Here is a 69,898-nt window from a genome sequence, read left to right as displayed (position 1 = left end):
ATCCACCAAAATTGATGGTTTGTTTAAATAATTTAATTAGCAAATGTGAGTTCTACAAAGTAAACAAGCAGCTGTTTTCTCTCAAATAACTGAAAAAAGCCGGTGATGTAACAAGTATCACTAAGAAAATGTGAAATTCCATTATTACAGTACAGCCAAACATATCAAAAGTAAAAGCAGTCTATCAAGCAGATGGCTTGATAGGCTAATTTTAATCTAACTTCATTAAGTCATTTATATGTAAAAGCATGAAATTATCATCATAATATGAATTATTAGTAAAATTATCAAGTTCAGCTGGCAAAGTACATATTTGTCTGACATGCAATATAGTATAATTTATAAAGTAACAAGATACTAAGTAGGTAAAGTACCAAAATATTAATTTTGCTGTTAGGCAGGAAGCAAATGCTGTTTAGAAAAGTGTATTTTATACTGAAAACTTACTCTGGTTGCTGAAACCTCAATTTACCTGAGACTGAGACTTTTCATTCCTCATCTATTAAAGAAGTTATACTAGGAAGGGATCTCTTAACTTCCCGTATGGAGATGAGGATTGCTTAATGTGACCAGTACCTCGGTGTACAAATCGGACTATTGCATCAAGCCTTAAAAACATATCAGCTTACATTTTAACCTGTTTGATGCCTCTGCTCAGTTCCAGGTCTTTTCCAGCAGGGGACACACTGTGTCTTGTTTTTACTGAGATGTCCTGAGCTATGATCACATTCAATCCTACTGTGCAACAGCAACTGCATACAGATAAAGGATTTGTTGCTGCAGGTGAATCAGTAATATGTAATCTATTATGTAGAGAGGTTGGTTTAAGGTCCTTCATCTATCGTGCTATGTTGATGCTAATGTGAATGCTCAAGATGAATTGATCTGTTAAAAATAATTATATTTTCAGTAACATTTAAACTCAGTTTGTGTTGTGGAAAAACAGAATTAGGCAGTATAATTGAGTAAATTAAAAAGATTTTATTGTATAATAGCTCAAAATAGAATTTAACACAGTCACTTTTAGATCACTTTTATGCCAAAAGAAGATGTGGGACATTATGCAGAGAATCTGGATGAATATACTATATATGTACTGCAAGATGGAAAACCCTGTCCAAGGTACTGAACGCTAAGCAAAAGGTTTGTTTACATCAATCACTTTGACTTACAGAGCCCAAACAAGCAGGGATTTCATTCAGTATCAGTCTCAAGGCAGACTTTATCTGCTTGGAGAAAGTATGGTTCAGTCTTTGGAGCATGTAGCCAGGAATATATGCCCTGGAGGTCTGAGCTGCTCTCCTCTGCAAATATCTGTCCCTGGAATGAACCAGGTTTTCTTTAGTTTCAGTCCAGTGGTTATCAGTAGCTCAGACTTGTTTGTTTCTCCGCTGTTTTGCTCTGAGCAGCAGGAAAATGATTGTCCATTTTTTATCCCTGGTTACGATTTAGGCATTTTTTATAATACATCTTAGCACACCAACAATGTCAATATATACTTTATACTGTAGATAAAATAAATACAAATCTCTTTCTAGGCCACGGCTCTGATCTACTGCATGACTCCTTTTCTTCTAGCTGTGATTCACAAAGCATATATTTGACATTTTTTACCTCTGTATGGGTGCACCAACATTTTGTCTCCACTTTAATGTGCACAATTAAGCAGTGTTTCAGTCTGCTATGGCAGATGTTTGTTGCTTCCTTCTGTCTTTTGATTGATGATTAGGGCCTTGGGACAAGTGATGTCCTGAAGGGGGGAACTACGAAACTTTCCTACGCCCTCACTGAGCTCAGTGTCCCAGACCTGGCCTGCCAGCAGCAGCAGTATGAATGCGAGGAGCAGAAGTGTAACAGCTGTGGAGGTCAGCTCTGGGCTTAGCTGAAGGCTGGGCTGAGACTCCGGGATATCTTTTGTCCTGAATGAAACACACTGAGGTTTTCTGCTCTCTCTTGATCTCCTGCTGACATGCTTGGTGCCCTCACTGATCCCTAAATGTAGACACACGCGGTAAAATGTCTCTGCCTGCAGGTGGGTCAGGTTGAAGCTCTGTGTGCCTGCCAGGATACGTGTGGTATATGTAGGCATGTGGGCATTTGAGTAAATAGCTTGCCAGGATAGACGAGTTGAGTGGTGGTTGTGCCCATGTTGCCAGTACAGGATAGCATAGTGTTCTCCGAGCTCCCTCACCTCCAACCTGACATCTGATCTGAATAATGGAAATACATTTAAATTAGCAGCCATAGCCCTTTTTCTTTTCCTTTCCTTCCTACGCACACCGACAGTAACAGTGCGTGTATCTGCTCCCAGTATGTTCTCAGCTACACAGGTGTACAGTCCTGCCTCACTTGGAGTAATCTTGGTTATCTCCAAAGTTCCCTCAGGAAGTACCCGGTAGTGCTTAAAGGGTATACAGGGAATTCTATCTCGAACTGGTTTGGTAGACATGCTGGAGGTGGATGTGTGGTTGAATCCCTTGGATGTTGGCAGGCAGGTACCACGTAAACCTTTGGATGCAAGGCTCAAGGCAGGACCAAGTTTCAGCCCAGATGGAGTCACCCAGTAGATTTCAGGCTGTGGATCTGCAAGAGCTCTGCAGTGCAAAACCAGTTTGCCTCCTTCCTTCACCCCTACGTAAAAGGGAAGGGAGCTGGTGGGGATCATAGGTAGGCAGGAAGCTGCCATTTCCCGGGATGATACCTCTCTTACTCTGCGAGCTCTCAGCTCCGGAGGTTCAGAGCACAAGGTGGCCTGGGGTTGGATGAAACGCACAGTGTGAGCCATTTGAGTGTCTGTTTTTGTGTCTCTCTCAATGTGAAAGTGGGAGGCCTCCTCAGTGGCCCAGTGAAACAGGCAGTCACATCGAAGTGGGTTGGAGTGTAGGCTGACCTCCTGAAGACTTGGCAGGGAGAGCATGACGTGCTTGTGCAGAGCGCTCAGAGAGTTGGAGTTGAGCATGAGGCTCTCCAGCCTGCTCAGCTGGAGGAAAGCCTCCGGATGAATGTAGGACAGATGGGGGTTGTTGGTGATCTCCAGCTTGGTGAGCTCAGGAAGATTCTCCAGGGCGGCTTTCTCAATAGACACCAGCTCCTCCATGTTGTTTAGTCCGAGCTCCTTCAGGTGGATCATGTCTCGGAAATCTCCTGTCTCAATCAGTTTGATGCGGTTCTTGTTGAGGTCAAGGAACTTCAGTCCTGGGACTCTCTTCAGGGCCTGTGTGGGCACCTTGGTCAACAGGTTATCATAGAAGGAGAGGCTCTCCAGCCTGTCCAACCCTTCCAGTGCTTTTTCAGCCAGGCCTCTCAGGCCCATGCCACCAAGAACAAGACTCCGGAGCGATTTTAGCGCGAGGAAGCCTCGCTCAGGGAGAGCCTCCACAGGGTTTCCGCCGAGCATGAGAACTTCCAAGCGGGGTAAAGCCCTAAACCACTGTGGCTCAACAGTGGTAAGTCTGTTGTTGTTGATATGAAGGCGCAGTAGGAAGTCCAGACCATTGAAGGCTCCAGGGGCGATCGAGTGTAAGTTGTTGTGGCTGAGAAAGAGTTCCTGCAAAGCTGGTAGTGAGGAGAAGGAAGCCTCAGGTAGGTGAGTAAGATGGTTTTCTTCTACGTGTAGAGACAGCAGAGAGGAAAGGGAGGAACTCTGAGTAATTTTTTTGACTTGACTGAAGCGATTCTGGGAAAGGTCAAGATCAGTGAGGTTGGGCAGTCCATGCAGCACCGCAATGTCTAGCTCTGACAAGAGATTACTCTGCAGGAGCAGGGTGTGTGTGTTTGGAGGTATGGGCAAGGGGAGCTTGGTCAGCAGCAGGTCATTGCAGTCCACAGTGGGAGCTTCATGGTAGGCTGAATCAGGGGAGAACCATGGCTTGATCTGACACACACATCGCACAGGGCAGGACACATGCCATGGTAGTGCGTGGGGTAGCGAGGCCAGGACGGCAGGCACACACACGCTAACAAACACACACAGGAGACGCTGTGACCCTACAAGCACTGATGTCGGCCTCATAATCCTCACAGATCACAGGAGCTGATTCAGACAAGGTGAAGAAGAGTTTGTTATGAGGGTGTGAGATGAATCATTTGGACCAGAGCTCTGTGTTAAGTCGTGTTATTAACAGTTTAATGATACGTGTGAAAACTGTGAAAGGTGGGCCTGATGGTTCAGCATCATTATACATAAATAATTAGAGAAATTGTACTGTTGACAGCATTCTACAGAGGTTTGAATCAGAAATAAAAAACTGAGATGTGCATATTCCCTTTGTAGTCTAGCTTGGCTCTACTATAGCAAGAAACGTGCTATGGGTGGCTCTGATTGTAGTGGTAGGGCAGCAAAATGGCTGTAGTTTGATGAAAGCCTTTGTTGTTACACCATCGATCTCACATCTTGGTCACAGGTGGAGGATTCATAGCTCGCTGTGTGGAAGCTCACTGTTTTTTCAGAAAAAGAGAAAGAGAAAGAAAATATTCAGGGAGAAATAGAGAAAAACCCTAAATGACTAAATACTAAAATCAACAGCTTTATTCAGTATGCTATATAAGAACATCTTTTAAAAGCACTATACTGTATCGTAACAATCCCCAAAGCTGGGTGTTGGTGCATTTGTTAAAAAAAATGCAATTGAGGCTTTAACAAGGTCACATGGATCTTATTATGCAGACTCATAACAGCAGAAATTTTATGCAGCTAAGGATGGATGAGGACAAATATACAGGGGAGGAGAGTCACTGTTTTGGCTGTAGCAGCACATGTACACATGGAAAGAGAACAGACAAAAAGATAAAGAACAAAGGCAGAGAAAAAAATGCGGGAAAGAAAATGGGAATAGAACAGAGGAAAAACAGTTCCCTGCTGTAATCTACAGTGTTATCTTTAGCCTACAGGAGAATAGGTAAATAGGAGTCAGCAGTGAGGAAATCATGTAGTATATAAATATTTCATGTCAGTGCTTCACATTCAGTATCTGTTAGAACCTAGCGTCCCATAAATGGTATTTATTATATAGCAGTTTAAAAGACCCCATGGATGCTTTATATTATCAGCCTCCTGTAGTTATGGCTATAATGGGAAAGTGTGTGAATGCAGCTGCTGCTGGAGCAAATACACAAGAAGGTGCACACACACACACACACACACACACACACACAGAAAATACATCAGAGTTACATCAGTGTTTACTCTAATAACATTTGGCAGACATTTCCACTCTGCTCAGTATTCATGGTCAGATTTACTGATCATACACATTCAGCGGGATTGACATCATACCAGTAATTAGCCAAGCAGTGGAGCAGAAACACCATACAAGGAAATATGTGTTTTTTTGTCCCACAAATGTCAGCTTGTTCTTCATAAAACATTGAAATTTAAATATAGTATATAGTTGGATATAGGATATAGTGGAATGTAAAATAGAGGAAAAGCAATATAGAGTAGTACAACCCTGTTTCCAAAACTGTTGGGATGCTGTGTAAATGAAGGGAATACAAGAATTTGAAAGCTATATTTTGTAAATAGTACAAAAACAAAATGTTGAAACTGAGAAATTGTATTAATTTTTAAAAGCACTATGCTCATTCTCAATTTGATGCCAGCAAAATGTTTTTAAAAAGTTGGGACAACAACCTGTTTCCCACTGTGTTGCATACCCTCCCCTTTTACCAACATTCCATATGTGTTTGGGAACTGAAAAGGCTAGTTGCTTTAGTTTTATAGCAATTCTTTTCCCAGTTCTTGCTTGATATAAGACTTCAGCTGGTCAGCTGAACAGTTGGGGGCCTCATTTGCCATATGTGTTACCTTATAATGTTTTGAGCAGGTGACAGATCTCAAATACAGATGATCAGTTTAGTACCCAGACTCTTGTACTACAGAGCTCTTCTGTTGTAATAGGTTGTCAGCCCTACTGAATAACTGAGCATATTTGGGATTCTCTTTTAATGCCACATGGCATGTCATCTAATTTATGTCTTTATAGCATTTTCAATGAAAACAGATATAAACTAGTATAGAATAGATTATTTGCAATTCATGCATTCTGTTGACACATTGCCCCAAATTGTGAAGTGGAGTTTCTTTGTTAAAATGCCATGGTATTTTTTAGTTTAATGAAATCCATTTTAATCAATTTGAGGCAAATTGAGGACACAGGCACATGAGTTCTGCAATGACATTCAGTCACAGTGCTATGGCATTTTAGTTATTGTAAATGTAACTCCCTTCTGCTCTTTTCCTGCAAATTGTTAATTGCAGTAAAACCACTGTGGACTGTGGAACCAAAACATTGAGCTGACAAATATATCACAATGACGCTAATTAGGTTTTTAACTAAATGAGCAACACCTTTTAGATTACATCACATTACAATTAGATCCATTATTAATACATTGTAAAAATGTTCATCATATTAGAGGAAATCCACCTCTAACATAAGGAGCATCTTCTTTGATACCACCACCAGGGAGAGATTTTAGTTACCTTAATGACCAGCAGCTGGTTGCTAGATGGCTTTTTACACACAATAGATGGACATTGCATCACTCCATTGCAGAAATCTGATCATTCTTTCTCAGTAAATTGTTGAAAATCTAATGTCACTGGTGCAGCATTAATTATAGGGATACATTCATCACCCAGCAGTAAACAACAAATTCAAATTCAACTTTTTCAGGGAAAAATCCATCAATCACATTTTTTGTGTTAGTAATTCTTGGCCTTGTGAACCGAATATTTCTTGATAGTTAAAGTGTGTTGTTTTTGTTTGTTGTAGGATTATTCATATTATAACTATAGTGAGTTGTAAATTGACTTGTTTAGTAAATATATCAAAAGTGAATTACAATTTGCCATACACACATTCACTGTGATGAGTTACCTTGCAAGACAACTGCACCCTCAAGGACACTACGAAGTAGATATTTGGAGAGTGATGTTTTACAATCATTTGTCTAAATGTTATTTTAAATATATTTTGGCTATAGGTTAGAATAATGTCAGCAACATAAATAATAAGCACAAAACACTGACAATCATTAGTACTTGTATCATTTTTGGAAAATCTAAAGCATGAGAAACAGAAACACTGAGAACCCATGCAAGGCTTACTTCATAGTTTCCATGGAAACAAATCTCCCAGTTCTGTCTCTGTGTCAAGATATTTACTTTGGAATTTGTTTTCATCCAATCTGTGTATCGTGGATAAAACAGCTCTGACTGGACCATGGAAACATACATCATGATGACATTTCTGAAACTAGGAAACTGCATTTCCTCCTCCATTTACCTCCATTCATTCTACAAAACAGTTCACTTTCTGTGACAAAGTCGTCATTAAATTAACTTTTAATCTTTCCTGACGTGTGCAAAGTCTTTTCATCCTGCCAGCTGGTGGATAAAACTCAAACATCTGCTACTGAGGTCTGCAGCCTGCACGACTACCAGGAAGTACAAATTTGCAGCTTTTGTTGGTACAGACGCTTGCCAAGTTTCTTCCAATAACGAGGTGAATTAATTGACATTCTCAGTTTAGTTCATTTATTGAGAGGAAGAAAAAGCTATTAGCATTCAAACATCATGTAGTTTAACTGTATGAGCATCACTTTGTGTATGGATATGCTTGTTTGCACAGTATGCACACAGTATGCAAGCACTAAGTCAGACTAATATGTAAGCTGTAACAGTGAAAACACAGGAGCAGGTCTTATATCCTGGGGCTCACTCTCACTCTTCTATCAGCTATTCACTTTTATCTCCACTCTCTCATCTCTTCATATGCAAACTCCTCAATAATGCATTAATCGTTTAAGTTTGATGTGCCCCATTTTTGTCATTTGCTCAGAAAAGCTCACAGTGTTTTTCACAGTTCTAGGAAAGTAAAAACATGTGCCAAAAAAATGTGTGAATATATACGAAGGACTATCTACCTTAGAATTTAAACCGTTCAGAAAAGGAACATAAAGTAGTAATGACTCAGTGGGTAATTTCATAACTCTGCCTCATAACTCTGCCCTAACTCTCCAAAATCTTTTGCTTTCTGAGTTAAATGTCTTTGAAACTTTAGATGACTGCACCGTAGCTCACTCAGAACATACAGATGAGGAATAATTAGAAAATGACAAAGTTGTGCTGACCCTCATCCAAAATTGTTCAAACACCATATACACTTTCAGGGGCCAATATGCTGCAAATGGTGTTTTTCATACTTTACAAAGACATTTTATAATAGGCACTTCTGACAGTTTTATGACATGTGCTGTAACATACAAAACAAATACTTGGTTAATTGAGAATTTAATTATCATGTTAATTAACCATGATTTCAGATTGTGTTGTTTGTGGAAGCCCTAATCCAGATCAATCCCTTAGTAATGGATTATTGTACATGCACCACTTTAATCTTAATTTTTACCTTGTCCGACTATTACATCTGTTGTGTGGCACACAACACAGTAAAGTTTAAGACAAACCTTGAGTGCCACTTGCTGTAGTACAGTATAATGTGCAAAATTACGGTGCAGTAACAACAACATTATTTACTGTACTGTAATCTACTACATTTTGCCTCTTACAAAAGCTGTTTTGCTCTGCTGAAAATCAATCATTTTCCCTGGTGACTTTCACATACTTACTTAAAACATGCAGCATAACTCTGAGTCAGTCTATCCACATTCACATATCATGGGTTTTTTTTTATTTTTGTCCATTATTGAAAATGATTATTGCATATATACATACATACAAACATACATACATACTTTAAATAGACCTATTTCCTTCCTCCCACATATTCACTCACACACCCAGTTCCTCTGCATATTTGCTAAATCTTCACTAGTTAATGTACTCGTGTGCACCATTAATCAAAAAATAATCAAGCACATTGGACATTACATTAGTTTGATTACCTTTGTTTGACTTTCTTTTTTTCTTTGTGTCATTTATCATTTTTACTTTAATGATTAGAACTATATGACATACAGTTAATAGGGGACATAGTAGAGGAAAACCATCAAATAAAAATGTACAGTCAGATTAGAAAATGAAGGATGCACACAAACACCCACTCACAGTTGCTTTCTAAGGAGAAAATCATTAACTTTTGGATTTAGTGTACATTCTTTTGGAAAGAACATCCTATACTAGACATACTAAACTACTGTAAATATCATAATGTGTTGAACAGTTCTAGATTTAAGTCAAATAGCTGTGGGCTAATTGATTATATAGTGGTTCCTCTCTTTTAACAGGCAGCTATCAAGAAGTAAATGGCTACTGAGGTGAAAAAGAAATTACAACTATATCATGTTATTGCAGAACTGTTAAACTCATACATGTTTTTCCTTCATACACATCTGACTTTACTTTATTTAATCTAAAAGAAAGAGAGCCACAGCAATGCTTTAAAGGACTAATTGGGAATACGTAGATATAAAGCATTTGAATTTTGTTTGTTTGTGCTTTGCAGCTACAACACAGACACACTGCAACAGGGTGGAATAGAGAGAGAGCAGGCAGGACAGAGGGGTGTATGACAGAGAGAGAGCGGTGCTGGATGCAGATCTTAAAAATAATAATACTCATAATAAAAAAAAAAAAACATTGCCCCGCAGCTGAATTTGTTCCAGCTTGCACCAAGGCACACATATACACAAACTTAAGATTTATTTTTCCTCTCTGCCAAGAGCCACCCTGAAGCCTCTAAATTTCTAACACATGCATACACACATACACACCTGCTAATATCGCCTTTGAATCAATACTGCCTTTACCCCTTGGATGTGCACATATACATGCACAGCTGCATGTGTCTGTGTGACAGTTGCGATGTTGTGTGTGCTTAGAAAATTCAGTCAACATATTACAGGTTTCTTACCGCAAAACAAGGGCTGGCTGACTACATCTCTCTCTCTCTCTCTCTCTCTCTGTTGTTTCTTGCCTTCTCCATTAGCTGTCAGTCTTACGAGTGCTTCACATGCTGGGATGCTTCTTTTTCTTCTTCTCTCTCCCCTCTCTCAATCACACACATTTGTGAAGCTTTTAAGATTCCTGAAATATCACTTCCCTAGCTCTCTCTCTCTCTGTCAGTGGAGCTGAAGAGAAAATTGGCACAGACTGAGCCCCTCTCTCCCTTTCTCTCTCTCTCTCCCTCCAGCTAAAGAGGAGATGAGGTGTGCTCTGCAGCAGAGCTTCTGTCCCTCTCATCCCCAACTGCCTGCCTCACTCTCTCACTCTTTCTCTTCCCCCTGTGTGGGAAAGTGTTGGTTACAGTGTGTTAGTTTTGCTGGATGAGGATTTTTCTTTGCACTTGGTGACATTATTTTTCCTTCAGCATCTGCACATTAAAGACCTGCTTATAATGCTAGGCCATGGACAGCAGGCTACAAAAGGATGTTACTTAAGTATCTCTAGTGCAGCATATATACACTTCAACCAGCATGTTATTCCTTTCTTTAGAGCTGAGGCCGTATATCATCAATAATCAGAAACACTACATTTTTATTTATTTCATATTTATATTTTACAAATTTATTACAAATCCCTAGTGAGAATTGCAGGACACAATTTCACTCACTCATTACAGTCAACTCTGAACTCAGTAAGTGTTTAATGAGCCTAATTATAATAGTACTCCAAAAAATATATACATTATAGATATATTATACTTCTGATACTTGATGTTTGAAGAGGGGGTGTGGATTGGTTTTAGTTATTTTTTTGTTGTTTATTACTTTTCTCTGACTGCAACACTACTATTGTTTCCTGACTGTGTCATTTTTTATATTCTGCTATCAAGCCAGAACGATTCTGCTGACAGTTTCTCTATAATGCCACATTGACAGGTGGTGGCTGCAGTTGGTAATTTATGTATGAAAGAACAGTAATTTAGTCCAGTAGGGGTGCAAATGTTGAAAGATTCTCGGACTTACTGCAGCCCCTGCAGTATAATTTCAGTAGTATCACCATAGCTCAATAAGGAAAATGTTGTTATATTGAAAGGGGAAAGTAGCACAATTTGAGAGTAGCAGAATGAAGGTAAAGCTTCAGGCTGGAGCAGTAACACGATAAGTGTGAATTTGGCATTGGGAGTGATCCCTCATGGGATTTAACTTAGCAGTAGCTCACACAGCTCGTGTCACACTGGTCCATGACAATGACAGAAACAGTTATTGACAGAGAATACATCATTAATCAAATTATTCTATATGTTGTTTTAGAAAAGCACGCACAAACATATTTACAGCCTTCTCTCAAGCTCTTCCCAACTGTCTTTCAGTTGAGCTTACAAAATGTAGTCTTTGGGATCACACTCACCCCTCTCACAAGGGTTATGTCAGGCCACATGAAGCAGCTGTTTTCAGTGAAAAGCTCAGTGAAAATATCCACTGTGCCCTACCTGCCTTGCACCAGACAGCAGACAAACAAAGTCAGCTATAGACAGGTGAATGTAGTGTAGCATTTTGCTACTAAAAAGCAATTTTTCAGGAATTACTAGATACCAAAATAGAGCTAAAAAAACCCAAACAAACAAAATTATTTAAATTATTTGATGAATGCAAACAATATTCTAAATTAAGACTTTATTAGGGTTATATTAGTTCATGTTAATGAATAATACCAGGACAGTGAGAAAACTCAAAGTTATGTTGAGTTGTGCTTTGCCTTACTAAAGTCTTGCACAAATGGACGATATTACTGCTGAATCCTGATCCCTACATATTTTATCTGCAGTACCAATGCACCAATTACCAACAGAAAGTGGTGGTAATGATTTGACCAGCAGAGGATTCTGGGATTACATATGTCAAATCATCACATTCTGACAAATCAGAAGTGGATAGAACAGTCTGTGTGTGTATTCTGCATTTCTGTGGCTGAGAACATGTTGGTTACAACCATTTATTACAGGCAAACTGTAAATTTTCCGTAGATAAATGTAAGACAATATGTTGTATTTAAAGTGTGGATTGCACATATCATTAGTCAGACGTCTTCAACAACACAACATTGCTGGAAGATGATGAAAACTTGCATAAGAATATGCATATTTTAATTTTAGGACTTAAAAAATTGCATACAGTTGAAGGGCATTTGAAGACAGCTGAATAGAAACAGTGCCTCTGGTTGGTGATTAAAAATACACCAGTGCTGATGTTGAATCACAGAGACTTGGAGCAGTTTTTCCCCTTTATGAAAAAAAAAAACCAGAGATTATACACAAAGTTACTATGTGTCTGAGCCCGTTTGTGTGCTTTGCATTTTGTCTTGAGAAAATGTGAAAATAATTTGAGACACTTGAGACATGATGTGACCTAATACGTGTGTTGTAATTATTCTTCATCAATTGGAAGGCTCTGCATAAGATAGTGATGACTTAATGTCCTGTAATGCTCTGGATGTCATTCAGTTCAAGATTCACTTTTTGCTTTTATGATGATTGACCATTTGCTATATAAAAAACATCCATATGACTCCCTGTTTTTTGGAACGTAGAGAAAAGATCGAAGTCAGTAAAAATACAAAGCATTTTGCAGTTTGAGGCCTCATATCAATTTGTATTAATGTGTTTTTGTGTGTGCGTGTGTGTGTCTGTGTGTGAAACAGTTCTCTCTCTAATGGTTTTCCCCTTCATTTGCTTGATTCATTCAGGAGCCAACATACAAAAGCACACACACCCACATGGCCTGCTGACTGAAAGGCAGCAAGGATAAGTGGTAGCTCACTGAAAGGAAGGGAGAGAGAGGTCGCCATAGCAACACTGGGGGATTGTCGCTTTTATTGGAAAAAGAAAATCAGCTCTCCCAATCTCCTATCTTTCACTCTGCACTCTCTTAGATGTGCTTTCTCTCTGTCTCACCTCACCTGTTCCATCTTCCATCTTCTTCGCCTCCACAACAGGGCATTGTTTAAGTGCATCATGGCATACAAGTTGCAAGTGAAACTGTTAAAATGTGGTATGCTAATGCATAGCAAATAGCATCCTTTCCCAGTCAAAGCATTTCGATTCTGCTCACAGGTGGACTGTTCCTCAGCTGGACCTGGGAACGCTCAAGGACTCAAGGACAACCCTCCCACATCACAGCTAATCGTGTATGTGTAGAAAATGATTGAGAATTTGCTGCCATGGTGACTAGCCCGGCAGTATCTAATAGCAACCGGTTGTTGAGAAGCCTGCAGTTTGGGGGGGGGGGTAGAGATGGATAGAGGGAACTGAACACTAAGTGCTCCTCACATTTTGCACAGCATTCACATTTTAAACACATTTTTACAATATGTGCAGAGTGACATCATACTACATGTACACTTTTAATGGTTTTGGTATTTTACCAGGTAAGAAAAACAGTTAATAAAGGCTTGTTGATATTCATCTGATCTAAGAATAAATTTTTCCTTACTCCTGAACATCTCACACAAAATGTACCCGGATTACTGCCAGCATATTGACTCTCTCTGGTGGTAAAATTTGGAGTTGCATCAAACAATGTGTTTCCTTTTTTAAAAAATGTTTTGTATATTTCTAAATATTTTTAACATTAGAATGTTAAGAACAATAGATAACTCAATTATGTTACATTTGTATTACATTTTTATATATTCTGTTGATGTTGGTTAATATTACTGTAGCAGGGGTGATACTTGGCTATCAGCACCATGTTATATTTAAAGGGTAATGCAACATCATGGACTTTTGCACTGATTTATTGTTACCCCCACTCTCATTTAGCCTGTTAGTGTCCACATTTTGATCTTCGGTGTCCACTATATCTTTTTGTTTCTGTTGTTCCCTGAATGTGTTTATTATTGCCCCAGTACGCTCTCAGTACATCTACGTGCCCTGCATCACTCCCAGAAACCCCTGCTTCTTTATGCTTTACTATCCATTCCATCCATTAATCCCTTGGAGGAAATTTTGTGTTCACTTCTTCTCCCGTTTTGTGTTTAACATGTGTGGGATTTCTTGTTACCTCAGTTAATTAAACTTGATTTTTTGTGATTCTGGTCTGGTGTATTATTTTTTTGAAACCTTAATAAACCCCTACATACACTCACTTTCTGTCACTTTCCTTCTTGGGTCCACCCTTGTACACCAATCCTGACACATGGGGCAAATATTATTCTCTCTTCTCCAACACAAATTCTCTGTCCTTCTTGCAAAGGAGTTTTTCCACTACCTCATTACAACAGCTCAATAATTTTGGTTTTAAAAATGAAAACCTCCTGGACACCTCCTTCTTACAAATGTCACTGGTTTTATTTGTCCTTTTGAGCTCTCTATAATCAATAAGTCATTAACATCTGGTCATATCTCAAATTATTTGTGGAAAAAGCTACTGTTCAAACAAATTCTCAAAGTCCAGTCATGACATTTCCTTGCCCCAGATACTAAATATTTCTAGGTTATCCTTCATGAGTAAGGTCTTATTAAAAGTGCTTGCAAAGCAGCTTACAGTAGAGCCGTCTTTAAAGAAATATACTTGTTTTTTGGCTTTTTGTTTTTTTGATCTTTTATTTTTATTATCTTTTGTTTTTATTGCTATTGTTGTGAAGCTCTCTGACAGGTGTCAACATGACTCTCTGACTCCACAGCTCAACTTGCAGCAGACTGTGATGCACTGCCTGTCATTTCATGGCCAGCAATAAAACTACCAGGTGTATTAAATGTTGTGACTGATACATGTTATACTATGTGGAAAGGATTAAAGTGAATACTGACTACCTGCTATAATTGTATCTTGATGGCCTCTTCAATTATTAATTCACTCTACCTTGATTTTTTAATCTTTGTCCAGTGTTAAATTAGTCACTGTACTTTATTTCTATTTGTGTCTGGCCCAGTCCTCTAATCATAAAACATACAGTATAACAATACTGTATATATTACAATTTCTTTTAACATGTAAAGCATTTCGTGTGTTCGGTTTATAATCAGACCCCTGACTTTGCCTCCACAATGACTTGCTGCAACAAATTACAGATACATTTTTAACTTCTGTTAGAATAAAATTTGGCTTGTAAATGTATCTGCTTTTTCAGAGACAATGTCTTCCCTTTCAGTTACAAAAGTTTCAGTGTTAAACATGTTAACATTTAACATATATAATAATGTGTATTTAGAAATGTGGCACAGCCACTGTAAGACTAATTTTACAATGTACAGCTAATAACAGTCACCAAACAGTTGATCCGTATCCAAGGACAGTCGAGGACAAAGACTCTTTCCATTTTAAATGACAGACTAACAGTAGTAAGTGATATTAATCTGAGGGTGATAAGGCATGAAGCAGAGAGCTTTAGGACAACAGAGTAAACAGTGCTATCAAATGACTTATGTAAATGGAAAATGGTGCAGCTCATATTTTGCTGTCCAGTTACTATTTCGTCTTTACTGACATTCATTCAGAAGGTCCCTGGTCTGACTCGTCCTGCCGGCTGCGGCCTTTCTGGGTGGAGTTTGCGTGTTTTCTTTTTTCTGAGCACTCCAGTTTCTTCCCACAATCTCAAGACATGCATGTTAGGTTAACTGGTCACTCTAAATGACCTGCAGGTGTGAATGTGAATGGTTGTCTGTGTATGTATGTCTCTCTGTGTTGGCCCTAAGATAGACAATGACAGCTGGGATAGGGTCCAGCTCCCCTGAAACCTTGAAAACGATAAGTGCTTAAGATGATGGATGGTTGAATAATTTTATTTACAGATTTTGGAAAAGTTCACTAAACATATAAAATAGTTATGATTTTGAAAAATATGTTAGAAATGTGAAGAATTGTATTAACTAAAAACATTTAATTGATCTTATCCTGTTCAATTCCATTCCATTCAACTTATATATATATAGTGCCAATTCACAACAAAGTCATCTTAAGGCACTTTAGAGAATAAAGTCTATAAAGACTATAAAGATGTAAAGAGAGAACCCCACAAATCCCCCCTTGAGCAAGCCCTAGGCAACAGTGGAGAGGAAAAACTCCCTTTAATGGAAGAACCAGGCTCTGGGTGGGCAGCCTGGTTGAGGTGAGTGGAAAGTGGAGAGAGAAATGAAAAGAGCAACAAAAAGGGACAACAAAATATTGGGCAGGTTGGACCAGTAGCTGCACACTGGAAAACACACAACTCCAAACCGGGGGACACCTGCAGAAAGGGACAGAGAGATGGAGACAGAGAAGGAGAAATACAAATACGGGAGAAAAAAGACACAAGGTTAATGTCATACAGTGGTGACAATTGTAAGGCGAGAGGAGAGGAGACATGCAGGGAAGTGGAGGAAACAAGCTCAGAGCGTCGGAAGGTTGGTCCCCCAGCAGCCTAAGCCTATAGCAGCATGACTATAACTCAGGGTCACGGGGGGTTGAAGCCCATCCAAGCTGTCATCATCTCTCTCTGTCTATCTCAGTGCCAGCACAAAGAGAAATACATACACAGACAACCATTCATGCTCATATTCACACCTACAGGCAATTTAGACCAATTAATTTAACATGCCTGTCTTTGTCTTCTACTTTACTTAGATTCTTGCTTGCCTTGTACCTCACTTGTAAGTCGCTTTGGATAAAAGCATCTGCCAAATGACTAAATGTAAATGTAAAATGTAAAGTCTTTGGATTTTGGTGGAAACCAGAGTACCCAGAGGAAAACCACACAAGCACAGGGAGAACTTGCAAACTTCACACAGAACGGCAACAGTCTGCAGGTTACAGTAAGATGTTTTGCCAACTGTAATAACCTTGAAAATATCAAATTTAATCATATACTATCATTATTAAAAGGCTCTTGAATGTTATCATTGTTGAAACACCGATGATATGATATGACCAAACAAATGAATAGGTTTGACCTTTCACTTTTGCTGAGTGGTCAACATATTTTACAGATAGTGCAGATAAGGAGGAGAACCAAGGAGTATAAAGGATTCTGGTTGCCGTCAGTTCATTGTACAGAGGCAAAATGGGCAAGCTACTGATCTGCGTTGGTAAGCCGAGCTCCTTGCTTATAGAAACTTCTAATTTTTTTATTACACTGTTTATTTTATTTCCGTTTGCATATAATTAAGACTCTTACTTCCTCTGCTACCTTCTCTAATTTTGCCTTTATTCTCTGCAGGACTGGCACTCCTGCTGCACGTGCAGCTGGGTAATTATATCCTCTATCCACCCACTCACTGCTGTTTTAATATATGTAGATGTTTTTAAGTTACTAACATAATGTGGCTGCAATTGTTCCATATTCTACAGGATCATCCTACATCCTCTCCTGTTACTTCACTAACTGGGGACAGTACCGTCCCGGAGCAGGCAAGTATTTCCCCACCAACATTGACCCATGTCTCTGTGACCACCTCATCTATGCCTTTGCTGGAATGGACAGCAACATGATCAAGACCTATGAGTGGGACGATGAGAAACTCTACGGACAGTTCCAGGCCCTGAAGAACCAGTTAGTATCACTCAGAGATAGCAGGACTACAGCACACATGAAAACACACTTAGTTCACACTTTGGTTCATCTAAACACATTTAAGTGTGAGACTTTAAAGTATGTGTTGTTGCTGCTTGCAGGAACAGCAACCTGAAGACTCTGCTGGCCATTGGAGGATGGAACTTTGGGACTCAGAAGTAAGTTATGAAATGAGTATCCATACTCTTACCAAAAGGAACTTGTAGCACAACTAGGAGCTTTCTGACGGTCTTCTTGTCTCCAGGTTCTCAACTATGGTTTCTACGCCTGCCAATCGTCAGACTTTCATCAACAGCGTGATCACTTTCTTGCGTCAGTATGAGTTTGATGGTCTGGACATCGACTGGGAGTACCCTGGCTCTCGTGGATCCCCACCTCAGGATAAGCAGCTCTACACTGTCCTGGTCCAGGTCGGTCATATTGCTTTTGATTTTCTGGCTAGACAGAGATACATTTTGTGAACCTAATAAATGAATAATCTGAGATCCCATAGAACAAGTTAAATGTTGACATTATTGTCATATTCATTAAATGAAAGGTTACAAATCTTAGAAATGCTGTCAGTTACAAAAAAAACACATCATAAAGCTACTTTAACTGTATCTCTCCTCATCTGGCTGTAGGAAATGATGAGTGCCTTTGAGGCAGAGGGACAGAAGACCAATCGTCCCCGCTTGCTGTTGACTGCTGCTGTCTCTGCTGGAAAGGGAACCATCGACTCTGGATACCAGATTGCTCAGATTGGAGCGTAAGAGCTTGAGCATACACATTACACATACTCTCACATTACATATCCTACACAGCTCTTACTAAACATTTCCTGTATGTTTTATTCCAGTGTGCTGGACTACTTCCATGTCATGACCTATGACTTCCATGGTTCTTGGGAGCAGAATGTTGGAGAGAACAGCCCTCTGTACAAGGGCCCTGCTGACCAGGGATCAATGATCTACTTCAATGTGGTGAGTGATGGGGCAATGTTATGAGTATAAAGTACCTTAATGAGCAGACACTCACTCTGGTGTCTACACCCTTGTGTGTAGGACTATGCTATGAACTACTGGAAAAGCAACGGTGCCCCAGCGGAGAAGCTGCTGGTTGGTTTCCCAACCTATGGCCACACCTTCCGCCTGGCTTCCTCCAACACAGATGTGGGAGCTCCCGCCAGTGGACCCGGACCTGCTGGACCTTACACTCGTCAGTCTGGTTTCTGGGCCTACTATGAGGTATGTGCTTCTTTTTTCTGACTGCCTGTGTACATATGTATGTATATGTAAGACAGTACAACATACCATATGCTTAACTTCATCTCTCTCTCTCTCTCTCTCTCTCAGATCTGCACTTTCCTGAAGCAGGGAGCTACCCAGGCTTGGGACGCCCCCCAGGATGTGCCATATGCCTACAACCAAGGTATCTGGGTTGGATATGACAATGTTAAGAGCTTCCAGATTAAGGTAGGAAATTATATCTCATTGTATAAAATTCTCCCAATTGAATGATTTAGCCATGTTTAACACTTGGTATCACCTCATATCTATAGATTGACTGGTTGAAGCAGAGTGGTTTCGGTGGTGCCATGGTATGGAGTCTGGATCTGGACGACTTCAGTGGCACTTTCTGCGGCCAGGGAAGTTACCCCCTGATCAACACCATCAAGAGTGGACTGGGAACTGGAACTTGTATGCATGAACCAACTAGAATTCCACTGCTAATCAACATAATTAAAAAAAAATTAAGTGCTTAACTTTTTTCATTTCTCTCCTCAGCCTGCACTTCTCGTTCTAACCCCCTGCCTCCGGTCACACCAACCAAGCAGGCTCCACCCCAGCCTGCTGGTGGTGGCAGCAGTGGTGGCAGCAGCAGTGGTGGCAGCACAGGATCTGGCTTCTGCGCTGGAAAGGCTAATGGACTCTACCCAGACCCATCCAACAAGAACCATTTCTATGAGTGCAACCAGGGAAATACCTACGTCCAGCACTGTGCTACTGGTCTGGTGTTTGATAACAGCTGCAAGTGCTGCAACTGGGCATAAATGATTCATAATAGAACCTCATACTGGTTGTTAGGAGCTGGGTCAACATTCATGTAACATCCAACTAAGGCCCATTAAAGAACAGCTCTGTAACATCTGTCATTTCTACCTGCAGAAAATAAATTTGACATTTAAAGCAACTTCAGATCTCTGATGTTTTTGTGTGCTCATGAAAGCTTCAATTCAAAATCATAAAAACCACAAATTAGCAAAGCTACAAGCATCAGCAATAAGAGTATTGATTAATTCAGTCACTCTCCTTGAGCTGTGTAGTAAAAGTACATGGACTGTGCAATTAACCAAAATAAAAATGAGTGTAAAATACAATGTGTTGACTGCAGAAGATAAAAGTTCATCTTTAAAAATTTAAGATGCCTTGTTCATTTTCCATGGCCTTCCACTAATATACCATGACAGAGCCTTTAATGACAATTCATGAAAACAGCCACAGCAGCTCGAAATGTTTCCTGAACCTGAAATTTGCTTTTGCCTGTATGTGCAGAAGTTGGAAGGATGGATGGGAAAGTTTATCCAGAAAATGCAGTGACTGATATTGCTGCACTGCAAACAAGAGTCTCTGAACCGCTTCTGAGTTAAAGTACTTTAAGTACTTTGGTGATTTTATCATGAGAAGCAAAATCAGTTCTGTAGCTAATTAAAATTAAACCATATATCAGCAATTGCACCGAATTAGGGGAATTATGTTAAACTTTCCCGCACTGAATGTGTGTGTTGATGTAAAAGTCAAGCAGTAACACAACTGATATTTAACGAAGCTAAATGAAACTGCAATTTAAAGCTACTCTGGTTAACCTGTTGACTAGACCCATTAGGGATCAAGAGTGGGCAATGGAGGGTATAAAACGGTCAAAAACTTTGGCACATTCCATCAGTGGGCAAACAGCTTTTGTGTTCACTGTTGCTGGTTGACCTGTAATTACCAGCATGAAGCAGTAGAAGCTCAGTGAACATTCGTGAATTACTCGCTTGATTTGGATGAGATTTTTTTCACACGCTTTTGTTGTTTGTTTGTTGTTTTTTAGGATTTTTGTTCCAATGGTAAATGCAATGCCACCAAGAATGTTGATTAAATGGTTCTGGTGATTCATTTTGAGTAAAGCAAATGTTTTTTCAAACAACTAATGAAATAAATAATTCCACAAAAACTTTGGTGGAGCCCTTTTGAGATCATAGGCATTTTCCAGTTTTTCTAGTATACTCTATAATTATCTGTTAAAATCACATTGCCAAATGTCTACACGAGCTTTGAAAAAACCCAAACAAATTACAAAAACAAAACCTGAACTACTAAAGTGTCAAGAATCCAGGATCCACAGGAAATTTCTTGAAATGCTTGAAAGCAAAATACATAAGGTGTGTTTGCACTATAAGCAAAGAATTCCACAGAACTTTTAAATCATTACATGAACATAAGGGTGTTACAGTTAAAAAAAGTATTCCATTTGTAATGTGTCTCAAGGGTTTACCTTTGGAAAAAAAGTCAGTTTCCACTATTCTGTGAGAGCTAGTGATAGAACAACAGCATGATCTCAGATTATAACTTTAACACATTTCAGGAGTTGTCTTCACATTCACCTTATGAGTATGTTTGCTTTTCTTAGCCTTTCATTAACCCAAGGCTTTAATGTTCAGTTTTTTAAACTGGTGACAGATGAAGTGAATTAACTTTATGTTATATTTTGGAAGGTGTAGTTTGTAAGAAAGTCAGCAATACTGGCTGCTGGACACCTGGACGTCTAATGTTGTTTGTGGATCCATGTAAATTTTCAGTCAAACTATTTTATCATACATCAGACAGACAGAAAAATCATAATTTATTTTAAAATATCACGGTGAGGAAAAGAGGATCTTATTAATCAGCAAGAAACTGTACATAACATGACACACAGTGAAACACAGTCGCTACTGATAGAGCATTAAACACTGTGGACAGACAGTGAAGCAAATACGACGACAAAGACAGACAAAATAGGAACGATTACCTTATTTTAAAAGCCCACTGTCCCGTACTTTTGATATATACCTTACTTTGAATGAAATCAAATATAATCTCTACAGTCACTATAATCGCTACTCACCACTCACGGTTTGTTTATTAGTTTGTGTGGTCAAGTATTACATTAACCTAAATTCTCTTTTACTGCATAAATTAACCTCAGATAAACATGTCAAATAGTTTCCTACCTGTCCCAGCAGGTAATAGTGGACAGCAGATGTAACCTCCTGATGAACAGATATTCTACATTTTATAAAATGGAATACTGTAATATCTGCATCCTAAGGTAAAAACAGTCCTTAACTTAATTCGTTTTAATTTTCATTACAATCTGTTAACATAGTACACTGTTTCACCAAAGGAAATGATAAACATACAAAATACACATTAAAGCCATGAACTAGAGAGAACATTAACTTCTGGTCTGACTCTACTTCTCTTCCTGCCGCGGCAGCTTTCTTCAGTGTAGCGTTCTCCTCGATGGACATCCAGGTAGGGATGCCATTCTTCGGATGGAGAGCACAATGACTTGAAACGCTGTGGAACAGAAAAGGTTTGGTTTTCTAAAACTTCACTGCAATGCTTTGAACAAAATAAACAAGAAGATGTGTTTCCAGGTATCATAAAACACACACACACACCTTCCAGGGGCTTCCCTCTGCCTTTGTCATCCTATACACAGCAACAACAGGGATACAGAGGAGGATAAATACAACCATGCACCAGCCCAGGGCCAAACCCCAGATTGGAAACTGGACCTCTCCATAGGAAGGTGGTGTAAACGTCATCAGAGACCAGACCAGGATCACCTATGCAACAATTACTATGGGTTTAATTGATTGTGTAAAGCATTTACGGCAGTAAATACAGATTTTGCGATGGCACATGGTTACCAATTATAACCTATTATGTCAAGGGCATTGTGTAAGGCTGTACTCACCACTATGAGGCAGGGGCTGATGAAGAACCAACATGTTCTCCACCACAGCCAGAAAGTGAAACTCTTCTTTCCAAGCATCATCTCAATGTCTTTAATAAAACGATTCCCTCCTGTTAAGCATGAGAAGAATGCACATGCATGTACCCAGCTGCAGATAAAAGCTGCCTCTGTCACATTTGTCAATGCAACTGTCTCCAGTAATCATATTTACCATATATGTAGCAGACACCAATGATTTCCAAGAGAGCCAGAACTAGCAGCACCCAGCTGGCAACAAACTGGTCGATTAGAGTCACCCAGTATATTCCTGCCTACCTCAAACATACACAGACACACACAGACTTATTAATTAGGCCTCTGTCAGATAACAGTGATAAATGTTAAATTTACCTGTGTGATGCATGGTAGGCCCAGGAGGTAGAGGATGGCACATGTTGTTACAGTTAAAAAGGCACGTTTGGATTTGAAGACTTTAGGGAAGGCATCAAGTAGACACGTGGTGATCACCTCTAATGACAACAAGAGAGATGAGAATGCAGCAATGTGCAATAGCAGCACTGCTACGAATGTTATATGAACGAAAGTAAAATCTAACCTATTCCTGCAAACTGAGAGTCCAGACCAACAGTCAAAAGCATGAAGAAGAACAAAATGGACCACAGAGGGGAAATAGGAAGCTTAGACAAAGCATCTGGATATGCAATGAATGCAAGGCCAAATCCTGCACAAAGACAGAAGAACAAAATGTTAGAGGGCACCTGGCAGTTTTCCACATCTTTACTAATTGGCGCTCACATGGTGTGTCTCCCTGACCTTCCTTCACAATTTCACTGACAGGCATTTTGTAGACTTGAGCCATGTGACCCAAGATTGAAAATATGGCAAATCCTGCAAGAACACTGGTACCTAAGACGAGATGAAAACAGGGAAAAATGTATGTAGAGTAGAATGTAATGCTGAAGTTAATTTTTACGTTTTACTCTTCCTTCTTTAAATTTCTTTTCTCTTTATCAATACATTATTTTATAACTTTCTTTAAACATTATTGAAAGCTTTGATCCTACCTGCATTAGTAAGTGTTACAATAAAGGAGTCCTTGAACACATTGTTGTGAAAATTGTTATAGGAGGCAAGTGTCATGACTCCACCCCAGCCAATAGAGAGAGAGTAAAAGGTCTGAGTTGCTGCATCTTTCCAGACCTAAAAAAGGTCATAGTTTGAATAAAAATATACATTTATTTTATTTTTTCAAACAGCAAAGATGGGTTCCTACCTGTGCTTCAGTGAGTTTAGTCAAATTTGACTGGGCACCAATGTAGAATTCAATCCCATCTCTTGCTCCCTCTAGTGTCACACCTCTGATCAGCAAGATCACAATCACCACATAAGGAAATGTAGCAGTGAAATACACAACCTGAAGACAAAAGCAAAGATTTAACATTGCAAAAAGTCATTATTTCATTTGCGTTTTTGTCCATTGCTGCTGCTGTTTTTAAAACATTGTACAATTGGGCTGCAAATGTGAACATGTGTGACACCTGACTGTCCACAGCTAACAAAATCCACCTCCCTGTAACTTCAAAGCTCACTTATTGTATCATGCATATTATATCTCAGGTTTTTCTCTTGTAAAACCAAAGTGTGAAAACAAACAATTTTCTTCTTATCCAGAACTCAATCTTACAGCAGAAACATGTTAAAATGTGAGATTTGAGGTGATGGTTAGTAGATGTTGTAACTTGGTCTATGGTTTAAGCAGCTGAGGGGAGGTTTGTTGTAGACAAGGAGACGATGTGACATGGATGACTTACTTTTCCTGATGACTTAATGCCTCTGATGAGCGCTGCAGCAACAAGTGTGGAGCTCAGCAGCAGACAGAGAGCCAAGTGCCAAACTACTGGTCCTGTTTCGTTTAGACCACTGGATCTCTGTAGAGCCACACGACTGAGGAGAAGAGACATTTGAATCTGAAACCACAGCAGTATGACAATATCTTTGTGTTTTTTTGTATGAGTGTGTGATTCTTACTCCCAGTACTGTTCACTTGGACTCTGCAATGGAACTGAGACCATGTCAGATGAAGGACAAGTGCTGTTTTCCTGAGTCCAGTTGGTCACTAAAACACCACTTACATTACAAGACACTGGAAAAGCAGAAAGGACCATATCTTGCTTAAAATATCAGTCCATGCAGTTACTATGTACATAATACTACAGGTACATACAGCATATGGTAAACAAGTTTGATCTGAGGTGGTTTTTGATTTGATTTTATGTGTCTATAAAATTAAAAGTTAAAATTATTAAACAAACAGCACTCAAAGTGCTCCTTGTTTTTAAGAATTCATTTAATTCACATTGTTATTTTGTCGTTGGTGTTTCAACTCCCCCCAAAATAAACAAAGTCAACCGCTATTGCTTAATAATGACAAAAAAAATCAAAAAACTCTCCTTAACATAAATTATTTTATACGTTAGGCGATTTGATTTCAGTGTAATTCATGTACAACTGAAAGTGGAACTAAGTTCAAGAATGACAAAGGACAGAGCATTTAAAAACTACCTTTGGGAGTGCTGCTGCAATTACTGTCAGCCCAGCTGAAGCAGCCGGACCACGGCAGAGGAGACTGGAAGGAGGCGAACATGTAGTACAGGCTGTAGGCGATGATGACATTATAGTAAATTGATACTATTAGAGTCACCATAACCATGGCAACACCAACACCTGGAGAAACCAAAAGAGAAGGTTTAAGGGTTTGTTGTCTTGTAGGGGCACCACATCCCTCATCAAATTTAGTAATTAAAAGTTTTCTCTGGCCCCTCCCACTGCGTGTTGAAATAGACTTGATTTTGGGACAAATGTTTATGAGGAGGTGACAATGATGACAATCATCAGAGAAGCTACCATTGTATGTTTGGTAAGAGTAGTAAGCCAATTTAAAAATAGCCAACTGTAACTAATTTCTCTAGAACACTGTGTTAAATTTCTACCTTAAGCTGACGTCTTGCTGACGTCCTCCATGTCTCTGTGACTGAGCGGTTATGTTATTTTATTTATTATTATTTCTTTCTTAGCACCTGTCTCTAGCTCTTTCTCTTTTCTAGTTAAAAGTATACATTTCACCTGAATGTTCTTGTAAAGATGTTTAAAACATGTTGTCTCAGTTTAACAATGTATTTCCACCAGCCACATTAAGCCCAGTAATTACTACAGTCTAATTCTGGAAACATGACAAAGCATTAAAAGAAAACAGCCAGGTGAGTCTAGGAGCCATATATACAATGGGTTTGTGGTTCCCCAGTTGACCATTAACAGCAGTCTCATTAAATCCCCTATTTTTCAGAGCAGTCTTACCCTGCAGTATTGGCACTGCACTCCATACATTAATTGGACCCTGGCTGCAGAATTGACCAAAGGCACTTTCCAGGAAGAAAAGAGGAATTCCCGTAACGACCAACATCACAAAATAGGGGATAAGAAAGGCTCCTGCTCCAAATAAAGGAATATGGTGAAGAGGTACAAAAGAAAGTTAATAAGAGCAGGTTTTTTTTGGATCTCTAGTGCGAAGAGATTAGATACCAAACACCTTCTTACCCCCTCCATTCTTATAGGCCAGGTATGGAAATCTCCAGATGTTTCCAAGTCCAACAGCATAGCCAATCGTAGATAGGATGTACTCACTCTTGGTGGCCCAGTTTCCACGTTCAGTATTCTCATCCCCATCATCCACATGTGGACCCTGCTCATTGAAAAGGCCCAAACCTCAAATTGTGCTCGTTATATCTGGTGTATTTGGAACGGCTGCAGTTAAATGGTAGAAAGGAGCAATACATACAGTATATGCCTTAAGTCTACATACTGTAATGATATCTAACACAAATATAAAGTATGGATATTATGGGGAATAACTGCGTTATTTTCAATTAAAGTTATTTGTCACTTCAGTCAGAAAGGGGAAAAAAGGCGACACTTGTTCCATTATCTAAGGCTTTTCACCGACAGTTTCAGTATAGTTTCAGCTTTAGCCACTCGCTTTTATATGTTATGTTTTATATGTTAAGTATAATTAACAACAAATTAAATACCAAATTAAGCAAGCATTGTGTTTTATTCTTTGCTCTTTTTTGATTCATATTTTTTTTCCAGACATATATATACATAAACTTAAATACATACAAAATACATACATTCACCTAATTTGTCAATCATATTAAGTTTTTGTGTTGTAAACTATCAAGTCAAATTCTGGTTAAATAGATCTGCAGTCCTACCTGGTCAACAACTGCAGGATTTCTGAAAATTAAGTCCTTGAAACTGTTCCAGCCGTATTTCCGCATGTTCGTTCACCTGTTATTTTAAACATCTGTATAAGAAATTCAGAACACTAAGAATCGTCTGTTTTAAAGTCCCCTCCACTAATGGACAAGGGAGGGATGTTTTACAGCCAATCACCTGCCTTGACCCTCCCCCACAGCACCTCTGACCTGCATGTATGTGTGTAAAACTTTATACTAGAATCATAATTTAATGTCCATTAGTAAAGGAACTTCCATTTTTGATAAGAGCAGTGACCAACACCCATTTAACCTGAAAGATACAGCTACTAAATGTCTCTGTGTGATGATTCCGACCCTAATATTATGGTACTCCTTTCTACTGTACAATGTCACATGAAGCACATGTCGTCACAGCTCCCACCCCACCCTTAAAGCCACTGTTGTTAGTAATGACGGATAGACCTCATTTTGGTCAGTGACATCTGCACATAATGACCGTACTGTTAGCTCCTCTATGTCTGTGTCATGTATAATTACAGCCTGGACACTGACCACAACACCGCAGCTGGTGACAGAGTCTTGCATTACCGATTAATCAACAGATTATTAAAACCGGTGTACACACATACACATCCCCAGAGAAATTTGATTATTTCCATTTTCCAATTTTTTCAAATAGATATTCTCTCTCATAACAATGAGTAAGTGTCATATGCTAGTTTTGTCTTCTTTTACAGTTGATCGGATTTTTCATATATGTTTAATAAAACTATGGGATGTTTGATGTTTTTCTCTATCAGCAAATAAACAGTATCTTGGGTATTTTGCAGCGCCATAGAAGTGAAGTATTTAAGGTGTGAACTATGAGCTGCAACATCCGGGTCTTAAGGTGGGACCTTTGCCGCATATAATATGTGCTTTTTAATACTTTTCATCACTTCAAATTAAACATCTAATAAAAGGTATAAAATACCCCACTCTTAATTTGAAAAGACAATTTTAATACTTGTGACTGCTTTGCTGTGACACGTATTTACAGCAACAGGAGGTGAAGTTGTATGTTCTCATTGCAGTGCTTCAGAGTATGAAAATTACTCAGCAGATCTGTTCCAATGTCTGAGCTTTTTTAAAAGTCTTCAGTGAGTGAACAGATGCTCATCAGTGACCTCTTGGCTTTATCTGTTTTCATTGTTCCAGTCTGCAGTGGCTTCTGCTGTGAGCCCTTTTGAGCTCAATGACGTGTAGCCACAACATGACCACAACTCTTAACCTATAACATGAATTAGCTGTAATGACAGTAAACTTGGTGAAGCCACAGATTACAAAACATAGTGACATAGCAAAATATTGTAAATATAGACATCCTGTGTGCTCTAAACATTTTGGTCAGGTGACACATAGTCTAGTGATTCAGCTGATTAGAGGGAGTGGCATTGTTTTATAAAACTCCAAAAAAAACAAAATCACAAAAACAACATTTAGTCTTAAAGTCAATACTGCTGGAGAAAGTTTTTGACATTTGACATTGGTATGAGCACCTTAATGAAACCACTAAACCACCATGGTAAGGTTAACCATGCTCTCTGTACTTCAGTAGTGCTTTTTGCTATGGATACAACACTAAACCAAACAAACTGTAACCAAAAAAGCACAAAACACAATGCAGTGCAGTGTTATGGTTAGTTGTTACTAACTAGGAATCAGAGCTCACAGATTTGGCATAAAGATAGCGGCTACTGTATGAAGCTAATCAAAGCATCGCAGCTGCAAACTGCACCCTTCTGTCACCACCAACTTTGCTTTAGCAAACGCCTACAGCAAACATTTGCAGGATAGCAAGTTAGCTGAATGTCAGAGTAACTGTTACTTTGTTGTTAAGCTGACACAGCACTTTGCTCAGTAAGCACTGAAAACAACTCATGCAGCTCTCCACCTCTCTGCTCCCTTCTTCTATAGCCCATCACCCTCTCTGTCTGCCATGCAGCAGCATAACAGCCCTTCTTGTGCTGATTGGCTGTAATTACTGGCCAAAAAATTTAGTTTTATTCCTCATTTGCTTCACATATCCAAGGGGGCCTGGTGGCTCAATCGGGAGAGCGTCGGGTTGGGATGCAGAATCGAATCCCACAGACCAGGTGTGGCCCGACCCAGCCACCAAGGGCCACATTGGTGCTCGTCCCGAGCCTGGATAAATTGGGAGGGGTGCAGCATGAAGGGCATCCGGGGTAAAAAACTTACGCCAAATCAACGTGTGGCACACATTCCGCTGTGGCGACCCCTGAAGTGACACGCCAAAAGCTGTTGATCTTTGACTGTACAGAGCCAAGGCTTCACACCACCAAAGGAGGACAGACAAAAACAGGAGCATGAAGAACGTGATAAAAACATGACAAAAATGTGTAATAAGAATTTTTGAATTTGAAGAATTCTTATAGGACATTTTTGCTATGGTCAATAAACTAAAAGGTTCCTTTTTCTCTACATTTATGGAATATAATTATACATTGATCTTAAAGGCATTGTTAATGATAAAACAAATACAAACTGCTGGAATATACAAAGTCAGGCACTAAATTACAGGATCAAAATAGACTTGAATTATCTACAGTTCTAAGAAAAAGCATTTTTACTGTGTCATTCAAGTTCAGTTTTTTAAAAAGTTGAAAAAGAAAATCCATACTGGGTGATACATCAGAAGAAAGAAAGCACAGAGGTGTTTTTAATAATCTCAGCTTTTATTAATTTTGCCTTTGGGCAGGCACACATACAGTCAACTGTTTGTCGGTATGATAAATTCATGCAATATTTACAGTAACTCAAAAATCAGATCAGCCAAAGTTGTCTGAATGCATGATTCACTAAGGGACCGTATGGAGATAGTTTTCATAAAGATATCTCTCTATGTATTTAAGGAAAGTTAATTTCACTGTGCAAACAGAGGATCAAAACATTTTTTAATTAAAAAACTTTTGCCTCAATGCGTCAAACTGCAGTAAGGTATTTATGAAATTACACTAATCACGCTATACCCGATTCACAAATACAGGATGTTTATCATCAGCTTATTAAACAAGACAATAACTAGGCATGGAACAAGGCAGAGGAAGAAAGAGATAAAGACAGCTACAGATTCAAAATAAAAACCGCGATTACAAAGATCTTTGACCCTCACAGCAACATATAACAAGGATCGAGGTCAGATTATTTTCAGTAAACACAAATATCAAGGCTGGCTTATATATAACATTGAGCTTATATACTGAATTTAGAGGCGAAAAGCTCATTTACTGTCATTTTATCAAATTGAGATTAATAATCACATTTCCAGGCAACATATAGCTATACTGAATTGAATTGTCTGCTAAAAGTTTTCAAGAGGCTGTAAAATCACTGACAAATATGAAAGTCTTTGCTCTCCCTATGCTGAAAAATGTAGATTTTAACTAATGCCATCTACTGTTAAAGGATGTTCGTGCCCCAAATACGGTTTCACACGTCAGAAAAACAATGTGTCACAGTGTCGATGCATGTTGCGAACTGAGCTGTGCTTGTCCCACAGCCTGTACCGTACACACAGTTACACCTCAATGTTGGAAGCCAGACGCAGGCAGAACGATGACTCTGAAGGTATGTCCTCACGACTGATCTCGTTCCCGTCCAGACGCAGCGTCCGCAATTTGGAGAAACTGGTCACATCGACAACAGAGCAGAAACTACCCAGAGTGAACTCTACGAGCACAGGACAAAGGAGCAGCCATATGCATTTGTGACAGTCTACAAATCTGCAGAGTTTTATTGCAGTGCAATACTCAACTTATACTGGTAACATAACATAAAAGCATGTGTGTATGAAGTGTTTTACCTTTGATCTGGTTTGCCTGAAGATAGAGATGTTGCAGTGTCGTGCTGACTAGAGGGATTCTCTCCAGTTTGTTAAAGCTCAAATCGAGCTCCACCAGCCCGGTCACATTAAAGGTGTTAGGGGGGATTCCCTTGTCTGTGAGCTGGTTGTGAGCCAGCCTGATGTACTGCAGCTGAGTGAAACGTTGCAGGAAGTCATCTGGTAGAGAGCTAATGGTGTTGGACTCCAGGTAGAACTGGTGCAGATGTTCAGGGAGGTCCTCTGGGACCTAGAAGCAGTTTATGAAGATACATCAAGATTTCACTAAATGGGTCATACTGTATGCAAACTATCTTATCACCTGTGTCAACTTGTTGCTGCTAATGTCCAGCAGTGTTAGGGATTTTAGTCCTTTCAGTGATGTGCTCATATCTGTGACAGCGTTGTCATGGAGATACAGGATAGTGAGGTTATCCATTCCCTGTAGGTCTGAAGGTGTTACCTAGGCAAAAGTGCCAAATATTTTGAAGGTTAATGTTCCAGATGTATGGGAGAAGAGCTGTACATCAATGTCAAACTGAACAACACACTACCTTTTCAATCTTGTTATGGTTGAGTCTCAAGTCTCGCAGTGAACGAGGGAGATTAGAAGGAATGCTGGTCATATTGTTGTGTTGTAGATATAAACGCTCCAGGCTCGTCAACTTCAGAAATGCCTAAAATCGACATGATGAACAAGCGGAATAAATGTTAGGATGAAAAGGTTCAGTCATAATGAAATCACAGTTATTCTTTTTGTATACAAAATGTTTTTGATCTTCTGGCTTGGAAGAAAGAAATTGGGTCTTTAGGGGAAATACCAGAAAAGCCACATGTAGTGGTGTTAGTGTTTGCATTTGATTGGCAGCAGCTGGCAGGCTGACTTTGAGAAAGACAACATGAGACGTTTAACTCAATCCAAATGGTCAGAAGGAAGGTATTTGCATGTAAGTTTAGATGCTGTTTTAATGTACTTGCAGCTGCAGCATAGATAAATGCCATCTGACTTAAGTCTGTGTACCCTTTGGCCTGTGAGAAGGGTAACAACACTTCTATGCAAATATGGAAATGAAATTTCAATGAGATTCTAATTTATCGAAAACATTGTATGCACTGAAGAATATTTTTTTGAAACAAATTTCTCAATTTTTCAATTTCTCTGTACTATCATGAAAGCAAAAAAAGAAAGAAAACGTTTGTGCTTTTGTTTTGTGAATTTTTTTCATTCATAAGGTTCGGTGTAGCACATATAAAACATGAAATGTAATTTCAGTTAGACTTCAAGCCAAAAACATTTACAATAACTAAAATTCTTAATTCGTTCATTCACATGCAGCAATAAAAGTGTTTCTTTTATTTTGTAATTACACATCTGGGGTCCTCTAACAACCCAAACATTACTGCATTACCTAACATGTGTGTCTGGGATTGAGAACAAACGCAGGTTTACCTTCTTGCCAATGGCCTCAGATGTCAGCTGGTTGTAATGCATCATGAGCCACACAAGACTGGTTGCGTTCATCAGAGCCAAGTCGGGCACAGCTGTAATGGCATTGTTTTGGAGGTACAGGTACTTGATATGGGAGGGAATGACTGGCATTGCTGTCAGGCCCCGCCCATCACAGTACATAGAAACAGGGTAGGAATGGGGGCAGTCACACTCTTCAGGACATTCCCCTCCTTTGATGTCTGCCTGCAGAGAGTCAAAGTGGGATCTTTGGCTCCATCCAAACAGCCAAGCAAAGGGGTCCTCTGCTTGGGAGAGAGCGAGTGGAAGCAGGGCAGACAAGAGGACAATCACCAAACGCATGGTCACGGTCCAGTTCAGTCTGACAGAGAGAACAAAGAGAAACAGTGGCACTGGAATTCAAAATAGAAAAAAATCATTTCCAAGTCAACAAATTACTTTTGTTAATGAAACTATGTCGACTGTGAAAGTGATACAGCTCAGAGTAAGCCATACTGTAGTAAAAGCTATGCTAATCTTCTGTATGCAAGGTCTTCTCTTGTACTACACAGATAACAGATTTGTGAAAAATAGCAATAAAACACTTAATTACAAACCAAAATTTAAAAACAATCTCTGACATCACAGAAAAAAAAAATCATTCTTGAAGAATATATTTACCTATAAACACTTGACTTTATAAGTTTACTGCTCTCAAATTGAAGTAAATCAACATAAGTAGCCCAGCAAATCTCTACTTTGGTTAGACTGCCTGCGGAGGGGCACATTCTTAGAGGTATTAACCCGAGGGGAATCCAGAAAGGAAGCATCAAAAAAGAAAAACAAAGGAAAAAAACAAGCTTTTGTAAATGTTGCTACTCCTGCCTAATGATTACCCTCTAGTTCAGGAGAGGAAATATAAGCTCAAACTAAATTAGGGCTGGAGCCCCACGTCTTTATTCATCTCTTATAAAAATAGTATAGAAACATTAGCACAAAGAAAGACATGTTCACACACATACAAAGACACACACCTACCTGATTACAGAGACTGGCCCTCCGTGTCCCCTTTTCTCTGTCAGAATGTGCTCAGGACTGGAGGGGACTCAGACAAAAGCCTTCCTCCTCTCACTTGTTTCCTTTCCATTCTGCCATTCCCCCTTTCCCCTCTTCTCTCTATTTCTTTCTTTTTGGTTTCTTCCACCCCCCTCTTCCACCCACCTGCACCCCATTCAGTTCAGTCAGTTATGGTCCAGTGTACCCCACACCCTAATCTGGAGCCTCCTTTCTCACTATTGTGAGTGATGTGAGAGTCAGGGGCTGCAAAGGATTATTCCCAACTGTGTGCATTGAGATTCTCTTAGTTGATCCTAAGACAAATAAGGCTTTATGCTAGAAGTGGACAAGAGTGGGATCATAGTTTAACTTGTCAAAACATGATACAAAATTAAAAACTGTGATTGATCCTGGTGGTACTTTTTTTGTTAAATCATATGGTTTCCTGTTAAGGCATGTGTCTAGACTCATGTACTCCTTGCACTACTTGTTTTTTGGATATACTGCCAGATATAAAACTTTGCTGAAGTATCTCATTGCTCTTTAGCTCAATCAGCGGCACAAACATTCAGTGATTTGCTGAGAAGGTAGATTCCCTTCTCTCCGATCTTCCCAACAACCCTACATATTGTGAAGGGTTAAATGAAAACATGTGAGACAGTCCTCTCATATTGTCTGTCTGGACTTAATGTGGGCCTCTTCCTGCCTCTGCATCTTCTCCCCGACATGAGCTTCATCAGAATCAGGGTTTTTACTCGCTTTCATCTTTCATCTCTGCAAGAGAATGTCCAAAATACTTTATCCCTCTTTCCTTTCTCCATCCTATTCTCTGTTTCTGGTTATAAAGTTACAAAGTATTGTAATGCAACAAGTGGAGAATATAGTGACTGTATCAACATAAATATGACGTGTTAGGCCTTTATTTGTTTGGAATTAAATGCCGTGCATTATAATATTCAACACATTGAAATGATCAGTTATACTTGAACAATGTCATTTCATGCTGTCAGCAAACCCACATACTTGTGTTTCTTACAAAGATCCACATGCAGACCGGAGAAAGAAGTATTATCCAGGGGCTAGAGTGTAGACATTATTGGGGAGTTGGGCTGAACTTGCTTGCTGCTACCCATGTTGTTTATATTCTTTGACCCCTTATTTACCTGGAAAAAAAACAAAGCGTGTAGAGACACTGTTTGCCTCTGCTCATTTATCTACCTAAACATTGTAAAGAAATTTTAAAAAAGGAACAGTGCAGCAAGCAGATTACATTACGTCAAAGCTGAGTGGAAGAAATGTGTTGATGAATTTGAGGGACACAAATTGGGATCTTTCAGGATTTAATAAGGATTGAACTTGGCATATCTCCTTAACATAAGGCACAAACAGTACAGTAAAATACTGCAGTTTCTTCTTGCAGCTAGAGGAGACACTTATGTCTTTTGTATGTGTCCACTGGCATAAGTAGACACTAGATTCAACAAACATTTTGCCAGAAATGGGACCGTCCATATTTATTTTTCAGCTGTTTTTTAACTGAGTAACGGATTTAAAGAAATCCATCCCCTTATTCATCACTGACTCTGACATCCTTAAGAGGTTTAATAACTTATACAGCATAACATCAAAGGCCTGTGTATATATGAGGTGTTTAGGTGGATACACTCTGTAAGAAACAGAAGGTGAAGCAGTTCTCATTTAGTGTGAGAAATTGATTCCTTGCTGGCCAAACCTTCAAAGTAAGAGGCCTGGGTGGACTCTAGGTAGCTCCAAACACTCCCAGCCTCCACCCGTGTCTGTACCCCCAACTCCTGTCTAGGTTATGAGCAGACTTGAGCAGGGCTAAGTAGATCAGAGGAGCAGGCACTTTCATCACAAGTCATGAACTCTTCACTGGAATGTCACAGGAATTTTCACTCTGTAAATTGCATCTTTGATCACTTACCTGCAGACAAAGACAAAAAGGCTACTATAAAAATCCCCCTAACAAGAGATCCAAGCCTTGCATATACTCATTCAGATTTTCTGTCATCCAACTCATGTAACCCTCTTTATTGTCATCATAGGTGAAGTGTCTTCTTTTTGAGTAAGATGTTGGAAATGTTTTTTTTGCCACTGACAGATGTTGAACATTTAAAATTAAGGAGGGCAACGCAGATCTGTCAAAATTAATTTGCATTAGTCTGCAGCTTTCCCATTACTACAGTAAATACCAACTCACAATGTGGCGCCATACCTTTTACTACATACTCTGTGTGTCCATATCTAAGAACAGTGTAGTAACCCTGACATTACTGTAACCATTACATGTTTAACCCCAACTGTAGCCATAACCCTAACTAAAAAAATAAGACTAAACCCTATAATTTAATGGTTAGCTCTATGAGCACCAGATTTTTCTCTCTACACACACACACACACACACACACACACTGCAACAACCATGAACCCTCGTCAGTAATTCTTGACCAAACATTCTCACTTTGTGGATGCCAAAGAAAATTGTAATTGTAACTTACATAATGAAAGTTCTGTATGAGATGCACACAAGCGTGGTCTCATTGGTCCCTGGACAGTATGTCACCTTAAGGTAATTTGAACCATGGCACCCCAGGGCACAGGGGCAGCTCAACCCATGCAATAGAAAACAGATGTCCATGCACACACACACACACACACACACACACACACACATTATGCACAGATGTTCACGATTATGCATCAGGCTCCTCATCTTTTTCTCATAGAGATAAAAGCAACATCTTTTTATGTATATTTGTTGGTAACAATAATAATTATGGGTCTAATCTAAATTCTGGTGTCATCCCAGCAAAGATTATGATTTGGCAAGTGTTGAATCTGCACTGAATGCACTGATGCACTGAATAAGTAGGTATTAAAAATACACAAAAAAGGTGTAGTGGTCTATGATGAATCCAACTGCCACATCACCGGTTCAACACTAAGGTAGAAATGTCCGGCACAGTGAAACTTTTTGTGAAACTGTTTGTAACTGGGTGACTTTGCACAGTGAGTTTGATTAGAATTTCTTTGTTCAGTCTGGAAGTTTTTTCTTTACTTTCAACAATGTGCCTTATACATACATAAATGCATAAATTGATGGTGGTCATCTTTTGGTATTAATGTGTTGCTTGTAAATTTAGAAAACACTTACAAAACAGACCTTGCTCGCAAAAATAAAGCTTGTGTGCTATGGATTGCGCTGATGAAAGAGAGCCCTCTAGTGTCTGTGATGGGAAATGTTAGAGGAAAGAGGAAATGAGAACGGAAGAAAGACAAAAAAGTTATAAGAGGAAACGTTTATTTAGATTTTTTTTTTAATTGGCAATTTGTCTTTTTGTGATACTGGAAGACCAAAAAAAAAAAAAAAAAAAAAAACACCTCAAGCTCCACCTAACTACTCTATCCCATTTAAAATATTACACAAACAAAACAAACGAAAATGATTACTGATGTTATTTCACTTAACGTAAGTTGCTTTTATATAACAGATTATCTATAGTAACGGCATCATGCTGTAATCATGGTTTTGCCGTGCCCTTACAATATGACACCTGTTTGAGGAGCTGCTGTACCTGTTAGTTCCCAGACAGAAAACCACCTGAGGGCAACTTCTGCTTTGAGAAATCTTGATTACTGTAAAAAGATAATGACTCATTAACAAGCATACTAGTAATATACAATTATTAGTTACATGAACTGACTGACATTTTCTCAGAAGTTAAACCATAGTTGACGTCACATTACAGTAATGTTGTAATATTTAGACCTAGACTTAACGTTTTGTTTGGTTGATGAAGTTGCATCTGCTTAGACTAAAAAGACTTCTCTTAAAAAGAGTTTAGTCTACATTTATAATGATACACAAAATCATGTATTCGTTATTGATTATAGTGTTGCATTTTTAAGAAAATACAGTGGAAACATACCTATTCATCAACCTGCCTTAATTTACACATCTATACTCTTTAATCAAATCAGACTTTTTACAGATTTGAAGTGACAAGAAGTTGCACTATTTACTAAAAGCAATTCTAACAATACAAAGTGTCCTGTCTCCTGATAATGTCTCTAAGGACTACAGTACAGGTGTTGTCCCTTTGTTTGCTGTGTGTGCTTTCTTCTGCCTTTTCTCTTTCAAAGTAAACGACGGTAATAGATAAAAGTAAACCTATACAAAATGTTAATTCCCTATTGAAGAACACTTTTGTGGTCGATTAACACTCTGGGCAATATTGGATAATACAATAATGGGTAACACATGATAAAATAAATATGTTGAAATAATATTTTACTCTTCCTTTACAACAGTACATTTGGATATTCAGCTCAAGTAGAATAATCCCACGTGTGAGTGAAAATCTATGTGTAGATAACATAAAGCTTCAGTGAGAGGTGTTATTTTGGATCAGCGGAATCTTATCTTATCCCTTTTTTAGTTATGGATAAGCCAGATGGATGGAGCAGAGCAAAGAGTGTGTAGGATGCTGAGAAGCTGCTGTGCCCCAGCTCTTGTTCATGTTTACAAAAAAAATCTTGCTCAACCAGTTGCTCAACCAGTTCCAATCTGTTGCTAAAGAAGTATGTTACTGTGCGACAAGAATAATTCTGTTAATTTATATGGGAGAATGAAACACAGATTGAGAATGATGTTACTCTCATTGATTATAGAAGGGCTCTAGAGACTGTAATGTTAGTTGGACAACGGTTCAGCCGCTTTGACCCAAACTGAAAAATCTCAACAACTATCAAATGGATTACCAAGACAAATTGTGCAGACATTCATGCACCGGAGAGGATGGATCCGATTGACAGTGGTGGTCTGCTGGATTTTAGGTTAGTGTTAGCACCATTATGAGGCTCACATGATTGTTTTTTTGCCAACATTTGTCAAGAGGTTTGGTTGCTGTGAAATATAAGACGCGTGTGTCGATGTAATTAAAGTGATCCCCTGACATTTTTCATCACCACAACAGCTCTAATATAGATTGACTGACACTGTCACCTCATGTACAATGAATCCTCTTGAATCTGGTGATTCCTTCTGTAGCAAAACCAGAGGCTTTGTGATTGTAAAACTTCAGTTGAAACCATCATCAAATGACAATTTCAATTTGATTTACCAACCAGTTGAAGAATCGGTTTCATGACATAATAACCAGGACAATTACACACTTCTTTTCTCGAAATGTGTCTTTAACAGCTTTTAATCATTGGAAGATACACCTAAACTGCACTCACCAATCTCACCTGAAACTTTAATACACTGTAGGTATAATTAACACTAGAACTATGACAGAATTGTGGCATTTGGTCCATTATTTTCCCCCCACAACAAAACAACACAAAACCACACACACAGGCACCGGTTATGTCACAGATTAAACTGTACACCACTGTGGTTGTGATTCCGTGTATTTTTCCTAGAGGTCACTCTTACCTTGCTCTGATTAAAAACACAGTCCTCTCTCTTTCCTGTTGTTCCCCATCTTGTCTCTTTCCTCACAGTCCTATACTCAGATTTTCGGAGAGGGAATGAGGGGTGCAAATCTGGAATCGCTTTCCTTTGCTTCTGCTTAGTTCACATGCTTGACAGAAGTGCGTTCCTTAAACACACACACACACACACACACACACATGCAAAGGCTATTAAACATACACAGATGAATACAAAGATACTGTACACACTAATACACACAGAATGGTCTCTTTGGATCCCCAGGTACTTTGTGGCTTGAATGCCTCTAGGCATACACATACTGTGGACCCACACACACACACACACACACACACACACACACACACACACACACACACACACACACACACACACACACACATGTATGACCATTAAAATTAAGACATTCATTAACATATATCTCCTGCTAACTGTCCTGCTAACTATCATAACTGTAACCATCCCAGCAGAATGTCTGACCACAAACCTAAGTCTTAACCTTCAAAAAGCTTTTTAAAGGGGTGTGAGAATGTAAGGACCCTCCTCAAAATCCCCTCCCCCCCAAAGACACACACATATACAGTACAGTATACATTATATTCACACTCATGAAGATGCACACACACACAAACACAAACACATGCACACACACACACACAACACACACGAAAGAAGATGTGCTTGAATACTGATCAATATTCTTTCACATTCACTGAAAGCTCTGCTCCATTAGAATCTAAATGATCTGTTTCCCTCATTTGGTTTTTACTATTTTCTTTTTCTTCCTCAGCAGACCCTTCGAATATTTTTGTTTATTTTTTATATATCTCCATGGTTTAATTAACCATGCTTCCACCATATGCTGTGCCTTCAACTGCTGCTGAATGCTGAAGTGAGCGAGGGAAGAATATGGAAGAGCCTGGGGTCTGGGATTTGGGTAGTGTCTGGAAAGGAGGAATGTATCAGACAGTGGGTAATCAGAGCTGGTAGCTTGAAAACACATATACACACGTGCTGACACACACACTGCCGAGGGTTTTACTGGAAATTTAAGACAGCCCGTCTCGGCTCTGTAGCTCCTGCTTAACAGGTAAGTCTCTTTTTACAGTTTGTTTATTGTCTGCTTCCGCTTCCTTTTTCTGCAAAGCAGGCAAAACTGGAAATGCTCAAAACTACTTTGGGTCTGTATTACTGAAGTACAGCACAGATAGCCTACTGGCAAAATGCACATTGCAAGCACGCTCAAGTGAAACTTCCTGGTAACGCAAACTTACCAATTCCTGTGCTATACAGTAACTGAGAGTCTCGGTGTGTGTTTGCATGATTTTCTGCATTCCAGTTTTGTGGCTATTATCGTAAACATCTACATTTGTGCATGCAGGGCAAATGCATATACTTTCCTCTCTGCTCAGAAGTTGCAGTGCAAAGAAATGTTTATGCAAAACCAAAAAGTGCAATACCATTTCCATTCATCTGTTTCTTTCATTAATTAAAGAGACAAAACCACCAGATAACGACCTTCTTTGACCTCTGACTGAAACAATTCTGCAATATTATCAATCAATAAACAATATTATCTTATCTTGAGATGAATAATTTAATTTCCACATTGAGTAGCTTTTTAGTCCAAGTCTAGCTTCAGCTATGAAATAGGTAATTTATCATGAGCTACAAGCTAATACACTACTAGTGGTGAGACAATGGAAGCATGTTTATAGTTATTTGGTAATCACTGTGTTTATCATTGTTAGTTATCATGTTGTGTTCATAACTGGTAACAGTTGAGCTTCTTTTATTGACCTGCATGTGTTTTGTCAATCCTATGTTTTAAATTGAAGACACAACAGAAATCCGAGTTTTACAGAATTGCGTTTCATGCAAGACACAAAAATTTGATAGCTCAGCAGGGTTATCATCCTGGTTATGTGAATCGAAATATCTAAAATTTTATGGCACTGTCCTATTCCAAATAAATTTATAGATAATTGAAAATGTTGCTGTTGGCACTGATGGTTTGTTTGAAAAAGTTTGAAAAATTCACCAAAGTCATTAGGATTCAGGGGTTAAAGAACATCTGTACAAAAACTGATGACGATGGGTCCAATAGTTGTTCTTCAATCTGGATCAAAGTGGTCGACTAACCACAGACACACAGTTGATAAACACTGGTAAACACTTGCTAAAGTAAACTCTTTAACACCTTTGCTGAATTTGCAGGATTGCCTGATCTCATCAGCTGTTCCCATGGCTCTCCTGTACTCTGCTGTGTTGGTGCTGTTGTTTGTTTGTCACTCAGCTGCTGATGTATCTGACACGGACTATGGAGGTGTTCCTCTGTGGATCAACCGATTTCTGGGTGAGCCCAGTGTGCTGAGTCTGCAGGGGCGTATGGACCCAGCGTCGTTCAGAGCCAACAATCCCCAGGAATGTCCTCTGCAGTGTGATTGCCCCATCCAGTGGCCCACAGCACTCTACTGTGACCACAGAGGCTTGGCAGACATTCCTGAGAGCCTGCCAGACAGAACTCAGTACCTGTTTCTGCAGGTAGGACAAACACTGACACGGGCACTAAGCGTGTCTTAACCTAACTGTGTTCTGCCATAAACTTGCCATGGAACTTAACTTCCTACACCACAGTTCCCACAATGTCTGACCTCCACTGCACTAAACATTGTATGTTCGGTTTAAAGTAGTAGATATCAAAACATCTCATTCTTTTTATAATTTTTTTTTTTCTTAGGGCAACAACATCTCATCCCTGTCCTCCTCTGCTCTGGCCAATGTTACAAAGCTGCGTTGGCTCATATTGGACTATAACCAGCTGAAAAGCGAAAAACTGGACCAGGCAGGCCTGCAGAACCAGACACAGCTGTACTACTTGTTTGCTAACCACAACCGTCTAAGTTCGGTTCCCAGCACCCTACCAAGTGGACTCAAGCAGCTGCGACTTGCCTATAATCAAATCAGCAGCATCAGCCCCGGTGCTTTCCAAAACCTGCTCAACCTGACGCTGTTGCTGCTGCAGGGAAACAGACTGCAAGTGATCACAGAGGAAGACTTCAAAGGTGGTGTGATGTGTCATTTCCTTTCCCTTTTAAAAAATGTATTTGTAGAGAATTTTTTGAAACCAGAACATCACAATGTGCTTCTCAATAGCAGAAATCCATTAAAAGTTAAAAAATGTATAAAACATAAAGACAATGCAAATGCAAAAGAATGGACATTTGAGCAAATGGGGATTTAGCTGCTTGAAACGCATCCAGAGTGTTCACAGATCTTAGTTCCAGTAATAGAAAGTTTTAAAGTTTAGGGGCTACATTTTTGAAAGCACAGTCTGCTTTTGTCTTGAACAAAGACAGAAGGACAACTACATTGTAATGTAGCCTCATCAAAGATCCTAAATTATGAACTGGATTCTGAATGAAGAGGGCAAAAATAAGAACTTCTAAGACAGAATTCTGTCGGACACCATAAGACAAAGATTAAGTTGATGAAACAAAGTTTTGAAATTTTCCTCTTAAACTTCTCCCTGAGAAATAAGATGAGATACCAACCCACTGACTGAGACTGTCAGCCAGGATTTGTTGGACAGGATTTGATCTTGCACCTGATCAAAAGTTACACTGAGATCTGATAATACCAACACAAAACAATGTCTCTTTACATACTTGGTATGGGAAATGAGAGAGTACAGCACAGCTCTCTTGCCTGATCACATGAAGGTAGACAACTATTAAAACTGATTCATCGATCCTTTTGTATGTTTGTCCTTTTTTGTCTACATGTGAATTTTACATACATTGAGAAAACAGGCTGGAGGTTGTTTATCTCAAAAGTTATTTTATCTCATTAATTACAGCAAAGATGCAAAGCAAAGATTTACACTGAAAACGTTTACACCATCAGTCATGAAAATGTGTCAGTATTAATGGTTTGTTGTGTTGTGTGTTTGTATGGTCTCTCCTGATCTCATAGGTCTGCTCAGTCTGAACTTGTTGGATCTCAGTGAGAACTGGTTTTTGACTGTCCCTAGATATTTACCTGCCTCCATAGAGCAGCTGTACCTGTCCAATAACTCTCTTTCTGGACTGGACCAGGGCAGTTTTGTGAGCCTTCTCAACCTTAAGTACCTCCGACTAAGTCATTGTGGTTTACAGAGCAGCAGTGTCCACCAACAGGTCTTTAACATCTCCAGTTTGGTGGAACTTGACCTTTCTTACAACAAACTTATTACCATTCCCACAGTACCCACTACCCTGCAGTACCTCTACATGGAGGCTAATGAAATACAAGGTGAGGTGAAAACGTGACAGAAAGACAGAAAGTATGTACCCACATGCACATTAATGCAGTCACCTCTCATACTATGAAAGGCAGTGGTGTTGCCGACTTCATGTCTGTGAAATGCTAATCTCTCACATGTGCACACATTCATAAGTTTTACAGTTCACCAAAACATTCAAAGTGCAGTATTTGTGAGCTACTATACAGTATGTGGTTGACCACCTGATGAAGTCTGGTACCCAAATCCAGCTGTAAAGAACAAAAAGAAATGTAAAAAACTTTGACAGGAACTATAAAGGAGCCTGTAGAGACTCCTTCTTTGCTACATATAGACATGGGATGGGGGGGCTTGGATTGAACAGCAAGCAGGAGAGATGGGAGAAAACAGAAAATGGGTGGGAGGAGATTAGCTCAAAGGGACACATGGCAAGAGATGAGGTGAGGGAATATTGGATGGTTGGATGAAGGGAAAGTCAGCCAGCAAAGAAGAACGGAGAGTGGTATAAAAACATCTGTGATGGATTCAGAGGTAACAGTGCCAGATGAGCCAGAAGCACATGCTGTTCCCCTTTTTCAGTCTCCCCTTTCCTCTGTCTCCGTGGCCCTTTTACACAGATAGGATTCATATCCACAACCTTATACATGTAGGCTATACACATTTTCACTCACATGTTCATTCAGCAGTACTGAGCTCAGTTTCTGCTCACAGGCTCTGGAAAAGTAAAAATCTGTCCTTGTTCTTAATGTGTGATGCAGCAGACAGGGAGGCTTTGTACCAAAGAGACAGACAGACGGTAAAACACTTCCAAAATAACACACCTCATCGTCTAGCTAGCAGCCTGACAGCTACTATGGCTCCTATCTGCCAAAGCCTACAGTCTGGGCTGAGAGAAACCCTACTGCTGAAATAAAACAAGAAAGCAAGAGGGTGTTGTGGTTTCCTCTGCCCTGTTTTTACCACAGCACCTGCAAGGGATCTAATCGTAAATGCAGACTCTAGGAGAAGAAGAGGGCGTTTGCAGAGTGCACATAGATTACTACACAAGACAAGTAACTGAAGTGCTTCATTGAAACAAATTACACATGATGAACACATGCTACATGAGGTTTAATCAAAGCTCTCTGGACTTGCTTAGTGTCTACAATGCTCTGATGAGACAGCAACAAGCAGATGGTTGTCACTCTGGTGAATAATGGCTGTCTAATAAAAATTTTGTCTGTATATGTTTAAAAAGCCTGCCTTTTTCCTGTATGTTCACCACAGAGTTCACCACAACGAGCTTCTGCAGAGAGGTGGGACCTATGTCCTACTCCAGGATGAAGATGCTACGACTGGATGGAAACAAAATGTCCCACCAACAACTGCCCTCTGACTGGGTCTTTTGTCTGAGAGTACTTGAACGCATTTACATCTGACGCCACCTTGTGAATAACTGCTTGTGATCAGCCAACCTCAACCAGGGGTACAAAGTAAAAAACACTCAAGTTATTTTTCTTTGCCATCTCTTAATTTGTGGACTCCAACCAGAATTTGTTAGGTTCTTAATGTGTAAATACACAGCCATTTCCTGAAGGGGAAACTGACCTTCAAAAGATGCCAAAGCTTGAACTTGTGCACTTTATGAGTTATTTCATTGTGATACCAAAAGTCCTAATCAAAACATTTCTCATACCACCAGTGCATTCCCATGGGTTTCTTCTAAACCACGTAGAGCCTCCGCAGGGTTATACATCTGTGTGTTATTAGTGAATAGGAACTGGGACAAACCCTCTTATTTCTGACTGTAAAGAATAATGTGCTCCAGTTAAACTGAGCCCTCCGAGGGTGAAAGGGACAGTGTATGAATGGTAAAATTCAGCAGCTTTCTCTTGAGTGGATCTGACTTATTTGGCTGGACAGTGTTAAACAGCCACATCAGTGCACATGTGGAGCCAGGTGGAAAGTAAAAATGTTTGGATGCAAACAACTTATTTATTAATAAATGCCAATAGAATGAAATGTCGTTTAACCAGAAGGTGCATGTACTGTAGATGTGCTGTATAAAAAATACATCTCCAAATGAACAATAAGCAAGAACAATAATACGATGCAGTGGATACAGCAATGATCAGTCATTTACCAATGATGTCTACTGTGGAAGGTTTGAAATAAAAACAGACAAAAGGAATGTAGTACATTACAAAATGTATTGTTATACTAAAAAGCAAATACAGCACAAAACATACATACTTATGTGCAGGTAGTGAAGACTGAACTTCTACTGCAGACACTATTACAAGACTGTTTTCATAAGCTGCCACAGGGCTTTTATTTGTGCATTAAGGGATTTATACCTTGGCTGATTTCTGTCTGTGCATAACCTTTCTTCACACTGCTGTTTGAGCCTGTCTTGTGTCAGGATGTCATTTCAGTTTATCATGTTGGAGCTAACATCCAACTGATCTCACACTGTTGCAGACAGCTGATGGAAGTAAACACCAGTCACTTCACGAATACAAACATAGTCATCTTTTGTCAGAATCCTGAAAACACCCTCACACACACCCACACACACTTTTTATAAAAAATGGTCACCCAAAGTTTTTATTGCTGATGCTGTTTAATTTGAAACTTTTCACGATGCCAACAGGAACTATGCAGTAAGAGAATAAATACTACTGTGCCTTCCAAATCTCATAATTATGACTTCTACGTCTCATCATTTATTCAGGAAATGGTTACAACAGACTTAGCATGTAATAACTATGACAAAAACCTCTATGAGATGTATTTATACATGCTGGTTTAAACTTATGTATATAAAAGTCTGCTTTTATCTACAAAATAAAAAAATGATAAAATACCTGCACGATGCGGACATACCCATAATGCATCAAGTTTCCTTGCAAAGTCACAAACCTAGATGGAAGTACTTGCAAATTAAGACAGAGTCATTGCGGTCTTGTGAAGACCTATCTGATTGCGCTGCTTTTCTCATAATGATAATATTTCCCACACAATATTGAAGTAAAGATCTCATAATTGCAATACAATTTCCCTTTATTACAAGATAAACATAGCTGAGTCAGTTTCCTCATCGTTATACAAAATGCAAAGTCAGAACCGTAAAAGGTGTAATTACAGAAAGTGGAAATGATCAGTTCTTTAGAAAAGAGAAAGCAAGTCAATTTTCAAGCATTTTTTAATAATTTTGCATATGACCTATTCATAACCATCTTATACAAATAGTTTTTTACACTTTTAGATGCACAGAGGATAAACAATTCTATGTGTACAACATTATACATATTTAATACTTTTATTTTATACTTCCTAATGCAGAATACATTTTCATTTATTTCTATTCCTTTTAATTCCTGTAAATGTTAAAGTGTGTACCAGAGTCAGTCACACTGTGTTCTTTGAGGGATGAATATTAACCATAAAAGCCTGTCCACTGCAGTATACAGGGTAGGTATGAAGTCATCATGAACTGAAATGAGCTGAAGGAAAAACTTGGGCTACATTGGTTCCATGTTGCTGCTGAGAGGCTGTAACTTTAAACAAGCAGCCTGATGTAGCAGCTGTCTTAAAGGAATAAGGAAACTGATAACCCAACAGGCAAGACATGACAAGACATGAGACCAGAAAATATTTGTGATTGCATGGACTAAACATACACAATGCATTATTTCAGTGATCTTTTGAGGAAGTGCTAGAGTGATGTTTTTACTTTAACCCTTAAAATAAATAGACAAGCGCGTGCATATTCACACACACAAAACAAGGTTTTGAACATCCATTTTGAAGCACATATAAAACTGGTTTGCAGCAAAAAATATATAAATTTGGTATTCATGTTAGTTTAGAGGTTAGGCAGAGTCAGGGGGATTATACATTCGGTTATTTAGGAACAGGGTGAGACTATGACTGGTGGACTCATTAAAGGCTCTGACCATTCCTGTCCTCTGAACTAAACTCTGCCTTGGAAACCACTAGTCAAAACAATCTGCTATGAAGCTCCCTGTGGTGTCATAACAGCAACTCAGAGAGCTGCAGAGCTCAGGACCCATCACACAGGACCCTCCATCAGTACAGCACGGACTGCTCAGGTTAGAAATGAACTCTTTTGGGTGCATCTCTTAAATCTCTTTCTATTTTTACCCACAGTTGTCACTGCCCATGTATTAGCTTTGTAAATGTTTCTGAATGGTTATTACTCGCTTAGGTCTTACAATACGAGTTCTCCATTTATTAGAGTTGTGAATTCGAACAGCTGCAAATTTTGATGATTGTTGCAAACTTGTTATTTTTTTATGTTGCAAAAATTCATAATTTTTAGATTAGCAACTGAAAAGAAGAAGATAATGATGTGTACTGTGAAAGGGGTCACTTGTAGAGATGAACACACAGACAGTGATCACCTGTCACTGCAGTTTAGTATTTTTGAGCTTATTTTGGTTTTAGGTCATTTTTCCTGTACCAATTTAAACTCAAGCAGGAAGCTGATTTAACAAACTAAAACTCTCATAAACCCATTATTTTCTGCAGGAAAAAATAAAATAAAGCTAAAAGACAGTGAATACTAGTATTATTGTTCGAAACTTGACTTTATTTTATGCAGATCCCGGATGCAAAAATAGGCGACAGTTTGCTAAAACAATTTCACAGGATCATCAACTTGATGAGTTGATCTGTCCATCTTGTGCTCACAGGATTTGTGTTACCAAAAATAAAAGGTTCAAAGCTACAATATGCAACTCAAGCTAGCAGCGATCTGTTTGACTGTGTCTAAACCTTCTTCTACCTGCTAAGCTCTTCTGCTGTCTGCTACACACAGCCTAGTCTAAGAACAGTGATAAGATTATGGCACTGTTAAAAAAGATTTAGATTTTGCAAGTTGGTTTTGAAAAGTTAAAGTTAAGAGTTAATTCTCAAGTTTGATTATTGCCACTCTTTGGGATTTAAGGTTACTGATCTGGGACCACTGGCTAATATTACTTGTCAGAACAGTGAAAAGTGTGTGTTCCACTAGTAGCAGGATACTTATTTAGAAAAATGGCTTTATGTTTTATTACATTTAAGGAGTGGAATACAAGATGAAGTCAGATTTCTTAAGGTCTGTGCTTAGTGTCAAACAAAAGGACTGAACCAACTGACAAACAGGGGGTTGATATACAGAGAGGTTTGGACCTCCCAGCTGTGTGACGAGTCTTGTTTGTTAATGGGCAGAATCATCCGTCACAGGCTTGTATGTAAGTGTGGTTTTGGTTAGATGACTGAAGAAACTGTTAGTTTCATTTACAGTCCTGTTTACAAGCAAGACTAAGGCCTCCAGCCCTCTTGTTAGACACACACACACACACACACAGAACACAGACACACCGAGTCAGATGCTGATTTAACTGTTTTGTAGTTCATTTAGGCTTTGAAGATAGTTTCTTGTATTTTATGGATCATCGTCATTGTCCTTCAGTGTTGTATAAACTCTTCATTGCAAAAGAGAGAACACTCCTGTTTTTTGTTTCCTGGAAGCAATTCATTTTTGAACACAATTTCAGAAACCGTTACGACCACAAGCTTACAGTAATTAGTCTCAGAAATATAGCAGGGCAGCCATCATCTTCACAAAATTCTTTGTTCTTAAGACTAGGAGCTATTGCCAGGGAATGATTAGGCTCAAATGCCAAGTAAGCCTTTATTCTCACATCCAGTTTTTTTACATTAAGAGTGATCTAATAGAAGTGAGATACAGAGGATTAGCAGGATTTCTAAACCTCTTGAGTCTGCAAAGTTTGTCATAAGAGTGAAGATGACTGTTTACAACACCACTTCCAGAGGTTTTCTCACAGTCTTTGCACTTTGCACCAGTGGAGGATTTTCTCAGGACCCTGTTTTGTGCAGTTGGTTATTCAGTACAGCTCAGAGCAGAGTAAGTAGTTTACAATTTAGTTTAGTTACAATTTATGACACTTTCATTCGCTTGCCGACTGAACATCAAAGGAGGGAGAGGTAGGTTAGAGGTGTCAGTGGCTGTGTCAGATGGGAGATGTGAAGTTTAGGATCCAGACTGAACATTGCGTGTGAACTCTGTGCTGCTTGTCATGGTTGAGTTTGACCTCGTATGGAGACAGTATCACCTTCCATATTTAACTGGGCACCAAGGTAGAACCTCACATGTGAAACACATGTGAGAGACATGCATACATACACCATAACTGCTTAGGATTTGAAAAACAGAGAATAGGCAAGGCACAGTTAAAGATGGTAAACATACTTTCCTTTTGAACCAAAAGAATCCATCTGTGTAAACATGTTTCCTGTCTCTAAAGTAGTATCCAGTGAAAGGCTAAAAAACTGTTATTAACATGTTTAATCACATTAAACATATTATTGAATTAAACATAGTGTAGCTTATATACAGTAAGAGTAAATGCAGAATACAGCGCTATAAAGCTATAATCAAATTCTGTTGCACATTGCTTGAGACGTTATTTACTCTGAAAAGCACATGACTTGATGCTAACTACAAGCTGAAAGAAAAAGAAAGCTACGAGAAGTTCTGGTAGACGTTGGGTATTTTTATTAGAAGACAAGGAAAACACCTATATGAAATGCAGTTAGAATAAATTTTTTACCAGACTAACTAACTTGGTTGAGGTTGACTTGACAGTGTCACATCCAAAGAGAAAAACTAAAATTGTTGTTATCCTTGAAACAAATCATGCTAAGTAACTTATGCCAAGAAGTCACTACAACAGTTGAGTTGCATCGTGTGTGTGTGAGCTGAAGCCAGCTGGACAGTGTTTGATTTAATGCATTATGAATGAGTTTTGATTTGGAAATGTCCACTGAGCAGGTGGCTTCTTGTACTGGTTCGTTTAACAATAGGCTTACATAAGTACACTTACTTATGCAAGCCTATTGTTTTGTTTTCAGTAGCATGATTTATGATTTCATGTATGATTTCACGTATGATGTTATGCTTCTTAAGCTCCCCAGCTGCCATTGGATCCACTGTTTTCTGTGTCATATCATTTTTTTAAATTGTTTACATTTACAAGTAACGATGGCAGAAGTATTTTCCATTTAACTTTGTATATAAACAAAAATTCTCCTGTGACGAACAGCTGGAAGAAGAGTCCAACATTTAGGCTTGAACACTAAACACAAACGTTTTCTATGACAGATAAAATAAACAATGAGATGAGCCCATCAGTGTGAAGTTTGAGATTTATGATTGATGCAATAACAACGACATTTGTGTAAACATAAAATGATTTATAGGATGATAAATTTACTGTAAAACCTTGGTTTAATAAAATACGACAAACTTTTTTTTCTGTGGAGGTTGACTTGATTGCAGAAAGTCGAAAGTCGGCCTGCTGAACATTGATACACACTGCTTTCTAAGTGCTATATCATCTTATTGCTGCAGATAGACTCTTTACTCTTTTAAGTTATCTGTGTATATTGAACAGAAAGTTATCATGTCTCTGGCTGCATTTCCTCCGGGAACATTTTTGGCTGAAGCGCCTCTCCTTTAAACCAAACAGTTTAATCATCCAAATCACTGTTGATGACAGAACAGGCCGTTCTTGGAAAATTCTCAGATTATACACCAAGTCAGCTTGGGCTGGAGTCTGTGCCTGCCTGGCTCTCTCTCCGTCTACTTGGAAAACAGCTCCTTTAGTATGTAATAGCACTGAAGAGGACTACTGCCTAAAGATTTCCTGCAGTAAAAGCAGGTTGTCTGCCTATAAATATCTCTCTTCTGGAATCAACAGTTTGAATTCCGTCTTGAAAAACAGAGAACTGGCATCCTACTTTCTCTGTTCAAACTGTGTGTTTCTGAGCTCTGCGGGCCAAACACTTACATTCCAAAGCTCATGTGACTCAGTTTTCACATGCAAATCCAAACCACACAGTATTTTTCCTGAAATGTTAACTACTTAAGCTCTTATAAATACTAAAAGAAAAACATGATACCTAAAAATGTATTTCTGAGATGACCGACATGTATATGGTGTTCCTAATTTGGTCCTAATATGTTGTGTTTCCACCTCATATTGGACTGTAAACCAGGGCCCAGTCCCATAAATTTAACTTTACCACACAGCCAAACAGAAGTTGTTGCAGACCACCTCATTTACAGAATCTCATTTACTTTATTCATTTTAATATATATGGGCTTCTACAAATATTTCTGATATTATATAACAGACAACCGATAGATGAAACTTTAAGTAAAGCGTGTAACATTGTTGCTAATAAGAAACTCTTTCCAATGATGTCAGCCCTGCACAAAGCACAAAGTAAAAACTTTTACAGTGAAATGAGGTCGCTGCAGTTAATCAGACAAGCTGAGTCATTAAATAGCATTGTCACACATCGTAAATGGTAGCAGAGATGAGAGGAAAAGCTACCACCCAAAAAGTGACGTATTTGTTACATGTTCCCTGTTTTTGTTTATTTCCCTCCCTGTCCTAGTTGTTTCTCCTGGTCCAGATGTTTGGTTCAGCTGAGCTCTGTGTTTCAGACGTGGTGACTGAGTGATTAGGAGACAGGGGTGCAGTGGGGAGAACTCATGAAAAAAGAACAAGAACAAGAGGGACAGTGAGAGAAAGAGCCACGTGTGTACATTTGTGTTAAAGACTTTTCCCCACATATGTTCGCCTCATTATCCTTCAGCTGCAGCTCACTCTGCAGGAATGCAGGGCAGCAAACACATCCACCTCAGAACCCCTAGTGACATAAAAGCACAAACACACACATGCATAGAGGCTGTGCACTTCAGTAATCAGGCACCGGATGATAAAAAAAAAAAAAAAGCTCCTGGGCATTTAACCGACACAGAAAAGATGCCATGCAGTCAGTATAGAGATGCTGCTAATGAAAAGCACATGACTGGATCATGGTGCAATTATCTAAACAATGGCAGAGTGGGTGGGAGAAAAGAAGAGATGCAATTTCAGCTGGGCTTTTCCTAACAGAGGTCCAGTGTTAACAACTTTTCTCCAAGACTTTTGATATAGAAATATATGCAAACATACCCATGCAGACTTGTTTTTTATCTTTGTGAGCCAAAAGTGCTCATGTTCTCCTGGGACACAACAAAATAATAACAAAACAAGAGAGTTTGGACACATGAAAGTATCCGCAGTCTTCTAAAAGAATTTAAGAATAAATCTCTATGGCCCTGAGCAGAGCAAAGGAGAATAAAGAACCACTGTGACCTTCAGAGGGAAAAACACCAGGGACCAAACTTAACAGACAGACATGTCCACCAAAGGAGAGAGACAGGGAAAACGACAGGGAGGGGAGAGTTAGGGTCAGAGTAAAAGAGAAGAAGAGAGAAGGAGAGAGAGAAAGTGAGAGAGGGAAGGAGAGAGGGAGGGGTAGGTGAACAAGGGAGAGAATCGGAGAGAAGAAAAGACACAAAACTTGTGACTTGACAAAAGAGGGCAGGTACCAGAGGCAGGTAAGAAACTTTATTTGTTGTTTCCAGGGAGGGGGGCTGTTGTTGATGTGACATGACCAGAAAGATAAGAACACAGGCATGAGTGTGTTTGTGTGTGAAACAGAGCGGTAGAGAGAAGCACAAAGAGCAGTGTGTGTTTGTGGAGTGAGAGGGAATCCTGGCAGTGGCACAGCTGGGCCATGCTGGTGTGTTTCTATAGAAACGCTGTGCCATACAAAGTGGTGGTCTGTCCTCTAGGAAGCTGTCGCACACTTCAGCTCTGACACTTTTGCCCGCTGCTGCACACTCAAATGAATTTCTTCCATCAGTAATATAGTAGTGTTGCTGCTGCAGGAAAGTGAAAATGTGAAGGGAGTGCGTTTTTATTCACGTTGCTTGGTGACCTAAGATCTTAATTTTTGAAGATCATCACTTGGAATCTTGTGGTTCTCGAGGCAGTTTTGCTGAAAGTGGTTCAACTTGCTCAGTTTTAAAGTTTTAAACCTTTTTGTTGAGATAGGTGATGTGCGTAAATCCAAAATAATGTGTTAAAACATCTCAGGCTGAGGTAATTCACTGTTTGCAGGGTGTAAAAAATGGAAAAAGAAGAAATGTTTTTCTTTAGGTTGACCTGGCTGATGATCAGAAGAAACAGTGATGACATTGTCCAGTCAGGCTGAAGAACAGTCTGCAGGAGCCTGATAGGGCACATCACACTCTTCAGTTACTTATGATCATTGTAGTTTAATTTACTTACTATTTTGCAAGTGCTATTTCTGCACATCCCATTACTGTGGACATAGACCAAATCTTTTCACAGACACTGCAGGACTGCCACACCCACATGAGGAAATGTTTTGGCACCAGTGAAAACTATCTGCTGGTGAGGATGGTTTGAAAAGAAAGCCAGAGTAGGTACTGTGTATTTCTAGTGCTGAACTAGATCTGTGTAAGTCTAACAACATATTTTAACAATTTACTTTCCAGAGACTTTCTTCATACAGTACTTGCTGTTAAAATGAATCATGATAAAAGACAGAAGAGGGAATTTGGGTCGCTTCACATACCGCATCACTTATTCAGCATCTGCATATTGAATGATATTTAACTATTTGTGTTGATTAGTCACTGATAATTTATCAGTAGGTTATCAGTCAGATCTGTGAACTCCTCATTTGTGGCTGTTTCTAGTGGTGTTTCAAAACACTGGGGGATTTTCTGTTAAAGAATGAAATCATAAGTTCTGCCAAAAACAGAAAATTGCTTATCATCATCATTAAGGACTTAAAGACCTTTATTTGACTGACTGCTAATCAAGAATTGCTGCTAATCCTAATACATAAAAGTTGGGAAATTGAAAAACCCTTTGATGTTTTCTTGAGAGAAGTAAAAGTAAGCAACATGTTGTTAAAAATGCAAACAAACCTTATACTAGTTTTAACTTACAAATAAAGTAATACTCTTTTAATACTATTATTTATATTTATGTCAAAAAGCACAAAAAAGAAAATATCCTTCGGACTATATGCTGTTGTATAATAATTTTGAGCTGTCTTCTACTAGTCAATAACGGCAGTAAAGAATTTGAAGCTGTCTGTGGTGTTAATCTGGCCAATGCAGTATAATAGGATGCTTTGCCAAAGAACGGCATAACATTTGACGTGGAGATTTACATTACAAACTCTCTGACCTAGTTCTCATGCTAATATGGATCAGATTTACCGAATGCAAATAACAAACGAATGAGTCAGCCATCTCTGACTGAGATTTTAGATGTTTGCCAGACTACTGGTCATGACAACAGTGGCAATGGGGGGAGGAAGAGCTGGTTTAGTGCTGGAAGAGAGGGTGGGAGGCTTTGGATGTCAGGGAGGGAAAAGAATGGGAAGTGCCAGGGAACACTGTCAGATAAAAGTTCAGATTTGTTTTTTCAGGCAGAACAGATCCCGCTCAAAGCTTCATTCCTGCCTGGTGATTCAGAAGTGATATTTAGCAAATGAGCTTTTCTATCTCACAATGTAACTGGAAAGTAATGGACCGCTTGTGTTGCAGCATGATGTATGTATTTTGACAGCTGTGAGGAGAATATTTACAGTAGGCTTATGGTGATAAACTAAAACGCACAGAAGAGGGAAACATAGGGACAGACATTTTGTGTGTCAGTCAGTCCCTCGATGAGAAGTGTGAGAGCAGGGGCCAATATAACACACGCACAAGAGCTAAGTTGATCTAGGTTTCATATAACATTTGTTTTACATCAGTTACAGCACACACCCTAAAACACACTCCCTATGATCCTCTGATAAATGTTACCACTGTTGGGTGTGTCTTCAATGACACTGAATACTCCCAAAATGCATAATGCAAAATAATCCAAAGTATGCATTTTTTTATCATCTAAGCATCTCTATGAGATTTTTAACAAAGGCCATTTTCATAACAATAACTCAAGTGAAAAACATTCATATGCCTGGTCAAAGAGAAGTTTATAGACTTATGCTTCCAAACTTCAGTGATGTCCATATGCATCTTTTACGACTCCTTTCCTTAGTCAATGAGCTTTAACGTTCCAGACCTGCAGTTTTTCCTCTGGATCAGTGCTGACAAAAGAGCCTTTATCCCTAAACCATTATTTTCCTCTCGCTAATTTCCTGCTACAGCATCTGGCCTTCTTACATCTTCAATCAAATTAAGCAAAACACTCCACTTGGACATTGCATGAATATTGTTTTTCTTGCATTCCAAGCCACAAAAAACACATCTAATCATATATTTATAATATTCCGTTTACAGCCAATATTCTTGATACTGGTGTTCTGACCACTTAAACCCCGTGAATTTTCTATCCCAAAGCATTGTTTGAATACAAACTGGTTTTCACCATAGAAACAATCAGCAGCCAAATATACACAGTGAGACTTTTTAGTGTATGTAGAAATAAATGTCTTCATCTGCATGGAGCCTCCAAATGCAGGACTTTTTCACGCTTCAGCTCCCACACAGAGCAAAAATTCAGCAAAAGAACCAATAAATTCTGATTGTTAAACATTCTTTATGGGTAGAAATTGCTCACCGCACTGGCTAACCATCACAACCACAATGACAGGTTGTGCATAATGGGGAGGCTTCTCTCTCTCTTTACCAAACTCATGTAACTGTACATACAAACTGTACAATTTAACAATTACAACCTTTTTTTGTGTTCTGTTCTAGGACAATGAAGGCCGGCGTGGGACTCTTCTCTGCATTGGCTCTGTTCCTTCTGATGGGAGCAGTGTTCACCCAGAGACCCAAGCCAAAAAAGCCCACCCGGCGCCCAGGAACCACCAGGAAGCCTTCTGTCCCAAAGCCTGCTGCACCAGCACAGCCAGAGCCTCAGGAGCCCACAGACTTCCCCCCACCTATTCTAGGTCCACCATCCATCTTTCCTGACTGCCCTCGAGAGTGCTTATGCTCCCCAAGCTATCCAAATTCTCTCAACTGTGAGAACCGGAACATCCGTGTGATCCCTGTCATCCCATCCAGAACCCACTACTTGTACCTGCAGAACAATTACATTTCAGAGGTGACAGCAGATGCATTCGTCAATGCCAGTGAGGTCCGCTGGATCAACTTGGCAAACAACCGCATTCATCGAATAGACAAAAAGGTTAGAGAGCTTTCTTACTTAATGTTCATGATTTCAAAGTAAGACAAAAATTCAGAGTCTATCTGTTGTGCAGGTGTTTGACAAGATTCCAGCACTGCTATATCTCTATGTGCACCGTAACCAACTGAAAGAAGTACCTTCAGGACTCCCAGCGACCCTAGAACAGCTTCGCCTCAGTAAGAATCATATTACTAAGATCCCTGCTGGTGCCTTCAACAAGATGGAGAACTTGACTCTGCTCGACCTGTACCACAACCAGGTAAACCTGTCTGTTTAAATCTGTCTTTGTGATAAATTTCAGCACTGCAGTTTTAAGGTATAAGCAATGAGATCCACCTCTTTGCAGTTATTGTATGGTGTGTGCTCTTACTCCTTAGCTGAGTGACAGAGACCTGGGAAAAAACACATTCAGAGACCTGAAGAGCCTGATGCAGCTCAACCTGGCTCACAACATCCTGAAAAAGATGCCTGATGGTGTACCTAATAGTCTCATTCAGCTTTTTCTGGACAGGAACAGTATAGATGACATCCCAAAGCAAGTATACAGTGCACATGTTGTCACATAGCTGATGAACAAACATGCCCACCTGCACACATTGTATGTATTATAATTCCATATCTGGATGTTAAATCTCACAATTTCTTTCTGTCTATCGTTCTCTCGTTCAGAGACTACTTCAAAGGCTTCACTCACCTGGCATTTGTGAGACTGAACTACAACCAGCTGAGTGATAAAGGAGTTCCCAGGGCTGTGTTCAACATCTCCAGCCTGCTGGACCTGCAGTTGGCTCACAACCAGCTTGCTTCTCTTCCTCTCTTCAATGGTAATCTGGAGCACCTGCACCTCAACCACAACAACATCGAGAGTAAGTCCAATAAGATTATATGAATACGTGATAACGGGCCGCAAAATAACTGTATGTCACATCTTTATCCACTCATCTACGTTTACACAGTAAACACTGCTTTATATGTACTGTGTAGTTAGCATCTTTCCCAGGTTTTGGGTTTTCCATAAGATTTTTTTTCTCAGTTATTGCAGGAGACCAAAAAAGAGCCATACGGAGAGTAAATGTTGAAATTATATTTGCCTGAAGGCCAACAATACTTTAAATTAAAAATGCCAATGTTTCAGTGTGTCTATTTATGAAGTTTAAATTATGTAATTTTAATGACTCCAATATGTCTCCAATACTATTCACAAATCTGTATTTGAAGTATTATCATTATCATTATCAGAGTCTCACTCTTCGAACCAGTCAGAGAATGTCAACACTTTCTGCTTGAATAGTACTTTTTGCAGTATGACAGACAGTAGAGCAGGCAGGGAGAGGACTGGATTGAGCAGAGCAGATTGATTTGACCAGGTCTCATGTTAATGTCAACATCTCAAACACAGTCTGTGGATTCCTTCATAGTCAGAGTGAACAAGCAGCTTTTGATTGTTTGTTTCTGTGTTGAGACTAAACAGGGCTGAAAGTTTTTGATGACAGGGCTTAAAACTTAAAGCTTAAGACTTAAAAACATGTTTAAATTGCTCATCCAAAGTGAATCACTATGTCCCAGATGCAGTAATAATTGGCTTTTATTCATTTCTTGTTGTCTTGTGTTTTGTCTATGATTAATGTATTTATTGTTATACCTTATGACCCCATTTGTTTGATTACAGCAACTAATGTCATTTTCATATTTCTCCTTGATCACTTTGGACTGTTTTAATAGGTGCATCATAAAAATAACAAGACTGTTAGTATTGCTATCTATTATATCATCCTGTGAAGAAAGACAACATTTGAAGTGTTGACATGCATGTGTCCTCCTCTCAGGCATCAATGGCACCCTGATCTGTCCATATAACCTCCAAGCTTTCCTGGGTGATGAAAGCCTGGTACCCAAACTCAGGTAGGTTACATTATGTCACATACAGTAGTAGAGACTAAATAATCATGTCAGGAACTAATGATGTTTTAAAAGCAGAAGTCATTGCACTGGCATGTTAGGAGCCTGTTCTGTTGCCCCAGGTACCTGCGTTTGGATGGAAATCACCTGAGCCCCCCTATCCCTCTGGATGTCATCATGTGCTTCAGACACCTTCACTCTATTGTCATTTAGAAGAAACGTCTTTACACACAAAACACATACACACACGCACACAAACACAAACAGAAAAACATGCCTATGAAGCACAAGGGATGTCCACCCATATGTTCTGTGGAAATGCATGACTGAAAAAAGTCTCCAGTCAAATGAAAAAAAACTGAGTGTTCAAGTTTTTTAACACTATAACTAAAAAATTATAGTTATTAAAACTATGATTGCTGCCAGGCTGAGACGAGTAAATTATGAACTCACAAAGGGTGGATATACCAACATACAGCATGGGGTTAGGTTTTTGTAGGAGTCACAGTTTATTACTCATTTTTTGTTTATTAAACTACATGCAAAAACTAGAATGGCTTAAGCCTGAAAACACAGACACATTGACAGACATGCTACAGATATGTAGTTATGTTTGCTGCCAGCAAACAAACAGACCCACAGTGGAGGTCAGAAGAATCCATTTAAAACTACCATGTAGTTGAAACTGTCCCAAATGTGCCTGTGATTTTCAAGGTACTCCATGTAAAAATCTTATTTTATTCTTTCTATTCTCAGTCTTCTGTTTGTTATTCTTCTGTATAAAGAAGCTTTGTAAAAAAAAAAAAAATAATGGAAAATAAAACTTCTTATCACATTTGTGTTGTGAATGTAACTGAAATTACAATGTGATTTATGAAATCTTTTGACCTCCCTCTTTTGTGGTATATGCTTCACTGGTAAGTTTGCATCCTTTGTCACCAATATAATTAATGCAACTGTAATTTTAGAGTAAAACTGGGCGTCCAAACTCGCCCCTTTGCAATGTGCCTCAAACTACATGGCTGTAACAAGGTTTTTAGATACATGACTAAAACATTGACTGCTATTATGAGGAGATGTAAATATAAAGTAAATTTACAATACAGGAAGCTAGTTCACATTGACAGTGAGGAAATGTCCAAACATATATAAAAAAAAAATTCTAAAAGTTCTTTTTAAATTTTGTTGCAGCTGATAATGATTAAATTATTATTATTTACCTCCACTAAATCCTTTCTCCTGCCCTGTAAAATGACACATAACAAATTCCTAAAAAGAACCGATATACAAATATAAGGCAAATGTCAGAAATGTCAGAAAACATAATAAAACCATTTTATTAAAGACTAACAGTGGTTACAGGTAGTGATTACTACTGAGTTGGAAAAATATGTCTCTAAAGGCATAAACCAAATGTTTGTGACCCAATTATTCTCAACAGGTTTTTTTTTTCAAACGTTTCTTTCGATTATGTTTCTTATTATGAAAATACTTAGTTCAACAGTTGTAATTATTCTGGTCTCTAAAATTATTTAAATGTCAAAATCTGACAAAGGGATGTTACCTTATCATTATACTATGTGCAATTCACTGAAATGTAATGTGTTACATGAATACACAAGTATCCTTTGTTTGAGCAGCTATAGCAGGGTTATAGTACTTTACTACCTGGCATCTCAGTTAAACATTGTGATTTGTGTAACAGCAACTAGAATGTAGCTCACATTTTGACTTAAAAATGTAATTGTGTATTATATGAGCACAAACACGGTAAAACACGTAGATAAAATGCTCCACAGTTGCTGAGTCTGCAGCAGAATCGTTTGCTGACTCCATTTATACAGAGCATGTGATGACCTCTGGTGGTTTGAAGCAAGTGTTTCACCGTCCTCAGCTGAAAAGTGCAGTGAGCTATTTTTATCTTCACACTTCCTAGAGAGAAACTTGGAAACTTTGCACTTCCCTTTTTACAGTTATTTGGTGATGCATGCCACTGATTAACTTCATATTACTATAGAAACACTGGTTTTTCCAGTTTCCACCGGACTTCCCTGATCCCAATACTTTCCAATGCCACTGGATGTCTATACCGTCATCAAAGGTTATTCCGGCTAGACAAGCAGGCGAGCAGGTCCGGTAGGTGTTTCTGATCAGGGCTTGTCAGACTTGACAGAAGTGAAATTACCGCCAGTCAAAGATCCCATCACCTCTGCACAGCTTAATACAGACTGCAATTCCAGGACATCCTAAACAGTTACACAACATTTCAAAGCAGACTTTGTGATCAATAATAGGGGTGGTTACCATAACATCATGAAGGGCCTGGATCATTGTGACCACTCTGAGCAGTCTGCAGCTACACAGCCCCATACACAGCAAAATGTGATGTGTGTGCAGATGTGGTAGGATTACACAACTCAATACTTCTATCACCAGTATACAACAGTACTCAGGTAAAAGTGCAAGTATTGGCCTAAAAAAAAATCCCTACTAGACGTATCACTTCAAATGAATATATGTGTAATATTTTTAGATTCAAGTCAGGTGTCATTAATAATGTCGCTGATCTGTGTTTTTCAATAACCCCAAATGATGCAGTGAGTGCTTTTTAATGGAGGGACAGTCAGCTAAATATATCAACTCTGCAGAGGAATGATGACACTTAACGCTTATGACTCACAAAATAATTACAAGTTAGTGATGAAAGAACAGGTCAATGAGGAGGAAACCATCCCACCTCTTTCCTTTCTTTCAATTAAGTATTAAAGCATCCGCTGGTTCCTTGAACTGCAACATACTTCCTTCTCCTGTAAACGAAGTTTTGCACGTGTGTGTGATTTTGAGCTGTGCAAGACCTAGTGAAATCCCCCTAACTCCACTATAAGAGGAGACAGTATGGAGACACAGAAACACAGCTTTCTCAGGACTCATCCTCTGAGCAACACATCCACAGGTGAGTCTAAACACAGCTGATTAATTTATGTATTTATTAAGAAAAATGCTAATTTCTGGTTTTGTATATCTTGTAAATTTTTTAATTAGGTGACTATTATGGCTTGTCACTATATGCTCCAAGAAGTTTTTCAATATTTATTTTTTCACAATTTATTGACATGTTATAATCGTTCACTGATCAAACACATGTTAAAGATTGTAGCAGGAGAATTGAACTAATTCTCATGTAACCCTTTAACAACCTATAATAACTGACTCATTATAGTACTTATTATTTGAAAAGATTTCTCAAACAAAAAGTTTCTGTTGTCTTTGCCACCAGATTTCCATAGTGATGAAGATGCTGCTTGGCTGCTCTCTTTGCCTGCTCCTCGTGCTCAGCTGGCTGAGTGAACCTGGGGAGAGCCGAACGCTGCACCTGGACAGCTGCTCTGTCAGTGTTCACACACATGAACTGCGCAAATATTACTCTGACATACGACCAAATGCGGTGAGCTTAAATTAAGAATAGACACACACACAAATCATAAAAACAAATGCAGTAGCCTCATCCAGCATATTATTCTGGAAGAATTTGGAAAAAGCCATGTTAGCTGAAATATTCTAACTAGACCTTTTGTTTTTTCATATGACAGTTAGCAGAAGATGGTGAGATTGGAGTGAAGCTTCTGGACAGATCATTGATAAAGGACATTAAGGTGAGTCCTTGTGTCATTTATGAGACTTATTGATGGTGGTGCAATTTTCATTCTCACATCTGTATCTAATTTTTGATATTTCTAAACCGTAGACCATCTGCACTATATAAACAGTAAATGAATATAAAAGATAAGTGTGTAAGACTGGCTTTAATCTGATCTCTGTGTGTCTCTATTAGGAGGGGCAAACATGCTGTTTCTTGCGTCTTCTGCTGCGTTTCTACGTTGAGAAAGTGTTCAGCAACTACGCCTCTTCTCAGCCTCAGCAGCAACGCTGCTCCAGTGCTCTGGCCAATGCATTTGTCAGCATCAGAAGAGATATCCATAAATGTGTAAGTTAACAGTTTAATGATAACATGTGATTTTAACAACAGCTATGAGATGTGCTCATTGTACTCTGCTCTGTGTAGCACTGCCACTGTGGAGAAGACACTCAGAGAACAATTGATACCCTGCACGCCGACTTTATCAAGGTATGTAACATTTGCAGTAAAGGAGAAAAATTAATACAAAACAAAGATATTGTCATCTTTGCCATATTCACACAGCGGGATTTTTTTATTATTTTAATTAGATATTAAGTAACAGTACAACAATGTTACAGAGATGTAACTCACACAAACGGTTTGATACAAGGACTTGAGTAACCTTCTAGCCTTACATTTTTCATCAAGTATACTGATGTTTTTGTTCTGTTTGTTGAAACTATAAGTCATTGCAGTTTTCATTAACTAAGCTGTATTCACTAACAAGACTCTGTTCTTCACTGTGAGCAGCTCCAAATAAACCAGGCAGCACAGAAGGCTGTGGGGGAACTGGGCATCGTGCTGGAGTGGCTGGAGGGACTGGGTCAGAAAGCACACTCATGATTAAACCAAACCTCAGCAACTTCAAAGTGTCTTAAGTCAATGAAGGTTCAATATCGAAGATGGAGCTCTTATCCTGACATTTGTTGTAAAAGTTGAGGGAGGGTTACAAATTCACCTTCACATGGGTGCCATTTTGCATTTCCCTATTTTGTACTTTATTTTATTGAATGTGTTTGTTGTCCACTGACATGTGCGCTAGTTGTGATGATGTAATATTTATAATTAAAATGATTTTATGTATCAAGTTAACATATATTTATATTTCTATTTATCAAAACTAGAATAGCAGTTATGGCATTTTATGTATAACAAGTCTTCATTAAATTGAACTGTCCACATTTACTTTGTTTTGGTTATGTTAAGTTTGTATTTGTACTGCCACTTAAATGGCAAAAAGCATAAGTTTGTTATGTGTCTATTATTTTCATGTATCTGTTGAATCCATTACGTTTAGCTAACTACCTATTTCTTCTATTTAGCCATAATTTTTCTTTGTCATACATATAATAAAAACTATTTTTCTCATAAGTTGAACTGTCCACAGTCTTTGTATGCACCCCATAGCTACTACACAAGTACATTTTGTTGTTTAAGAATCTATGACTGTGATTTACTGTTCTAACTCTCAAGTCACTGACCTAAATAAATAAGTTATTTCCTGTGTAAGTTTGCCACATCAGAATAGCAGATGCACAATGGACAAAAGAGACAGAAAAGTTACAAACCCACATAATTCTCACTGTAGACACTGACAGTGTATTTTTTCAAGTACTTTTTATTTCACATTGTACATTACTTGACATCCCCTTAAAAATAAAGCCAGCTTTGGCAATATTTATCTGTTGTCCCTTGTTCAGGTGAAAGGTATTAAAAAACAAAGTACCTGGAGCAAACCCTCGCGAGCACTGGGAGAACATGCACACTCAAAACAGAAAAGCTAATCAGTGATTTGACCTAGAAACCTTGTAGCTGTGAGTCAGAAGCACTAAACACTCCACCACCATGCTGCCAAATGGTACAATATTTCCCACGGGTTTAAAGTAGAGAAAGCCTAATATTACGTTAAGAACAGAAATTGTAATACTTGTTTACTTTGATTCACATTGCTAAATACACAATTGTAGGTATAGCAAATGTAAACCCTCAACTTTTGGAAATTACTCATAGTTTTATGATGTTTTATTATGAAGAACTGCATTAAAACTTCTTTGATTTGAAGGTCATAAACTTAAAATTTTCTTCACAAGAAACATCAACAAAGCCACCAACATAAATGGAATTAAACAAGTACTAAAGTATCTAATCCCACACTGCAACAACACTATATCATAAACTCTGTTCTGCATACACAACCCAACGTGCAGCTGGGGATGGGGATGGACTGTTAGGGGTTTAGTGTTTTGCCCCAGAGACATTTCAGCATGTGGTCGGGAAGGGCAGGGCGCGTAACTCCGATCGTATGGTCGGTAGGTGGCCACTTTACCAACTGAGCTACTGCCTCCCATTACTCCCTCTACTTAATTTGTTTATATCTCTTAAATAGGTTGGTGACATATGAACTACTGTAAATCAATGACAAGAGTTGCTATCACAAGGAGGAAAACATCCATTGACCAATGAGTTTTCATTATAAGAGCCTTTGTAGATATTTATGACCTTGTTCCCTACAGTTTTACTAGGGTTTTCTGTGTATTGTGATTTATAGTAATGTTGTTTTACAGTATCAGTACAGTATCTTGTTTACTTTATATTGTGAAAAAAAGGCTTCAGCACAGTAAAATACTTCCTTATTTTATTTTAAATGTTCACATAAAAACCAAACAAAAAAAAAGTTTCTGTTTCAGAAAGGACTATTCACAGATCAGAGACTTCTATGTGACTGGCACTAAACTTTATATCATTATTGTTTTATAATAGTAACAATAATAATAATGAGTGTCTACACTGACAGAGGGTTTATATTTTCCTGCAAGCTGTGCATATATATCGAGGCAGAGTATACCTGTACTTACTGTAATATTGACTAATTATACAGTATTGCACATAAAACTCTTTACTTGTCCTACATTCTCACTGTGGACAGCAGAGGTTGCTAAGGCATAAGAAACAGAAGCATTTTGTACTCACTTCTGTGAAACGGTTTTGCTGGTTTTAGGAAGTTATGTCAAATTGCTGAATGATAAATATACAATGACTGACGAAATGAGCATCGACAAAGTGGCTCCGCACACAAACACATTAAGTCAAACTTCCATTAACCAAACACAACTTACAACCTATTTACCAGCCTCTTTTTTTGCTCATTCGCTCTGTGCAGCTGCCATACAAATAAACTAGGCAGGACAGAAACTAAGAGAACTGGAAACTGCACTGGGAAACGCACATTAGCACTTACAGTATAACTCCCTCTTTAACACTTAACTAATTCTTTAAAATGTTATGTGTATTATGTATTAATTGCAAGATTTGTATTTATTTTTTTGTCCTTTCAGCTTATCCCGTGAATTCAGGGCCATAGTGGATCATTGTGATTTGCTACAGTTTTTACACCGGATGCCCTCCTGACGCAACCCTCCCCAATTTCTACCATTGCTATAGAAGCATAGAAGATAGCACCTTTTCTATCAGACCACCCACATTTTATCAGTTTCAGAATTATTGGAATATATGGCCGATTGCTAATGATTGCCAATTCAATGTTAAAAAGGGTTAAACAACATGAAAGCACAGGAAGACAGGAAGCCATTCTGAATGTCGTAAAAGAGGAAAATACAACCACAAGCACTGCATAAACATTCAGCACAGCCAATAGAACAATTAGGAATGTCCTGAAAATAAAAGAAATGACAGGTGTACTGAGCAACATACACAGACAGGTCAGCAAAGGAAAACAACCACAGCTTATGACAGAAGATTGTGAGAGCTGTGTAGAAAACTCCAAAACAAGAGTCAGTGACAACAAACAATAAACATCCACAGAGCAGATGTGAAGGGTTCACATGAAGAGACTTGTGTGCAGAAATACACGGTCCAGGAGCAAACCCCTCATTAGCAATAAGAGCTGGAAGGTTGGAGTTTGAAAAACAAAAAGTGCAGAAATGACACACAAAAGTTCCTAAACGACATTTCATAGATTGATGAGTCCATAATTAACCACTACCAAACTGATAGGAAAGAGATACTGAAACTGTGGAGTAAGAAAGGATCTCCCAATTATACAAATAACACAAGCTAATCAGAGAGGTTAAGGCAGTGTCATGTTTTGGGCTGCATCAAGAAGACTGAAGGGAGAAACTCCCCATAACATACAAGCAGGCAGCAGTAAAAGTCTAGAATGGCAAATAAAAAAAGAATTCTGCCATTTGATGATGTCAGTGAGTCACAGACACGGTGTAGGTTCGGCAATGAAGGGATTTGCAACCAAAAGCTTAAATTTAATTTTGTTAAAACTGTCAGTTTCAAGACATGTGTAAAAAAGAATCTAGATGCTATCTTATATCTTAAATTCCTTTCCTCCATTCTTCATATATATATATATGAAGAAATATATATGTATATGTGTGTGTTTGTTGGTGTGTGTATGTGTGTGTGTGTGTGTACGCGTTAATAAAATTAGAATTTGTCCACCAAGCAGGAACCAAATTAAGTATCAATAAAAATCAGTGAAACTGTGATTCATCATTCATCATTAGTGTTATTTTTTTCTTTTCCTAACTCAGCATTCAGCTGTTTGAACACCATGGGAAACTATGAGCTGTCACAATGAGCACTGCTTACATAAGTGCGGTTAACACCATCACAAGCACAAAGAAGAGTATCCATACACATGCATGTGCTTACGCATTTGCACTGAAACGCACATAAAATGGTTTGGAGAATAAAGTGTGAAATGTTTAGAGCATTACACTGAAGTGTATCAACCACTGACTGAACTGGAAACTAATTTTATCTGATATTAATACCCAGGTCATTCAAGGGAATACAGTGGGAATTTTGAAATTTCACCTCTTTCCAAAAAAGATGCGTGTTCAGCACAAAGACAGGGCTACTTTAGTTTTGGGTTACAGCAATACATTACTCTAATGTTACTTTCTCTGGCTTGCAGAAATGATAGGGTTTCTATGGAAATAAAGTTTTAAGTCACTGTTTGAGTGACGTGTTTTACATTTGCCCATTTATATCACAGCATTACAAGATTTACCACAGACCCACACTTGTTAAGATTTGCACTGTGGATTAAAACAATTCGGCCAAAACTTGAGAAAAGCTCAAAAAGCTAAGTGACTAAAGAATTCGTGTGGGGTCCAGTGGGGTCACTCACAAGAAACATAGATAAGCATCAAATTTTGTCACCTTTTCCACTATGCAGAATCCTTATCATTAGCATCCTCCCACGTCAGCATCATCAGTTATGCAAGTTCTCGCAACATACATTAGCATGTAACTGGGTGGGTGGCTGCATGGGCACAACTGTGTTACAAAGGTGGAATGACCTTGAGACACCTCACAATTCTTGTATTTTCCACTTCATTAGCCTTATTAGGAAATCTAGCGCTATAATACGCACAGGTTCCGTGGCAACCGATGTGACGACATTCAGTGGCATAAAGCTTTAACCCAATATCTCACCTTAAGCTTTACCCAAATCTCAACCTAATGTTAAGTATTAACATTTCAACAGCCTTTTGAAGAGATACTAGAAAGTAATAATCCTTACTTCAGTGGTATCTAATTCCAAACTGGTCCTCATTCTGCTTGACACAGAAGAGCAGATACACACATTATTGTTATTGTTTTTCCACAATATCCACTCCACATAAACAATAATATACCTGCGAAGAAAGCGGTGCTGTACACATAAAAACATACAGGCACGCTGTCAGACGATTGGTGTGAAAGTGAAAGAGAAATGTGGTGAATCTATTTGTAAAGACAGCTAGATTTCCTCTAAAGGCGACAGTTGCAAATACACTATGCAGGCACAAAATATGCACGCATGTGATACAAGTGGTGGAGGAGCTGTAAAAGCATAACAACGGTACATAGTGCTGCTTGTCAGGTCGCCTGCAACAGTCAAGTTGATCACAGCATCCACAGCACAATGTTTGTCACTTTGTAACATTCGTCTAGTTTCATGCGGTGTTCTGCTGTGATTCACGTTTTAACAGGGCGGCTGAGTAGACTGGATATGATATCAGCAGTCAAGTTTCAGGTAATGAGCTGCAGTATTGCTGACATCAGATCCTGAGCACTGGTTAGTCACATCATCAGAAACTGTTAAGGAGGTAAGGGGGCAAGAGCTAAAAGAACAAAGTGACACCCTCACCACATTAGCACCTGATCGTCTATAGATCAGACAAGGTTTTGCTGAGTCTTAGTCATTAATTGAAAAAAGAGTGACACATTCTTACTGATTCAGTTTTGGCCTTGTTTCTAAGAGGCAGTGTGAATGTGACATGGAGAGACCCACAGGTTCCTGGCAGAGGGGGCTGGAGAATTAGTTTTAACAGAACAGGCTGTGAGTGAAATATCACTCGTCTTGAGCTAGAAGAAGAGCAGAATGAACATTGAGAACATTGAGTGTGGTATTGAATATTCAAGTTGCAACATTGAACCTGGCACAGAATCAACCTTTTTTGTAAACTGCTGCAAAACTGTGGCACAAGAAAAGCATGCACACGAAAATAGAAAATATTTCCAAATTTACTCTTTATCACTTTGCCAGTAAAATGAGAGGAAAATGCAAATAGAGCTTGAGAAATGTAGCTAAATAAAGCTGTCATATGCTTTGCCTTTTTTTTTTCTTGATGCAACAGCGCTAACTGAAGCAAAGAAAATAAATAACAAATAAATAATTTATGACAGGATTAGTAATACTGAGAATACTGCAACACATCAACATTATATATTCATGACACCCAATTTCTGTGAACAGAACTTACTGATTATATGTGATGTCGGTTTTATCACTAAGCATTTTCTCTGGTCACTTCTGGTACACTGAGGGGGGAAGAGGCTAAAAGGCTGAGTGGGTTACCTATGAAAACGTGCTATATGTCATAAAGGACAACTCTAAATCTCTCTCTCACAGACACACACATAAATAAGCCACAAGTCAAATGCCAGCAAACTGGGCAGAGGCTTACAAATGCAACTGCAACCACACGAAATCATGAAATCAAACAACTAAATGCAAAAACCGATAGATGGTCGCTAACTCTCTCAGTCTATGTCTCTCTCACACACAGACTAAAGTAAGAGGGGTTTCCCATAAACGGGTGACTGCTGACTCATCTTATTTTCATGTAAACTTTCAAATCTGTATAAAAGATAATCATTTATTTAAATTTTTATTCCTTAGATGCAATAAAAATGTCATTACTATATAGCTAATATAAAATCTTCACATTCAATGTGTTACTTAAAGAACAACATCTACCTTATAATATACTGGTACACAAAGCAGCATTCTCTGTCTGCTGCATGGCTAAGCACAATAACCCAGATCTGCATATTGGTGCAGTTCTTTTTGTCCAGCCTTACTTGGATTTTGCAATTTACAGAATTCTCTGGGAACTATTTCAATGACACGAGTACCTGGGTATTTTCCTTTCCTTTGTCATCCACATCCCTTTTTTTGTTCACTTTGTGTACCATGTAGTAATGTGTGTCATTTATCTATTAACCTGTTTGTTATTGTTGTATCACCGTCTTAATGCTGACCTCTTGGCCTCTCTCTTAAAAAACACAGCACTATGTAATAACAACAGTAATAGTACTTTTACCTTGTTAAGTGAGAAATAAAACGTTCGTGAGAAATGAAACTTTGTACTGTATCTCAGTCTATGCTAGTCTATGCTCATCTGCTTCTCCTTTGTGCATACCTTGCATTTTGACTGCTGTTGTCAGATAACCATGCCTCATACTTCTACTATCATCATATCACATATGTGGAAAACTATAATAACAATACTAGTTCTGGTAGAATTAATTTCATGTTCAATTATGCACAATGTAAATGCCAATATTTTTGAAATTTAGGGTGGCCAAAAGCCTTTGCTAATGAGTTTTCTTTTGGATGCAGATCGAGTACCTGACTAAATAAAAATAAATAAATCAAAGAAGTAAAGTAAAGTAAAGTAAAATGTGGTACATCTTTGCTAGGTGTGGTATTGAATATTCAAGTTGCAACCACAAATTATTTGGTTAATAAATGATCCCTTTGGTCATTTTCCCAAATTAAGTTTTACACCAACCATGAATTCCCAGCACTCACACATAGTCTTTGTCAATCAAGCTAAATTGATTTGGACTATTTGAATGCTGAAAGATGCTGCAGTTATGTCATATGCACCAACCTAACAAAGATACACAGCACAGATAAGCAAATTAATTCATGTTGAGACTACCGGGAGTTTGATGTTGGTTTAAGTGCCTGTATAAGCAATTTTACCAGTTTTTTCTATTTAGATTACACTGTACTGTAAGTGCATAAATAATAAAAGACACATTAGCACACGT

General features: G+C 38.7%; 7 protein-coding genes across 12 annotated transcripts; 4 read left to right on the top strand and 3 right to left on the bottom strand.

The window, feature by feature from the left end:
• Positions 1-966: 966 nt before the first annotated feature.
• LOC137127495 (leucine-rich repeat neuronal protein 2-like) lies at positions 967-10,199 on the bottom strand. The gene is made up of 2 exons (XM_067504532.1): positions 9,879-10,199; positions 967-4,437 (listed from the first exon to the last, which is right to left on the bottom strand). The coding sequence occupies exon 2, from the start codon at positions 4,010-4,012 to the stop codon at positions 1,682-1,684; it is 2,331 nt and encodes a 776-aa protein (XP_067360633.1). The 5' UTR covers positions 4,013-4,437; positions 9,879-10,199; the 3' UTR covers positions 967-1,681.
• A 6,664-nt stretch (positions 10,200-16,863) lies between these two features.
• On the top strand, positions 16,864-19,627 carry LOC137127497 (acidic mammalian chitinase-like). Its single transcript, XM_067504539.1, has 11 exons — positions 16,864-16,970; positions 17,102-17,131; positions 17,233-17,434; positions 17,557-17,613; positions 17,700-17,865; positions 18,079-18,203; positions 18,294-18,417; positions 18,499-18,681; positions 18,790-18,909; positions 18,996-19,134; positions 19,222-19,627. The coding sequence occupies exons 1-11, from the start codon at positions 16,946-16,948 to the stop codon at positions 19,485-19,487; spliced, it is 1,437 nt and encodes a 478-aa protein (XP_067360640.1). The 5' UTR covers positions 16,864-16,945; the 3' UTR covers positions 19,488-19,627.
• A 1,553-nt stretch (positions 19,628-21,180) lies between these two features.
• Positions 21,181-27,035, bottom strand: slc6a14 (solute carrier family 6 member 14). The gene is made up of 15 exons (XM_067506052.1): positions 26,716-27,035; positions 26,039-26,183; positions 25,799-25,930; positions 25,007-25,168; positions 24,473-24,587; positions 24,256-24,388; positions 23,718-23,858; positions 23,509-23,644; positions 23,258-23,350; positions 23,040-23,165; positions 22,835-22,953; positions 22,656-22,755; positions 22,445-22,554; positions 22,146-22,313; positions 21,181-22,041 (listed from the first exon to the last, which is right to left on the bottom strand). Exons 1-15 carry the CDS (start codon positions 26,779-26,781, stop codon positions 21,892-21,894), a joined length of 1,896 nt encoding a protein of 631 aa, XP_067362153.1. The 5' UTR covers positions 26,782-27,035; the 3' UTR covers positions 21,181-21,891.
• A 2,417-nt stretch (positions 27,036-29,452) lies between these two features.
• On the bottom strand, positions 29,453-38,701 carry fmoda (fibromodulin a). Of its 2 annotated transcripts, none has more exons than XM_067506012.1 (6): positions 38,566-38,701; positions 32,052-32,430; positions 31,156-31,278; positions 30,924-31,064; positions 30,584-30,851; positions 29,453-30,450 (listed from the first exon to the last, which is right to left on the bottom strand). In XM_067506012.1, the coding sequence occupies exons 2-6, from the start codon at positions 32,409-32,411 to the stop codon at positions 30,299-30,301; spliced, it is 1,044 nt and encodes a 347-aa protein (XP_067362113.1). In that variant the 5' UTR covers positions 32,412-32,430; positions 38,566-38,701; the 3' UTR covers positions 29,453-30,298. The 2 variants fall into 2 exon arrangements, with proteins under 2 accessions (XP_067362113.1, XP_067362112.1); XM_067506011.1 differs by lacking the exon at positions 38,566-38,701 and adding an exon at positions 33,087-33,224.
• Positions 38,702-39,203: 502 nt separating this feature from the next.
• On the top strand, positions 39,204-46,671 carry zgc:113307 (uncharacterized protein LOC553753 homolog). 2 transcript variants are annotated; one of them, XM_067503758.1, is made up of 5 exons: positions 39,204-39,673; positions 40,880-41,127; positions 41,324-41,648; positions 42,559-42,876; positions 44,132-46,671. In XM_067503758.1, exons 2-5 carry the CDS (start codon positions 40,972-40,974, stop codon positions 44,281-44,283), a joined length of 951 nt encoding a protein of 316 aa, XP_067359859.1. In that variant the 5' UTR covers positions 39,204-39,673; positions 40,880-40,971; the 3' UTR covers positions 44,284-46,671. The 2 variants fall into 2 exon arrangements, with proteins under 2 accessions (XP_067359859.1, XP_067359858.1); XM_067503757.1 differs by having other exon boundaries at positions 40,801-41,127.
• Positions 46,672-46,820: 149 nt separating this feature from the next.
• On the top strand, positions 46,821-58,690 carry prelp (proline/arginine-rich end leucine-rich repeat protein). Of its 3 annotated transcripts, none has more exons than XM_067503755.1 (7): positions 46,821-46,959; positions 55,521-55,956; positions 56,030-56,215; positions 56,334-56,491; positions 56,626-56,822; positions 57,783-57,858; positions 57,978-58,690. In XM_067503755.1, the coding sequence occupies exons 2-7, from the start codon at positions 55,525-55,527 to the stop codon at positions 58,066-58,068; spliced, it is 1,140 nt and encodes a 379-aa protein (XP_067359856.1). In that variant the 5' UTR covers positions 46,821-46,959; positions 55,521-55,524; the 3' UTR covers positions 58,069-58,690. The 3 variants fall into 3 exon arrangements, with proteins under 3 accessions (XP_067359856.1, XP_067359854.1, XP_067359857.1); XM_067503753.1 differs by lacking the exon at positions 46,821-46,959 and adding an exon at positions 52,179-52,328; XM_067503756.1 differs by lacking the exon at positions 46,821-46,959 and adding an exon at positions 52,227-52,324.
• A 139-nt stretch (positions 58,691-58,829) lies between these two features.
• On the top strand, positions 58,830-62,999 carry il19l (interleukin 19 like). Of its 2 annotated transcripts, XM_067503760.1 has the most exons (6): positions 58,830-60,808; positions 61,133-61,300; positions 61,446-61,508; positions 61,688-61,840; positions 61,919-61,981; positions 62,285-62,999. In XM_067503760.1, exons 2-6 carry the CDS (start codon positions 61,145-61,147, stop codon positions 62,375-62,377), a joined length of 528 nt encoding a protein of 175 aa, XP_067359861.1. In that variant the 5' UTR covers positions 58,830-60,808; positions 61,133-61,144; the 3' UTR covers positions 62,378-62,999. The 2 variants fall into 2 exon arrangements, with proteins under 2 accessions (XP_067359861.1, XP_067359862.1); XM_067503761.1 differs by lacking the exon at positions 58,830-60,808 and having other exon boundaries at positions 60,831-61,300.
• The last annotated feature ends 6,899 nt before the right edge of the window (positions 63,000-69,898 follow it).

This window comes from Channa argus, chromosome 5 (assembly GCF_033026475.1).
Source record: "Channa argus isolate prfri chromosome 5, Channa argus male v1.0, whole genome shotgun sequence".
In the NCBI taxonomy this organism is placed as follows: Eukaryota; Metazoa; Chordata; class Actinopteri; order Anabantiformes; family Channidae; genus Channa; species Channa argus.
Note: the sequence above shows the minus strand (reverse complement) of the source record. Positions and strands in the feature narration are given on the sequence as shown.

What these genes read in the sequence shown, in the direction of transcription:
- fmoda (XM_067506012.1), bottom strand. Translation starts at nt 32,411, where the DNA reads ATGCGTTTGGTGATTGTCCTCTTGTCTGCCCTGCTTCCACTCGCTCTC. An exon ending in ACCATAACAAGATTGAAAAG is followed by an intron (nt 31,065 to 31,155) that starts GTAGTGTGTTGT and finishes ACTTTTGCCTAG; the next exon opens with GTAACACCTTCAGACCTACA. An exon ending in TCAGGCAAACCAGATCAAAG is followed by an intron (nt 30,451 to 30,583) that starts GTAAAACACTTC and finishes CTGTGCTCGTAG; the next exon opens with AGTTCACTCTGGGTAGTTTC.
- il19l (XM_067503760.1), top strand. Translation starts at nt 61,145, where the DNA reads ATGAAGATGCTGCTTGGCTGCTCTCTTTGCCTGCTCCTCGTGCTCAGC. An exon ending in CATTGATAAAGGACATTAAG is followed by an intron (nt 61,509 to 61,687) that starts GTGAGTCCTTGT and finishes TGTCTCTATTAG; the next exon opens with GAGGGGCAAACATGCTGTTT. An exon ending in GAAGAGATATCCATAAATGT is followed by an intron (nt 61,841 to 61,918) that starts GTAAGTTAACAG and finishes TGCTCTGTGTAG; the next exon opens with CACTGCCACTGTGGAGAAGA.
- slc6a14 (XM_067506052.1), bottom strand. Translation starts at nt 26,781, where the DNA reads ATGCGGAAATACGGCTGGAACAGTTTCAAGGACTTAATTTTCAGAAAT. An exon ending in TGGTGTCTGCTACATATATG is followed by an intron (nt 22,555 to 22,655) that starts GTAAATATGATT and finishes CATGCTTAACAG; the next exon opens with GAGGGAATCGTTTTATTAAA. An exon ending in CAGAGGGAAGCCCCTGGAAG is followed by an intron (nt 22,042 to 22,145) that starts GTGTGTGTGTGT and finishes TCTGTTCCACAG; the next exon opens with CGTTTCAAGTCATTGTGCTC.
- zgc:113307 (XM_067503757.1), top strand. Translation starts at nt 40,828, where the DNA reads ATGGCTCTCCTGTACTCTGCTGTGTTGGTGCTGTTGTTTGTTTGTCAC. An exon ending in CACAGAGGAAGACTTCAAAG is followed by an intron (nt 41,649 to 42,558) that starts GTGGTGTGATGT and finishes CTGATCTCATAG; the next exon opens with GTCTGCTCAGTCTGAACTTG. An exon ending in GGAGGCTAATGAAATACAAG is followed by an intron (nt 42,877 to 44,131) that starts GTGAGGTGAAAA and finishes TGTTCACCACAG; the next exon opens with AGTTCACCACAACGAGCTTC.
- LOC137127495 (XM_067504532.1), bottom strand. Translation starts at nt 4,012, where the DNA reads ATGAGGCCGACATCAGTGCTTGTAGGGTCACAGCGTCTCCTGTGTGTG.
- prelp (XM_067503755.1), top strand. Translation starts at nt 55,525, where the DNA reads ATGAAGGCCGGCGTGGGACTCTTCTCTGCATTGGCTCTGTTCCTTCTG. An exon ending in TCGACCTGTACCACAACCAG is followed by an intron (nt 56,216 to 56,333) that starts GTAAACCTGTCT and finishes CTTACTCCTTAG; the next exon opens with CTGAGTGACAGAGACCTGGG. An exon ending in AGTATAGATGACATCCCAAA is followed by an intron (nt 56,492 to 56,625) that starts GCAAGTATACAG and finishes TCTCTCGTTCAG; the next exon opens with AGACTACTTCAAAGGCTTCA.
- LOC137127497 (XM_067504539.1), top strand. Translation starts at nt 16,946, where the DNA reads ATGGGCAAGCTACTGATCTGCGTTG. An exon ending in CAGATTGCTCAGATTGGAGC is followed by an intron (nt 18,204 to 18,293) that starts GTAAGAGCTTGA and finishes GTTTTATTCCAG; the next exon opens with TGTGCTGGACTACTTCCATG. An exon ending in TTAAGAGCTTCCAGATTAAG is followed by an intron (nt 18,910 to 18,995) that starts GTAGGAAATTAT and finishes TCATATCTATAG; the next exon opens with ATTGACTGGTTGAAGCAGAG.